Raw genomic sequence first — 72,089 nt, forward strand, 5'->3', positions numbered from 1 at the left:
CAATTTATAGAATAATTCACTTTTTCCATTAATATGATATGTCCTTTTTATCATACATGACATTCTTATACTCTTGAGTCTTAAGTTTGATCTCTGTTCTACTGATTCATTGTATCAATTAAACCATATTATTTTAACTATTGAAGTTTTATAATAAGTTTAATAATTGACGGGAAACATCTTTTAACATTTTTCATTTTTGAAATCTTCCTTAGGGTATATACATATTTAATGTAAGCATAAGATAAACAGTATATGCAACATTGTTAGACTATCTGTGAAGCATATATATTTCAGTTAAAAACTTTCAGTTAAGAAATTGATCGAATGATTTAACATTCTATTTTTTTTTCTTTTGTGATGTCTTGACATAAACAGGTTATCTTTTCTTCTTGACTGGAAAAGAACATTGGATGCATAAAAACACAGGCAGTCAAAATTAGGTATATGTGCATTTACTTGCTATTCTTTTCTTTAATCCATCCATTAGAGGACTAGTATCTTTTTTAAGTTACTACAATTAAGTCACTCTTATTTACTGTACATTCTCAAGTTTAAAAGTAAGAATCTGACACGAGTTGTCTCACTTCAGACCTCTGCCCTTCTAATGATCTGTGCTTTGCATTTGATTCTTTTTATCTTCCTCTCCCAAGCTCCCTGAATGAAATAGCAAGAGAGATCTTCTGTAGAAGCATCATTCTCTGAAGTGACAAGGAAGCGGCATCTTTCACAGCTGGCAGTGCATGCCTGCATAATACCTGGATGCCAGAAGTGCTCTTGAAGAACAAATGGCAACCTGTTTCCTCCTCAAGCAGCAGCAAAAGCTGTCAAAACCACAGGTGCACCAGGATCCTCCCCTCCATCAAGCTGTTTACATTCTTCTTTCAGTCTAGCATTTGGCAGCTGAGGTTGATTCTGGCCTTGGCAGCAGAAACAATATCTCTTAGGATTTAGGTCATACAGATGGTGTCAGAATTTAGTAGTTTAGTGCCTGCTTCCCACAATGCTATGGAGTCAAAGACCCTGGGCCAGGTAGTACAGCATTTTTATTTAGAAAAGGGATAGATAGGGACATACAAGTGAATTATGCAATTTTCACTCCTGTTAGAGGTCTTTGAAATCTTGCATTGAACTACACAGTCTTTCTATAACTAATGCTTGGTGGCTATGGAGTTTAAAAACTAAAATGAGATGCACTGACGCTCTCAAATATTTAGAATTATCAAGCTTACATATTCTCTTCACAGATGACTTGCAGAAACACTGTATGTAACTCAGCCTTTCTTCATTAACACTTGCAAAAATTCCTGTCCTCAAGTTTCCAATGAACGGCCTCACAAAACCATTATCTACTTGGAGTGAAGTGTGTATTTTTTCACGGATGTAATATTCTCTGTATATTCCAAATGTTGTGCCACAACTTACAACGTAAGAGATTTAATTTAAAAAACTGAACATGATTTTGATTCAAAATGAAATCATTCAACATGATTTGAGTCAGAATGAAACATAGTATAAAGTTAAACCTCCATGTCTTAGGACTCTATCAAATTTTATTAAAATTAATTAACTTTTATAAAATTTGTCATGAGGCAGAAAATAATGTATATGTGTAACATCCAAAACATGGGGAGAAATGCCAGATGTAGGTGACAGGGGGATGGAGGCAGCAAACCACATTGCCATGTGTGTACCTATGCAACAATCCTGCATGATCTGCACATGTACCCCAGAACTTAAAGTACAATAAAAAAATTAAACAAAAAACCATTATGACATTAATAACTTATATGGAAGCCAGAAAAAGAATAAATTTCTTGTTCAAGCAATTTCTTCTTCATGAAATGATAAAACTTAATAGAGTAAGACTGATAGATTCTAGTTATTTTGGTTAATCAAAATGTTAACTTAATTCTTTAAGTGATATCCCAACTTAAATTTGCGTAGTTATTTTTCTAAAGACTTTTTTAAGTAAGAGTTTCAATAAAAAAATACTCAAAAAGGAAATCTTATTTTCATTAACATTAATGAAAATTACTTTTGAAGGCCCTGTTAGGGTATTTGAGTATGTTTCCTATGCAAATTACCTTTAAAAAGATAATGCTTCTATTCTTACATCATTTGAACAAACACAAAATGCTCCTTCTTCATCATACTTTATCAATGCCCAATTTCTTAAACTACTTTTTGAAATGGTGAAATTCCTTTATTATCTATCTCTATTTTGAGCTGTGCTATGTTCAGCTATAAGACACCATGCTTACTGAAGGTTCAGGGCTTTATGCAATCCATAACCCAAACATAGCATTTGATATTGAATTCATAAAATACAATGTATGGCATTAGGGGCTTAGAAATCCACCAACAATCTTTCTGTCAAGCACATATCTTACGTTATAAGGTTTTTTGCCATCAGGGGACCTTGCGTCTGTGTGCTGCGTTCTGCCTGTGAAGTTGTGTTCTCAATTTGAGTGTATTAGCCAAAACCCAATAGAAAGATGATGCTATAGTAAGAAGGCGAATATTGTAACTTTAGAGGCAGAGCCCCAGCCCAGCCTTCTATTGAATCATGGTACATAGACAGCTGTCCATAGCCAGCTTGGCTCATAAGTTTTCTCTATTCTGCCAAAATAAGGCAAAATTTTGTGGAAGATTCCAAGACACTAAAGAGAATAGAAATGCTATATTTATCGCCTCTGGTTTGCAACCTTCCCTTTTCCCGAAAAGTATATTATCTTGGAACTGAAATATGTATTAAATGCTCCTTTGAGGCTGCTTGACCTTTCTGGGACTTGGCCAGTCAGAGGGCTATGGGAAGGCTAATCATAGGGCAATTTTAATTGAGTTGATAAGTTCTCTTGGTCTCACATCAAACTCATAAATTTGTTTTGAGATTCCCACGTCACTCAGGGGACTCATTTATCCCTATCTAGCAAGTGGTTACTTGAGCCAATTCTTGGATTCCTAGGGCAGCTGCCAATAAAAGGCCAATGTGGCCTTAATCATAAAGAGTTGAATCAATTTTAAAGCAAATTGTTTAAAAAACAAAAGTTATCAGGAAGTGGGAGGTTGTAATACCAAGATGAGATTATTCTGTGAGCCCTCAACAGTGAGACCTATCAATAGATGTCCATAAAACAACTAACACACAAGTCCTCATTCCTGATAACTGGCTGGAAAACAAGATAGAGAAAAAGGGATACTACTGAAACATAGGCCTGCCCCAGGAGGTCTCCCCAGTCCACTTGAGTGCTAGCCAGAATGTGGAGGATTATTGAAGACATCAGCTATTTTACAGACTTGCACATTTCCTGCAGAGTTGAAGGGAACAACAAATTCAGCTGCTACATTACTGGTACATAGCAATTAGTGCTATGATAAGTAGGCCTGGAATGCAGTATCTTTAAAAAACTTCTCCTTGTTTTGAAGAAAGGACTGCTGAGGGGGAGAAATGTATATATAAAATTTTTAAAGGTCTAAGTTGAAGACCAAGTACTTTCTTGTTTAGAACGTGGCTGATTATGATGCCCTCATGCTCATGTCCATTTGGCAAGTGAAATCTAATCCCCTCTGGGGTGGCAATGTCCAAACTTTCCCCAGGATTTCAGTGGAATTTACTGCTTAGTGTTTTCTTGAATTGAATTCATTACTCAAATGTTAACTGAATTCTATCTATTTAACCTAGAGATTAAATGGTATATCTGCATCTTTAAGAAGGCTATCTTTGAAACAGGAAATCAGAGAAAGGCTACTTGGACAGGCCTGGATGAGGTGCTGGTAAGGTAACTAACATTTATGAAGAGCAGTTCTAACATTAACTGCAGGATTAATTAGTCACACTTCCTGAGACCATTCTGGCTATAATAAATCAATGTTGCCCTCTACAGCTGTGAAGGTTAATTTTGTGTCAATATGACTGGGCTAAGAGATGCCCAGATAGCTGGTAAACGATTATTTCTGGGCGTGTCTTTGAGAGCATTTCCAGAAGAGATTAACATTTGAATCAGCAGGCTGCATAAACAAGACCTGTCCTCAGATGGGTAGGCATCATTCAGATCCACTCCCTTGAGTGCCCAGACAGAATAGAAAGGCCGAGGAAGGGCAAATTTGCTCCCTCTGCTGGAGCTGGGACATCGCCTTTCTCCTTTCCTAAGACATCAGAACTCCAAGTTCCCAGTCCTCTGGACTATGAGACTTACACTAGCTGCCCTCCTGGTCTTCAGGCCTTGGGCCTCAGAATGAGAGTTACACCGCAGGCTCCTCTGGTTCTCAGGTCTTCCTACTCAGACTGAATCACATCCTGGCTTCCCTGTTTCTCCAGCTTGCAGACAGCATATCGTGGGATTTCTCAGCCTCCAGAATCGTGTGAGCCAATTCCCATAACACATTCCTTGTTATAGACCTATATATTTCCTTTGGTTCTGTTCCTCCAGTGAACACTGACTAATATATCAGCTTTCCTCAGAAATGTCAAAACTAGCTTTACTTTGATGGTGTACATTTGCAACTAAAATTTCTACAAGACATAGACATTCCTGCCATCAACAATTTTCATTTTTACTTAAGGCAGAAGCAGAGAAAATTCCTATTCCAATTAGCTTTAAATTCAATAGCAATAAAACATCGGCCTCTCTGCCAATATATATATATATATTTCCCTGAGATTGAAGGAGTGGTCTCCATTTTACCTCCTTTCTGCTTTAGATCCTCCCGCTAAGTCACTCTCATCTTTTTCTCTCGCTTTTCCCCTTCTAAGTAAGCATTTACGTATTTTTAAATTTGTATAGAGTGGATAAGTTTATTCCACGTTTAAAATAAAACACAAAAGTTTATTTAATTTTACTAGTAACTATATTTTTCAAAGTTGGAGTGAGGGGAAGGTGCCTCTGAGAGTCTGAGGCTATGGCAGTTGAAATGGGCAGAGACAACCCTGCTATGTTGATTGTTGGCAATGATTTGGCCATTGATCTCCCTGGCTGAATTAAGAACACTAGGTCTGACAAAATGTTGAGCATTGAACACTCTAGGCAAACTCAAAGACTAGGAAAGATATGCGTACAGCTCTTGTGTCCTCTTTCTCCATTTTCTTTCCATATTACCCCTTTCTCTGTAGGGAACCATGGTCTTCATAGTCGTTCTCCTAGATCAAAAGCTCTTCTAAAAAAAAGAAACAGGAAATTTTCTTTCCACCTCTACATTCCCCTTTAATCTACAACAATCTACTTCTCTTTACTGACAAATGAAAAATAAAAACCCGTTTTCTTTTCAGATTTAATGAATACCCTACCTGAGAATGTTAAATGTAACTCTTTGGTTTCCTAAGGAATCGTGATTCATCAAAATTTCTCTCTCTCTCTCCCCTCTTCCCCCATTTTCAAAACAGATAAAACAAGGAACCAAAAAATACACACACACACACACACACACACACACACACACACACACACACAGAACTCCTGTTTGTTCAACCTCACGAAATTACTACTCTCTCAGTTCCTTTATCTTGGGGCTCTTAAATCCATATTCTACAAACACTTCCTCCACTTTCTTTCATTGTTTATTCCTTATCGCTTACATGACTGAATTCTCCACTTGTTCTAAAACTGCTTGTAAGGTTTGAATGAAGCAACTGAGGTTTAAATGAGGCAACTGAGGCCAGTTATTGGAATAAAGAAATTTAATCAGCTCCTGGGCGAGGTTCTACGGTCCGACAGGAGGGGCCGGAGAAGTTGCGCCTCTCTTCTTGGGGCATGGGGTTTTATAGGGAGTGGAGGCATTTGATTGACTGCGGGGAAACAAAGAGGAGGTAATTTCATTGGATATGAAAGGACTGGGCCCTGGCAAGGGGCTGGTCAAGGACGTACGGGGGAAGCTGCCATAGGGTAAGTCTTTGGTGGGCTTTTTCAAAATTTCGGCGGGTGCAGGGCTGAGATTGGAATGCGGAAACGGGTACGGGGAGCCCGCGTGGAGAGGGCAAATGCTGAGTAATGCGCTCAGAATGCTGACTAGTTTTCAGGCAAGGAGAGAGAAGGGCGTGTCCATTCGGCTCCCAGCGAGGCAACCGGCCTTACACTGCTGACCTGAAAGTCTCCAAAAAGCTCCTAAAATCCAGTCCAATTTCTTGTAGGGGGAGGGTTCCCATTCTTTCTTTAGTATTTGTTACGTGCTTTTCCTTTGAAGTGACTTTTTTCTCTTGATAATTGCTTTCCCTGTGATTGTTTCACCAATGCCTTATGTTTATTTACCTTCCAAATATATGTGCCCCTTAATGTATGTCATATACCCCTATTTTTCACTGTCTGTAGTCTTTTCCTTAGTGATTTCATCAATTTTCCTATTTAAATATTATTTCTCTGAATCTAGGCATGAAGACTATATCAGCATACCAACTCTAGATCACCTCCATCCATAATTCCTTATGCCTTTTGTAAAATTTAGCTGGGTGTGCAACATTCATTCATCAAACACCACAAGCTATTTACTCCTTCCTCTCTGCATGTTCTCTAAGTGTCTCTTGCTATCCAAGGATTTGCCCTTGTTGTTTCAGTCCTCAATTCTAAACTACAGTTTAGAATTCTTCCACACTAGGATCCTATTAGCTCCTATTCTTCTTGGATGCTTTCCTTTCCCTCATTGTCACATTCGGTGTGACAGGATAGCCAGTGGAACTGATCTGTAAAACAGAATTCTTTCCACACTAGGATCACTATAATTGAGACACATGTTGCCCCTTACCTGAAACAGTCTTCTTACACACTGCTGACAGATTAATCTTCTTAAAATACAGCTATCATCTTATTATTCTATGCTTAAAAACCATCATTAGCCACTCACTACTTTCAATTACATCCTAATTACTTTACCTGACACTTAAGACCCTACATGACATAGAATTGAAAGCAGCATAATCAAAATTCCAGCTAAATAAAACTAGAGACTCCTTTCAGAAAATGACCCAGAATTTTCTTAATCTAGATCGCTTTTCTATTATTACTGATTCCTATAAAACCCAGATTCCAAGTCCACCAGAGGAACTGATTTTCATCATCCATTTACTCCAGTTTCTTAAGGGTGGGCCAAGCTTGACTGTCAACTTCTTCCTAACAGTCTCTATACTTCCACACTGAATGAGATTGCTCCCTCTGAGCCACTGAAGTATTTGCGTGGCTCCTTAGTACAGTTATCTTGAAACAATGGAAGTGAAAGTGTTTCATAAACCATAATCATACCAACCTAAGGAATTACCAAAGTTTGTTTTTGTAAAAAAAAAAGTCCCAGCTTACCTAAAATGTTACCCTAGTGTATCTGGTAGCATATCACACAGATCCAAATACAAAATAAGTACAAAATAAGTTCCCAGTAAAACATAGTAGACACTCAATACATACTTATTGAATTTTATTTAGTTACCCAGGAAACACATTTGAATGATTGGCTTGAATCAACATATCTTCAAGTCATATTTGTATTAAAGTTTTCTATTGTGCAAAGTACTAATAGTGTATTTTTTATTAAATGAGTTTTATTTGATAGGTTGTGCACTTATTTTTTGTTACTGCCTCATTCTTCGTGTGCAAAGGTGCTGTCAGTGCTGCTTATATCACTCAAACTTCTTTCTTCTTCTGGGCTTAAGGCAAGCCCTGTTTCATAAGTGTAAAGTTGTTTAACACTCTTTGGTAAATGCCTTCCCAAAGATGTGCATCTTGAACATGTCCAGCTTGCAGCAGCTATCACAAGTGTGTCACATGTGATACCAGCAGGATGCCAATAGGTAGATTGTAACCTGTCGGTTCTGAATGAAATATGTGACTGACTCAAGCTGAGCACAAATACATTGTCAATAAGTCAGCAGTTAATGCTAGGAGAAATGAATAGAGATGAGGGAATCAGCTTCCTACTATTTTATATAATCCACTTCTAGTCCACTCTGTACCAACTAGAAGTGTGTGTGTGTGTGTGCGCGTGCGCGCGCGTGTGTTTAGGTTGAAAACAAGTTGGCCAGGTGATATTTGAAATGGGATTAGAAGGTACTGCAATTATTTTGCTCATATAGAAATATGCAAAGAAACTTGACCCCTCGTAAACAATGCAGTATGAGGGACTAAACAGAGGGCTCAGTTCTTCTTCTCTCATTAGCACCTCATTAAGCTATCTCAATACGAAAAGTTTTGTTAATGCAGAGGCTGCTTATGAAATCAACAGAGAAATGCCCCTAATAATAGCATTTTCAGAATACTTGCCTCTAAATATACACTCCTTCCATCAATCTTAGTTTCAAAACACAGCCAGAAGCATAGGGCATTCTTTTCTTTCCATCTTGCCCTGTACAAAAGTATTGCATATTTAAATCTGAAATGTACCCAAGTATATGTATCAGACACTGCATGCTGATTTCATGCAGAAAAAAGAAGAGCCGCAATTCCAAATCTAAGTTTCCCTGTATATGATAAGAGCATGAGAAGCAGAGAAAGAGAAATGGAAAAATCTCTATGGGAAGATAAGCTCCTGCACCTTTAGTTCAAGCAATGGGCAAAGCTGCTCTCTCAGGATTCAGTTCTGCATTCACGCATGAGGAAAGCAGGGGGTTTTAGGCTAAGCCACACTGCATTGCAATAGATTAAAATCAGCAACTGCCATTGTTTGTGGAAAGCTAGAGATAAACAGAGCAGATGACTTTATTTTTATTTTTTTTAAGCAAATGGGCTGTGACATTTTGTACCAACTCAGTACAGGTCCCTTGATTAAATGTTTTACATTCATCCAACTAAAAGCTCCCTGACAGAGATGAAGTGACTGCACTTCAGGGAAAGTGAGTACATGGGGGCTGGGGGTGGGAACTAAACAGTGAAACAAAGGATGAAGACGGGAAAATGTAGGATGCACTAGAGCTCTTGAGTGGAGCTGGGTGTTTGGGGTGATTGGTGCGGCACCTGATAAAAAGGCATCTATTGCCTTATTAGCATCTTCTGTTTATTACATGGTGGAGAGTGGTAAATGTGTGCACTAAAGGAACTTGAAGAGAGATTGGGAGAAAAGCATCAACTGACCTCAGTATGAAATAGTCATGTTTCCTAGCTAATGTAGAAGTGTTAGTTTGGCAGACGGGAGGGGAAAGTTACCATTTATTGGGTATCTATTACCATTTATTGAGAGACAATGTGTTCTTGTGCCAAACATTGTATTTACCATTTTGTATTCATTTTATTTAATCTTCACAGTTCTAAAAGGTCATCAATAAAGGAAGAAGCTAAGATGTCCAATCCTAAGCAGTCACATGGTTACGGAATCCAGGAGGAGGATCTGAGCTACCTGCTATGCCTGGCAATGTGGGCGCATGTGTGTGGGGATCCCTGTGTTCAGGGGATCCTGCTTCCAAGAAGTCAGAACCAAAAAGCTACTTGTGCTTTCCTGTTCCCCAAGGAAGAAACAAGCATCATAATAAATTGTTTAAAATTATAATAAACAATTATAATACACAAGAGATGCAGAAACAAGCCTCATAATACATTGTTTAAAATTATTATAAAAGTTGAAAGTACCAGGATGAGATCTTTTCTCCTTAGTAAAATATAATCAGAGTAGTATGCTATTCAGGCCTGTTTTTGTTATATATGAGGCCTAGAGAAATATTACAAGGGGAACCCTATGTACCACTTTTTAAAATAATATCATTCAATCTTACTAGAAGACTGAGTATAAATTTAGAATCTTCAACTCCTTGAAGTTCTGTTTATGAAGAAGGTAGAAATGAAAGAGTTGCCTCTGAGTGCCCATGGATTTCTCTCCTCAATCTGTCCCAGCCTCAGTTCTACATTGCAAACGTTTGTGAGGCCCCTTGCTCTCATGTCCATGGTCTGTGACAGCCCCTGCAAGCTTTCCTTGGCCAGTCTTGGTGAGTACACGCAAGTGGCCAATGCAGACCTAGGAAAAATGCATCTGGGACTTTCTAGGGCAGGGAATTCTGGGATGCACAGGTGAAAGTCTAGAAGAAGGATGGTAGGTGCCGGGTGGGCATCCCTTTAAGATGTTGGTTTCATCTATGAGGAGTAATAAGTCTATGGAAGGATCAGACAGAGTAGTATAATTATGAGACGTAGCATAGGGCTCCTTTTCCCTGTGTCTGTGGGGAATTCACAATATTGTTAATCAACCTCAGGTAATTAGGTAGGGTCCACAACCCAGAAACTGCTCTGTACTTCTGCAAACAGTGTTTTGGACAAGCAGAATTTTACATTAATTTTCTAGGTTGAGAAAACAAAGGATCACATATATCATTCTTACCCACAGATAGTATAAGACAATCAGTATAAAAGGCACTTATTCGTAGATAGAAAAAAAGTTTCTTCAAACAATTAGAGAAAAAAAGAGATATGTTTTAAAAGTCAATTCATCTGAAATCAAATCTGCTCTTCTCATTTACTAGTGTGATGGACCTTTACAGCTTAAAGGACTTAATTTATATGAGTCCCAATTTTAGTAGCTATAAAAGCAGGGCTAGCACCACTTATTTTTAGAGCTATTGAGAGGATTAAATTAACTATTCTATATGAATGCAGCCAACTCTGTTTGAATTACATAGTAGATGCTTCAAAAATATTAGCTTCCCTTTCCCTCACTCTTATTTTTTTAAGTTGCATTTTCTAAAAAGTGATACAGAAGTGACAAAAGTATGTTTTTCATCTCAATATTTTTGAGGGATATTTGATAGTACAGATTTTGTATTCATGTAATTAATTTATTCCATTAAGAGGAAATGATTCATCAAGAGGTATATTGTACAGAATTGTGATATATTCTTGAAAAATACTAAAACAGAGGATATTAAGCAGAAGTCACAAAAATGATGACGATGAAGTTAGCATCCATGTGAATTAGCTAAATGTAGCCATTTCACAATGTATATAGATATTTCAAATATATATTTTAAAACATCATGCTGTATACAATAAAAACATAAATTATATCTGTCAATTTAAAATAAATGAATAAAGGAGAAGTGATCTGTGTTTATTGTCATATGCTTATTCTTATCTCTCCATTTGCTTATCCCTCACTAATATATATATATAAAATATACATACATGATATGTAATACATATAAATATATATAAATAAATGCAAGACAAACATATATGCCAACCCAAATTTGTGCAAATAAATAAAACTTACTAACAGAACAGGTGTGACTAGAGCATCCCAGAACACTATGTTTGGAAAAACACATTTTCCCTCTCCCATTTCTCTGTCTTCACTCTTACCATGTTTTGTTATCGGTTCTAGCTACCGAAAGAGAACACATTAATTGAATGTTTAAAAGAGAAAACAGGAAATGATACGACCAGAGCTGGAGGCTACACACGAGAGCCAGATCACGAAGTACAAAGCAAAAGGGGTCAAAATGAGTGGCACTGCCCTTGACACACATGACATTGCCACCACTTTGAGTTTTGTGGCTTATTTTGCTCTTCCCTCACAACATGCATTGAGAATCTTTCGTCTCATCGCTCAATAAAAAGGCGCAAAATGCTACGGCTTCTATTTGATCCTTTAGAATGTAAATCAACAATTCTTTAAGCTCTCGCATAAAGGAAAATTATTAAAAAAACAAAATCTTAGCCTCTTTAGACCCTTTAACTTCTCCACCATACAAATCAATGCTGCATATTCATTTGGGAACCCAAACCATTTCTTTTAATGAGATGTGCATCGTGCAGCTTTAGGCTGGTAAGCTTTAGCTCAGTTTGAGTAATGCTGCTCATGCATAAAGATATGAAACAAGGCAGTGGAGAGATACAGATACATCTTCTAAACTAAAATGCTCATACCATTCGGCAACTGCTACTCGTTATACCTCTCCCAGAGGAAATGGGAATTGACATACACATGCCACACATGAGGTAAGGAAAGCAAAAAGAAACCATGTTCACAAGTTCACTTGTGTATAAATAAGCAATAATCACATACAGAAAACAAATTGGGTAATAAGTGAAAAATTCAAAATGGAATGTGGATAAAAACCAAGCATATACAGATGTTAAAAGGCCAGGGGAAAAGGCTTAGGGTAAAATCTCAGCTGAAAAGCACAACAGGGTCACTAAAGCATTCAAGGGAAGATGGTCTATGTTTAGTTCAGGGACAAGTAATTAAAAACACAGAAATAAGTGAACAAAGGAAAAGAGGAAACAAAATTTCATACTAAGTGGTGACTAGTAAGGAAGGAGGATTCATCTACTGGTAGTGCCAGCGGAGAAATAGAATTGCATCTCCCCATGTACACAAAAAGGGAAAGGAGGAATAAATGGAGCAAACTAAAAGACAGAGAGAGAAGGCAGCTGCTGATGAAGGCAATAGTTTCTCTTTCACTCACAGGCAGGCACACACATACACATACATATATACACATTACAGCAATATTCATGGACTAGCTGGTGAAAGTTGCAATCAGCAAGGGTATTTCTGCTTGAATGGCTTGTAGGGTGTGATTACTGAATTAAATCTAATGAGAGAGAGAAAAGAGGCAGATCATAGGACAGAGAGTGAATTATAGTGTGGGTCTCTGAAAATTATAGGAGGTGTGCACCTTGGCAGTATTAGAAAACAGAAGTACGTGGTTCTTTCTTCTTCCATTTTTAGTGTTATATTGATATTGTTTGTGGACATTTCCTCCTGAATCACAAAGAATTCCAGGAAGAATGTCTCTGAAGTGACTTCTCAGAATCCATATTTGGAATATGCTTACTGCTCTTCATATCAGCTGAACCATAGGGCTGGAAAGAAACTGGATTGGTTGAAATTAAATCAGATTATGGCCAAAAATATTTAAAAACCTAGAAAATGCATTTCTCAGCACTGAGCTTGAATTTCTTCATGTCTTGAGTTCGACATTGACTTAGTGTAACGTGATATGGGGCTGACAATCTTTTGCAAGCTGGGGTATTTTCTAAACTATCTGCAAAAATAGATTAGGCATTTTCTGGGAGTGGGGAGACATGAGTAGATTAGGAATGCATTTTGTTTTTTCTTTTCATCTCTTCTTTCTTTTTATCATCCAATCACTCTCACTGGCATTTAAAACACACTTAATTTATTTCTATCCTTGTAGAGCAAGTTGATGTCATCTAGTTTGATTTAGCCTATTTAGTCCAATAAGTTAATTGGTTAATGGACCATCTGTATGCATCAGGTGACAGGAATGCTAAGATGCATGCAATCACACACACGTTAAATAAGACAATTTGGGATGGTATAAAAACAGTTCAGTTCACTCCCTAGGACTGCTAAAGTAAGGTTTGCTCATTTCTGATCTGCATTGCAGCACTGCCCTTGATATTCGAAGTTCTGCTTGGTGGAGTTCACAGGCCACAGCAGTTCAGGAATTAATTTCCATAATTATCTCTCTAACTTCCTCATTATAAAAGGCATCATTCCTGGATGGCAAGAAGCCAACCTGCTGACCCCAACAGGACAATGCTCCATGTGAGACACCCAGATTGGCCTGTGATTCCTTTGTCTCCTTTCGGATCATATGAGCCACCTACAGGGACGCTACATTTACTCTAAAATGGGATTATCGGTAATAATGAGCAATAATCCTCTGTCACTGATACAGCTTAGATGTCTGTCCCCTCCAAATCTCATGTTAAAATGTGATTCCCAATACAGGAGGTAGGGCCTGGTGGGCATTGATTAGATTATGGGAACAGGTCCCTCATGAATGATTTAGCACCATCCCCTTGGAAATAAGTGAATTTTTGCTCAGTTACCATGCGAGATTTGGTTGTTTAAAAGTCTGGGACCTCTCCCCCACTCTCTCTCTTGCTCCTGCTCTCACCATGTGACACGTGTTCTTCCACTTCACCTCTGCCATGACTGTAAGCTTCTCGAGGTTCTCACCAGAAGCTAAGCAGATGTTGGTGCCATGCTTGTACAGCTTGAAAACCCTTGAGCCAATTAAACCTCTTTATAAATTACCCAGGCTCAGCTATTATAGCAACACAAAAAATAACCTAATACAATCACAGCGGCATCCTGGTACCATCAACAGGGTGTGGACTTCTGCAGGAGATAACCTTCAATTAATTTCCCAACTCCAATTGATTAGTCCTGTCACCATGTGAAAGTTGGTTGCCTTGTTTAAACCTCAGTTTATTCATCTGTTAATGGAGGATGATGGTTTTGACTATTCAGGATTGTTGTAAGGCTTAGAGACAATAAAGTGACTCCATAGACAGTATTTTTGTTAATAACCTAAGGGCTACTTGTTGGGAAGCTTAATTTAGTTGAGATATGTAAAAGAAAGTATTCAGAGACATGAAAACTATAGAGTTAATTAATACAATGATGATGTAAGAAACATTTGCTTCTTTGCCTTCTGTTCTTGGGTCTTAAAAGGGCAGTTACAATCATTAAAAGAACATTTATATAATACTTGATAGTGGACAAAATTGTTTTCAAGATATTTGGCTAAAGTATCTTTTACATAGAGAGGTTCCTTATTATCACAGAAAATGCATGAAGTATCTAGTCATTTTAATTTCCATTTATCAAATGAGTATGCTGAGACTCACAGCCAGGTCATATATTAGAGTTGAAACTGCGATCCTGGTCATTGGACATCTGATGCCAAATATGCTAAATGACATCACACCAACACTGGTGGACACCCTGGCTTCAAAAAACTCTCATGAAAACAATAGATCCTCATAGATCCTCATCAGTCTATTGGAATTACATGTGAAGAAGGGAATGGTGAGAGGCGGAAGTGGAGATAATTGGGGCAGACTTTCTACAGAAAGAAAATGATGATGTATATGAAAGGATGTTCTAAGAGAAGGGAATGCCTTGAACTGTTGATACAGAAAGGAAAAAATTTCTTTGTGAAGAAAACCATATTCCTTAGGCAAACCAGGAACAAGCCAACAGGTATTAGAAACAGACTCAATGGAAAAAGAGACAGAACAGCGGGCCTCTGTGACCACACTGAGAAGTTTAAACTTGGTAAAGTAGGCAACTGAAAGTTCCTGCCAAGTCGGCATTTTTTTCTTTCATTTATTTATTCATCTGTTCATTTGTTTCCGCATTCAGTTGTATATCTAATCAATGGAACTGGTTACTGTGTCCCAGACAAACTGCTGAATGCTACGTATAGAAAGAAGAATATCAGTCCAGGCCACAAGAAATTGAAACTGCAGTGAGGTGATAAACATGTGAATAATTCTATTTCACTGGTCCCAAAAGGGGCAGCATGAGGGGGTAAGAGACTGTGAAATGGCTGGGAAGCCATCAGAGAGGAGTTAGTGTCTGACCTGGATTGCAGATGATGATTAAAAGTGCTTAAGGGGCCAGAGCTTATGATTGTGGATAACTGGTTTGGAATGGACTGAAAGTGTTTTAGATGCCAACACTACAATCCAGAGGTGAAGTGATTAGAACCTAGGGTAGAGTTATGGCTGAGGAGATGAATTTTAAAGGGGGAGATTAGTAACATTTAGTAACTGATTAGATTTGGAGGTCAAAGAAAAGGGAATAACTGAAAAATTTATGGTGATGAGACTGGTGCATTGAGAGGATCATATGAAATTATTAATGATTAGGAGATGGGGCAGGACAGACGGTGCTGCTCCTCAGTGCTTCCATCACAGCTCTTCTCCCCATCCAGAAAAAAGCCCCTAGACCTTAAAAGCCACTGCATAATTTTTACTTCAATCTGTCTCTTCTGAATACAATTAACGAGCATGGGGACAAGAAGAGACCGGGAAGGAGACCGTGTCCTGGCCCCTGTCAGACACTCAACTGATGTTCGTTCGGTTGAATCTGGTCTGAGAGGTGGGAGGCAAGGACATAACCAATGATAACACAAAGGGAATTCTGAGCAGCAGCACAGGGTGTTGCTGGAAGCAGAGACTCATGGACTTCTAAAATCCTCCAGAATGGAGCCTCAGCTCCCCCCCGTAAGTAGGAAGCTTAGGACAAGTGAGTTCATGTCCTCTTGTCTCAATGTCCTTATCCATAAATTGGAGAGCATAGTACTCTTCACCTGATGGGATGTTATGAAAAATCAGTGAGGTAGTTAAGTACTTCAATGACTTAAGTATACATTTTAAGTGTTAGAACACCATCTGGTGCATACTAAGTATTCAAAAAGTTTTGTTATTATTACTAAAGAACATATCGTTAAAGGCAAGGTAAAGAATTTTTTTAAAAATGAGAGCTGAACACAGGTACTGGATATGATTTCAGAGAAAGCCATTTTAGTGAGGAGGTAAGCAATGGAAGCCTGGTTTTGAAGTCAAGAAGGAATAGCTGGTGAACTAAATGAGACTGAACTAAATGATTCAAATGGAATATACATAAGTCAAGCCTTGAAGTATAGGACAAGCTTCATAAAAACAAGGAAAATATATTCTGTACAGGGCAAGTGTAAGCATAAGAGCTCATCACTAAGTTGCTCCATTTAAATAAAAAAATAGTAATAGAGTTCTCAAAATGCCAATAAGATCAAGGCTATAGAAAATGAACAATAGCACTCACAAGAGAAATTGATAATGTCACAATTCTGGAAGCAAGCATAAGTCTCTGCATTTCAGATAATAATGGGAAAAGCCACACATGTGATGGGCGTTCATGTAGTTGAATCCCAGAGGAGTTACAGCTAAACTAATCTTTAGGTCTGTAGTCCCTTTCCAGGTACTCTCTAAAATAATCTCACATATTTTCCCTCTTTACTGCTGACAAAATCTAAACCATCTAAAAGCATCTCCAATGAGTACAAGAGGAAAGAACACAACTGTTAGCAAATGTGCATTTGAGCTCCACACTCCCAGGGTTTTCGAAGTAATAAAAACCAATTAGATAACACTCAGCAGCTATAGCAAAAGACAGCAGTGCAATCTTACCACTACTAATAGGGTTTTTAATAATAGATAGGTTTCTCTCAGCAGAGCTGGAGTTGGGAGTAGCAGAAGTATCCATTGCACAGCATTCTGCTGACCAATACTCAATGCAAAAATTAATGCAGTGGGTTTGTCAGTTTAAACTGGTCAGTTAGAGCCAGGGACCATTGGAACCCTGCAGAGGTAAGAAATGCAGGAAACAAGAAATCAAACATTCTCTCCAGATGTTATGGGCTAGGTTACAATCTACTTCAGGAGGAACTCAAGGAGGTCTGGATCTAAAGAACTTAAAGGTACAACTTTAGGTTAAATTATTCAAGTCAAGAAATGCTGGAAAGTTTGATGCTATGCAATTTTTGACTTTCACTCTAAATAGAACAACTTTTATCTGCAAGCGGAGTGCTAATGTACACATCTTCTTTCATATGAGATGGCAAACAAATAACTATAAGCTTTGTTTTGTGTGTGTGTGTGTGTGTGCGCGTGTGTGTGTGTTTTTACCATATGCACTATTCAGAGAAATTATTTGCCTAATGCTTATTTGCTTAAAACACAAAGTAGGCAGAAAGTATTTGTTCTGTTGTCATAGAAACCATCATTAAAATAATTCACCAATGCTACTTAATTCATCATTCCGTCCTCCCTTCAAAACTGTCAAAAGAAGACTCTATGAAGAGAGGGAAATGGTGTCTTAGAGGAGGTAAGGGGTTCGGGAGGGGCTCAGAATAGGTTCCTTTGAGAGGTTCCTGCACACTAACTGGTAATAACTCCACCCCTTCTAGCTCATACACTTTTCTTTCTTTTCATCCACACCATTCTTTTAAATATAATCATTTACGTTTATGAAAGGAATTTCCTCGGGGTGTGTGGTTATAGTGCAAATTTTGTATGATCAGATCAGGCTTGTGAATAATACATTTGTCTGTGGATAAACTCCCCAGGGCATATCCTCCTGGCTGAGTCTCTGTAATGAAGCATTTGACTGTAATTCACTTAAGAATGTGGAAGATGTAAATATATGTGGGTGGAGAGAGTGTAGAAAAGATTTGAAACCACTGTGCAACTATTTTCTCCTCAGGATTCAGTGTTGCATTCAAATGCTGCTTAGAGAAAGCAGCTGCTGGTTGTTATGAGGTTACTCATAATAGCATTTCAGTGCAAAGGGGAAAGTGAATTGACCCTGACCAAAAATACTGGATTGGGTGAAATAAGCACATGGAAGAGCGATGGGCTGCAGTCCAGAGAGCTCACTTCCAGTTCTGCCCCTGCCAAATTCATGACCCAAGATAGCACATTTCACGCCTCTGAGCAGTCCCATCTGCAACGTGAAGCACCAGGGCTAGTTATTCTCAAAGGTCCCTCATAACTTTAACATTTTTGACTACACATTTTTAATGCCATTTATACTAAAGGTTTCTGCAAGTTCTTGAAATATGTTAGACTGCTCACAAGATTTCAGGGTTGTTCCCAGCTCGGTCAAAAACACGGAGGAGTCTGATTATTTCTGACATTGGTTTTACGTTAAAACTGGCAGAGGGCGGGGGAAGTTAAGGAGAGTTAAGAGGCTCACTAGTCTACTGTTTCCTAAAGGTGCTACATTATACACAGTAACGGAAGCATTTACTAAAAATATAGATCCTGAAGACTTTCCACTGGAAGCATATTATTCAGTAGCACCCTAGGGATCGGTATGTCAACAAGAACTCCATGTGAATTCTGTGCTCATGTCAAAATTCTCATGTGGAATTCTGGCCTTGACTTGAATTCAGAGAAAGCTCTGATTATTTGATGTCTGTCACTTTTATTAAATAGAAATGAGGTAGTTCTTAAACGCGACGTAAGGGTAGATATAGGTGGTGGCTACAGTTTTCCCTCCGTCCGCCTTGGGTCCCCACCCTGATCCCTCAAGCAGGCTATGAAACTCATGCTTTTCAAGTTCTTATGGAGAAGTCTGACCCCTGCAGACCCCACAGAAGGTTAAGCCAGATCCACTTCTGAAGTGGATCTTACTTCTTAGGAAGCCCAAACAAAACATGGAAATTCAAGACCAAAAGAGAAGCTGCAGTACTGAAAGGAAGCTGAGTTCTGAGAAAACTTTAGGGAGTAGGATAATGGCCTTTGGGGGGATGTATTTAACAGTGTGTATGCATCCTTTCCTCACCACCTTTTACATCTGCTACTTTTTATGTTTGTCCCAGTGAGTACTCTCTTCTACTAGTCAACATAGTAATAATTTCTTGTCACTGAATTCATGTAAGTACCATTTTGTGCCCAACCACTATCATGATACAGTACCCCAAGATTGATGTGTGAAGATAATCTAAATATTTTATGCTTTATTACTTGTTGATCCAAATATTTTTTTCAATCTAAAGGAATAACTGATACAAATACAAGTAATTGGGTGGGTGGTGAACTAGATGCATTGACAATACTCCAATCATTTGTATCTTAACTTGTAATCCTTTTATGTGACTTTCTGATTTAAGCTAATTTCCTAATGGGAATTATTGACACAAATGCTCCCCCAAATTACTGAGTTTATTGCCCCTTCTTTGGACAGTAAAAGAAATTCAGTAACCTAAATGCTCATGCCTTCTTATTAGGAAGACTTTGGGTAGAGCAACTGCGGCTCTCACTCTCATTATCCTTGAAGAAATAAATACAGAAAGTGTGTTTACTCTGCTAGGTGTTCAGAACCCTCCTTCAAATGAATAGTTGCCACTTTTTTAAGGTACAAGTACTTTTAAAGGCGATATAACATGCCATGAGTATAACTAGGATTTTCTCCCATCCTTTTCTTTCAGAAATCCGTGGTGTGGGCTGTTGTAAACCAAAAGGTTGTTTGTCATCGGTAGACTACAGATGGAAATATAAAGTCATAAAAAATCAACTTGAACTTCATTTAGTTAACTTAGTTACAGATGAGAATTTGGTATGAAAGCTTATATACATAAATTAATGAAATTTTTACAGAGTATGCTTATTTATTTTCTGTTGTGCTATCTGAATACTATTTGAAAGACTACTAAAAATAAAACAATAATTTCCAAGTTACATATTAAATATAACGTGTTAAAAATATCTAAGTTGAAATATCAGCTGTGAGGTAACCCCCAAAACACTGGTGCACTTACAGTTTGGGAAAGACCAGTAAAGGACTAAGCTGTTATTGTCTGCAGGTGTTCCTCCCACCCTTATTTCCTACATTATGATGATGAGAAATATAAACCACTGAAGAGTGAACATTTCCTTATTTTAATGGGAATTAAACTTTACTTCCCACTGAGGACTACAAACAACGTTAAAAAAAATTGAGGCAAAGTTTTGTTTGTTTTGTTTTACATAGGAAATCATTGTGCTTGCTTTCACTGTGAAGTTACCAGCCATGTTATTTTCAAGTTGCATCTATGCACGCTTGCAGGATGCACCTCTTTCCAAACAGCAGCAGCCCCAAATCGGGAGAGTTAGACACTCTCCTAAGTCTGTAAACCTTTGGACAAGAGATGATTACATTTCACCCAGCTAGTAGCTAAGACATTTGATGACACACATTCTCTTAACTATCAGTTGAGTCACCCCTTTCTTCTTTGCTGTGCTATTGAGACTTTTAGGTAAGCCCTGCAGAGGCTAGGGCTGGGGAAGGGAGGAGAGAGGAAATGGATTTTGGTATCAGACATATCAGATGTAAATCTCTGGCTTGCTAATTAAAAGGCTGAATGAACTAAGGCAAGTTGCTTGAATTTTGTTGATTCTCAATCTCCTTGTTGTTATAATTTTAAAAAGTAATATTAGAATAATAGCTACCCTGAGTCCTTAGATCCAGTAAACCCTCAAAAAATATAGTAGTAGCTACTACCATGACGACTGCTGTACTCCTACCACTATTTTATTTCAATATGAATTATTATTATTATTATCACTATATGCAACCTTACCTTTCTTCATAATGTTTTTCCCATATGATTTATAACCCAGGCAGAAACTATGTTCCCACACATGCATAATCACAGTGTCACTAGTCCCTGCATGTTCCAGCAAATGCTTAGCAATGCTGAAAGGGCAATTTCACTATCACTCAATAATTCTTTGCCTGTTAGAATGGACACAGTCGAAGAGCAATCTGTACTATGGCATTGTATACAGCAGCTTTTTTTTTTTTTTTCCAGGCATTTACCAAAAAGCTTTAGAAGTAATTCCTTAACCTAACAAGATCCTGAGCATGGAGCTGTATGAAAAGCTCAGCAGCTCTCACCTCACGGAAGGTGCTGCGCGTCAGGACTTGGAATGAGGCAAGACATAATGGAGCGCATGCTTTGGGGTCAGTCTCTTTTCCCCAACACCTCATTAAGTCTGTATCAGAGGGGAAAAGGTTTAAAGATGCTTTTAGAATACTAGCCTTTTTATCTGGCTTTGTGACAAAATAGGCCTCATGTAGGGAAGAAAAAAACAGCTTCAGCTATGCAAGATGAGTAAGTCTTAGAGATCTACCATGCAGTGTAGCGCCTATAGGTAAGAATACTGCATTGTAGACTTAAAAATTGCTGGCCGGGTGCGGTGGCTCACGCCTGTAATCCCAGCACTTTGGGAGGCCGAGGCGGGTGGATCACAAGGTCAAGAGATTGAGACCATCCTGGTCAACATGGTGAAACCCCATCTCTACTAAAAATACAAAAAATTAGCTGGGCATGGTGGCGCGTGCCTGTAATCCCAGCTACTCAGGAGGCTGAGGCAGGAGAATTGCCTGAACCCAGGAGGCGGAGGTTGCGGTGAGCCGAGATCGCGCCATTGCACTCCAGCCTGGGTAACAAGAGCGAAACTCCGTCTCAAAAAAAAAAAAAAAAAAAAATTGCTAAAAGGATGAGTCTTATGCTAAGTGCTCTTATCTCCATATATTCATAATCAATAAAGTGGGGTGGGAGAAAACTTTTGGAGAGAATGGATATATTTATAGCATGGATTGTGGTGATGGTCATGGTTTTATATATATATATATATATATATATAGAGAGAGAGAGAGAGAGAGAGAGAGAGAGAGAGAGTACATACTTACTGCCACATTCAGTAAGTCATATACATTAAATGTGTTCAGATTTTCATGTGTCAGTCATAATTCAATAAAGTAGTTTAAAAAGAGATGAGTTTAAACTTAAGTTCTTTGTGTGAAATCAGGTAAATAAAACACAAATATAAAAAAAATGTATTAGTTCAACAAGCTCGTTCCTTCTCACACTTCTCTTTCCCTATCTACTTTCATTTCCTTAATCTTCTTCCTTTAAGAATTAACCAAACTGTATATTCCAGAATGAAAACTCTGGAACACGTCTCTGGTAGGAGCAGATTTGAAAACACACTCTCCTTCAGCAAGCTTCGTCCTCCCTTCCTCCTCTCCTAGACTCTTTTCTGGGTCCCTTTCCCTTTCCTACTCTTGTTTTGCTTTTCAGGCGTCTCTTTTCTCTTTTGCAGCCTGTCTTAAAGACATTTTATGCTGCTATAACAGAATACCAGAGACTGAGTAATTTATAATGAATGGAATTTATTTGGTTCACATTTCTAGAGGCTGAGAAGTTTAGGATGAAGGGGCCAGTTCTAATGATGACCTTCTTGCTGCATCATCCCGTAGTGGAAAAGCAAAAAGAGGGTGAGAAAGAGCAAGCAGTAGAACTCACAGCCTCAAGCTCTTTTATAATAGGCATTGATCCATCCATGGAGGTGGAATACTCATGACCTAAATGTCTCTCATTAAGTCTCACTCCCCAACACTGTTGCACTGGAGATTAAGTTACCAACACACACTTTTGGGGAGACTCATTCAAACCATAGCACAGCCCATGCTGACAGCCTCATACAAATAAATTCAACAGCAGATGTCCTATGTGATCTTACAAAACGCTTGCCACAATGAACTGGCTGTGGCACCAGAGAGAGAGAGAGAGAGAGAAAGGGAAACAGAGAGAAGAGCAGTTTAGATTGTATTGATGAACCTTGGTTATAGTGGTATGATTGGCACACCCTACCTACCTACAGATCTAGGAATAAAGGAGTGTGCAATGCAAAAGTGTAGTAACCACAGTGAACATTTCTTGCAAATTCTTTGAGCAAATGATGGGAAATGTTCAGGAAGGCTAGGGATGCAACGAGATGATGTCATGAGAAACTTGAAATTCCAGAATGAACAATGGTATCTACTTTTTAAATTTTTATTATTTTATTTTTTGAGACTGAGTCTCACTCCGTTGCCCAGGCTGGAATGTAGTGGCGTGATCTAGGTTCACTGCAACTTCTGCCTCCCAGGTTCAAGCAATTCTCATGCCTCAGCTTCCTGAATAGCTGGGATTACAGGTGCCTGCCACCATGACTGGCTAATTTTTGTATTTTTAGTACAGACAGGGTTTCACCATGTTGGTCAGGCTGGTCTTGAACTCCTGACCTCAAGTGATCTGCTCGTCTCAGCCTCCCACAGTGCTGAGATTACAGGCGTGACCCACCATGCCCAGCCGATATCTACTTTTCAACTATGGAAAAGGGCATATTCTTTTTTTTCCCTTCAAAATGGGCTGAGTCATTCCAGATAAAGGTTCAGAGAAATCTGAGTAGGATGGCAGCCCAAATGTCACCAGACTGGCCCTTTATACCAAAGATCTTATTTACTTCCTCAAGAGCAGAGAAACAAGAAGTGTATGGGTTAAGAACAGATAGTGTGAGATTAGACTGCTGAGTCCAGTTCAGGTTCCATCTTGGACAAGTTACTTAATCACTGTATGCCTCAGCATCTCATCTGTAGAAACAGTACATACTTTATAAGTTTGTTCTAATACATAAGTCAGTTAATATACAAAATTCTCCCCTCAGTACCTGACATATAGAAAATGCTTAAATAGCATATCATTATAGTATAAGCTATTATTAGATGCATACAATTTATTTGAATTTTTATAAATGGAACAGATAATTTCTTTTACATTTTCTAACTGCTCATTTTTTCCCAAGATAGGGAATAGGATTCCTGCTTCCTAACACTAAAGCTTTAAAGTGTCATTTTTGGGGGCCCAAGTACCTACCTCTTTCTGACTTTTAATAATAAGCAAACTGTTGTGTACACTGAGGAATCTCTGGCAGCTCATAAATACCTTAAGTTTCACAGTTTAAGAAAAGTAGGAGGATGACATCTGTCAATGGTGGAGACATGGGCTAAGGCAGGTAATCATAGAACTCGGATGATTTCATTGTACAAGTAAACCTTAGGTGGCATTTTTCTCTCGAGCAGTAACAAACTTCCTGATATATGATCATATGAAACGATAAAAGTATGCTCATAAATACTGCATTAAATTTTAAAACTCTTTAATTTAAGAACTGTCTTCTTTTTAACTTTCTGCAATGCTAAACTAGTTCTTTCAATACAAGTAGAGACGTTAGCATGAGCCAAAGCCCAGAGATAACAATGTCTCTACTTGAAATAGCCTCCTGTTTTTCTGCACCTAGACCTTCAAATGCACATATAACATGACTAGTGATAATTATAGCCATGTGACAGCCAAAGCTCTCATACTGAGATGAGAACTTTGTGTTTAATTCTAAGAACAATCTTATGAGGTGAGTACTGTTATCACCACTGTACACATGAAAGAGGGGTATTATCACCCCCCTACTCATTTATTGTGTTTTTGTTTTTCTTGCAGATAACTTTATTAATAATTCCTTTCCACATGAAACACATTTATGCATGCTTTATTATGTTCTGTGATTGACATGTCTTTCCATTTTACCTTCTGAGAAACAAAATTAAGTCCTTACCATTGCTAGGTAGATATTAAAGGCAGTATAACTTTTTAAAAAGACTTAAAATTATCATTAATTCAGGATATAAAAACCAAACACTGTTCTCACTTCCGTAAGATGATGGACATCCATGGGGGAATACAAGAAATATTTTTCTATGTACCATATTAAAAGAGGTAAGAAAAAAAATTTGGAAAGATAGGCCTCAGCCAAATGGAAGATAATTGACATTTTCTTCTAGGAGTTGTTAATTAAAACAACATTAAATATTCTCCTACAATCTTTTGTCAGTCAATAGGATAGGCCACTAGAACTGCCACTGAGGGGCCCATCAAAACCTATAACATTCTCCCAGAGTAGCTAATTACAGCCATTTTAAAAGGTTTCCAATGCACTCACCAACATCTTTTTAAAGAATTCACTTCTATAAAACATTCAAATGTTAACAACCTGCCATAGAGAAGATGCTATGTAGAAGCATTCAATCAACATTCTGGAGCAATGTCCAGTCATCATTATTTTATATAGGTCAAATCCTGTTTTTAAAAGGCATATAATGAGATCCAATTATATTTAAGAATATAACATACGACAAAGAAAGCATCATAAAACAATGTGTACAGAAAATGTAATTAAATAAATGATGTTGAGGAAATTGTTTAGTATTTTGCTTAAAAAAGAAAATACCTACTTTGTACCATTTATCCAAATAAACTTTTTTTTTAGGTAAAGAGAAACAGAGCAGAATATGCATTTTTTATCAGATCTATGGAAGAACTGTAGAATTGCTAAAACTTCCAAAGAAAGGAAGAAGTCAGCTATTTTTCTACATAAAATTAAACTTCTAAGAAAAATTAAAGTACAAAATGGAAAAAATATAGTAGACATGATTAAATGATTAAGATTTATATTACATAAAGGTCTCACCAGTTTAAATAAGAAAATGAAATCAAGATATCAATAACTAAGTGAAAAAAGGTTGATAAGGAAGAATAATTTATATAAGAATTACAATTAAGTTACTGAAAATGGTAAACCAGATACTTCAAACAGAAGTCCATATTAAACTGACATATAAGCTTATATCATTCATACTAATGAAAGAATGATAAAGAAAAAATTCAATAACAGAAAGGCAATGTTAAATCTGGCATTCTCGTCAACTGCTACTGACAAACTGATGCAACCCTTGGGAAAATATTTTTCTCTATAATTCAGGTGGCATAAAAGTCTTTAAACCCTTTGGCCATGCTCAGATATTCATCCTACAGGAAGTATATTAAAATAAATATATACATATTTAGAAGTATATTTTAAAAATTTATGTAATGTTATTTATAAAACAGCAAACAGGAAAAATGTGTATGTCTAACAAGTACATCGTTAACATGGGAAATTGATTAAGCAAATTATAAGTCCATACATAAATGAAATAGAATTCAAGGAGGATAAGTAGTTATGTGAAGAAACGCTTATGATTTAATGTTAATAGTAAATGTGGAGTGGAAAAATAACAATGATCAGTACTGGAAAAGATATAGAAAAAGAGAAGTCTATTTTTTTTTTAGAAGATACGATTCTGGTTTTCTCCATTTTAAAGTCTATGTTGTTGCAACAATTGTATATTAGTAAAGTATAATTTAGAAATATCTAATTGTCTTCATTGTTATAGATCAGGTTCCCCAACCCCTGGGACACAGATCCAATAGTGGGCCATGGCCTGTTAGGAACTAAGCCACACAGAAGGAGGTGAGTGGAGCAGCAGGTGAGCAAGCATTACTGCCTGAGCTCCACGTCCTGTAAGATCAGCCATGGCATTAGATTCTCATAGGAGTGCAAACCCTATTGTGAACTGCACATGAGAGGGATCTTGTTGCACTCTCTGTATGAAAATCTATCTATTGCCTAATAATCTGAGGTGAAACAGTTTTATCCGGAAACCATCCCCTCTTCCATCTATGGAAAAATTGTCTTCCACAAAACTGATCCCTGATGGCAAAAAGGTTGGAGACTGCTGGTATAGATGGAGTCTTCCTTAGAGGAGATTTTACTACAAATAAAATCTTGCTAAATGCATTGTCCCCAGTGTATTGGTATCCATGACAAAAGAGGGCTGAATTCTAGGCTTTTACCATCCAAATTGGTAGTTTGGTAGTTGAGATGTTTGATGTTAAAACAATACATTATTCTTTACTGGACCAATCATAGATCTGTATCTTCTGACTACATTTTACTTTGTAGGGAGTGAAATACATAAGAAATTCTCTGCAAAAAGCACACAATCAAGTAATTTCATCAGTCAAGGAAAGGAAAGGCAATTGTATTGATTGAACCACACTTATCATTGAAAGTTTATTATAACTCTAAGCTATCCACATAGTTATGAATAGAGACTTAGAGATGAACACAGTATATAGCATCTTTAAACAGGAAACATGCCATTTATTGTTGGAGTTGGATTTTTATCCGTAGAACTTGGAAGACATTTGTTATGCCTTATTTCTGGAACGGAATGAATGAATTATAATAGGCAACATTTATTATTTAGTGTCTGACAGTCACTGTAACAAACACTTTATATTTACGTTGTTATTTGTTAGTGATAGTTATCTCCATTATACGCATATGTATACTTAGGCACACAGAAACTAAATACACCTTAGCTACACTGCTTATAAGAGGCAGAACTGAGAATCCATTTAGTTTTTCATCTAACAGCTAACATTCTATAAAGTACCATGTTCTTCTTTCTCTTCACTAGTGTTTTACTTAAAATCATATGGTGCAGCTTATCTAGTATTTATAACATCTAGGATTTTATTATGCTGTCTCGTAAAATGGTTAATTTTGCTTTTATGGACACTTCTGTGGGACTTTACTGAAAAGAGCTTACCTCATATACTCACTACACAATATTAACACAGTGAGACCATCCAACCCAAGCCTTCCTTGTGCCCGAATCCCCACCATAACAACTTTCAAGTGCTTCTTGACCTGATAGTGTAAATAGCATGGTGGAAGGTATATAACCTTTGGAGCTACAGAGCCTGAGGACAAAAACTCTCTCCATTACTGACTGGATGTGTACTCTGTGCAAGATGATCTTTCTAAAACTCAGTTTCCTTATTTTTAACATGGGAATAATAACAACACAAAATTGTAGACTTATAGCAAAGATTAGGTAAGATAATAAAGTAGCATATATTCTGACATGTAGTAGCACTCAATATTTAACTAAAATTTCCGAACTTGATAATTTGTTGAACACATATTTATTGCCCCTAACTTGCTATAAGCCACAGTTCTGGGAGATGAAGACATAGCTGTGAACATGGTAAGTAAATCCTCTGCCCTGATGGAGTTTAGATTCTCTTTAGGATAACATGGTAGAAAAGAGAAATTATTCTTGGGAATATATAAGGAAGCACATATTCAATTCACAAGTTTACTTGTTTCAGTAAACAACTGCTCTGATGCATGAGATAGCACTAATATTCAATAACAACCATTAGATAATTAAGTAAACCATTTATTGAGACTGGAAGTGTGAACACAGGCATAATCTAATGATATGTTAATTGTTGTCGGACATTTGCTGGTTCATAGAAATTCACCTTATTACCCATACAAATGTCATTTGTTATAGCTTGCAAATTTCCATATAGGCAGGGATTACTTCTAAACCAGTTGTACAATTTCTTGTAAGTAATTAATAAATATTCACGATGCTGATACTGCTGTTAATGATGACAGATCTTGTAGATTAGAATGAGTAAAGATGAGTATGTTAATCTTATAAGACAGGGACATTCTACTATCTTCTAATATTGATTTCAATATCCCAGGAGGCTTATAATTCTTTAACATATACATATATATTCACTTGTACCTTTGAGAAATAGGGAATGATGTCTCTGTAAGTATATGCATCAGTTTGTATTTTAAATATTTATCTACAGATCATATATAATTTTAATACCTAACATTATTTATAAATAAGCACTTGGAATTATTGTTCTTCTGGACATGGCTATATTCAATCTAGATTCAATTTTAATTTTTGATTTTGTAAAAAGACTTCTAATTTGAATCTCTTCATATTTATTCGCATGGTTTCACTCACACACACACACTTAACATCAATATTTATCGAGTGCCTACTCTATTCCAGGCACCATCCTGGGCCCTGGGCACACAGTAGCAGAGAAAACAAATATTCCATCTTCCATACATATTCACTCCCCTGGGAAAGACAAACAACTCATTTGTCTAAAATGCATAAATAATGACAATCAAGATATTGTGATAAAATTTGGTCAGGAAAAGCCACTTTGAGGAATTAAAATAATTATTAATAAGACCTGAGAAAGAAGAATAAGGCTCACATGATGAAATATGGCGGAAAAACATTTTAAACAGAAGGAAGAGCATTTTAAAAGGCCCTATGAAAAAAAGAAAGCTGATATGAGCTTGCAGTTTAATGAACAAGGGAGAAAGTGATTTAATGAAAGAATAAGTGAATGAATGAATTTGACAATGCTTTTTCAATTAAAATTAGCTGAGTTATTAGTTCTTTACAAGTGAGGAAACCACAAGTTCAAGCCCATATCCTCTCAAAGATGAGCAAGTCTAGGAGACTCCAGCCAGGTGACTTCTCACATCGCTCAAACTTTCTTTCACAAATTCTGCAGCCCTGCTGCATCCTTTTTCTCTCTGTACATGGATGTTCCTTTTCTATGACAAACTGATTGACCCATTTGATATGCTTTTGCCATCTCTCCAACCAAATCTCATCTTGAATTGTAGCTCCCAAAATTCCCATGTGTCGTGGGAGTGACCTAATGGGAGATAATTGAATCATGGAGGCAGTTCCCCTATACTGTTCTCATGGTAGTGATTAAGTCTCATGAGATATGATGGTTTTATAAATGGCAGTTCCCTTGCACAAGCCCTCTTGCCTGCTACCATGTAAGACATGCCTTTGCTCCTCCTTTGCCTTCTGCCATGATTGTGAGGCCTCCCAGCCATGTGGAACTGTGAGTCCACTAAACATCTTTCTTTTAGAAATTACCCAGTCTTGTGTATAACTTTATTAGCAGCATGAGAACAGACTAATACACCATTCCTTTCCCATTGGACTCACAACCTATTTCATGGGGATATCTTCTATTATAAATCAAATCCTACCTTAGCACTATGGTGTTATTTTATTCCTTTCAGCACATATGCATTTTACACAGTGTCTGAATTTAGTTACATATCATTTTGTAAGTGCTCATGAGGTTTGTGTGTGCTGAAGTTTGTGATGTTTGATAAATTATGAGGTTTTGAAGGCAGGATTTTGACCATTCTTAACTAGTTCAATGGTCAGCACAGAAGGAGAAACGTCAATTGTTAGCATTCCTAGGTTTTACTACATAGATAGACAAGTTGATAAAGAGTTAAACTAGGGTAGGTGTGGTGACTCACACCTGTAGTTCTAGCACTTTAGGAGGCCAGAGTGGGCAGATCATGAGGTTAGGAGTTTGAGACCAGCCTGGCCAACATGGTGAAAACCCACCTCTACTAAAAATACAAAAGTTAGCTGGGCATGGTGGTACGTGCCTGTAATTCCAGCTACTCAGGAGGCCAAGGCAGGAATATCGCTTGAACCTTGGAGGTGGAGGTTGCAGTGGGCTGACACTACACCACCGCACTCCAGTGTAGGCGACAGAACGAGACTCCATCTCAACAACAACAAAAAAAAGAGAGATAAAACTAGGGTTATTAAAATATGTATACATATATTTGCTTTTCTCATACAGTGTGTTCATACATAGTATATATTTACTAAATGTTCATATATATATCTATATGTACAGGTAGTATGAATATATTTACTCACATGTTGACATTTTAAAACTATATCTGTCCATTCGGCTATTCACCCTTTCATCCATTTTTTTAGATAGATATAGTAAACCGGAGGGATACTACCAACAATCAGCACTTAATTTGGGAGTATTCCTTATCACCAATCTTATGAAAGTGCACCTAAAGATGGGCTTTGGAAATGCTAACTTTTCTACTGATCTCAATTTGAAGCTGGAATTCCTACTGATAATGGGAGTGAAAACATAGGGCAACTTGAAGAAAGGGCTTTAGAGCAATGTGAATAACAAGCAAACATCAGTGAGTACAAGGGAAGAAAACTACTCTTGAAGAAATGGTCTGCTAGGGAGAATTTTCTCACCTTTTGCTGCGAAATGGAGAGAAAGGGGAAATGCCAACACTGTTGAGAAGGGAGAGAAGGCAGGTAAAAAGGCTGCTGGGATCTCTGCTACCCTCCCTCAAATCAGGATTGCAGTGTTTATGGGCATCCAGGAGGCAGTTCTTGTGCCTGGCAGGCCCTATTGGGACTGAACTAAAAGGAGCAGAAAACATTTTTTACAAGGCAAGTGCGATCAGCTGCTTCCCAAACCAGTCAGTGAAAAATTTAGACAGAGTTAGACTGAAGAGTTGTAGGCTGGTGTTACACCAATTCTATTAGTTGCATGCAATTCTGTGGACTTGTTTAAACACAGGAAATATGTTAAGGACCTCAAGTTTGTGGACTCTAGTTGGAAACACAAATCAGGCCTATTTTCACACTGTGTGTTCTGATATTTGTTAAGATACACTTTTCAACTTAGCATTAGGTAAACACTAAATAACTGTTATCAATGCACATAAGCAAAAACAAACATGTATCATTTAGAAACAAGACACAAAGATTTAACAAAATGCATTTAATAAATTCATTTTGTTTACAACGAAACAAATAACTCACTAATTTTTAATAGACATTTGGTGGGTAAAAGGCTTTTTGAGACCCCTGCTGACAGCAGAGGAGAACTGCATCCAGGTGTTCCTTACTAGAAACTGAATACATAAATCTCCTCATTAGCAGAGACATCTTAAATATATGTCAGTTTTGAGATGTGGAAGATACATTACCATAGATAAACATATACATGTGAATTACTGAAAGAAGGCTATTTACATAGGGTTTTTTTTTTTTTGGCTTAAGGTCTATAGGTCTCTTAAAATTGCTACATGTGTTACATAATTTCAAATTTGTATTTTGGTTTATTTTTTAAAAGCATGAAAACTACACAACTCTTTAGAAATATACCTACTGCGAGAACAAGAATACTTAGAATTTTCAAAGATGTGGTATTCTAATAAAAAATAACAATACTAATTTTACCTGAAAAAATGCATGTATTTCAACAATTTTATCAAGGGCATATTTTGTGCTAGATACTACTCTATGTGTTAGAAATATAAACAACTGTATAAGATACTTTCAGGTTGCAATAAGTGGTAAAAAGTGTAACATGGAAAGGGAATAGAGTAATGGGAAGGTAACTATATAGGGGAGTGATCAGGGATTGCCTCACTGAAGTCGTAAAATGTAAACTGAAACTATATCCTGATTTTAAAAATAGCCTTGTAGATGTTTTAGGTAAATAGCAGCAAACAAACAATACCAAAGTTAAGAGCTGAGGGTAATCACGTAAACGTAAGGTTGTATCTAAAAGAAATCACGCGTGGCTCAGCTTCCACTAGGTATACAAATTGGGTCTTTGTGTTCTCCTCTCTTAAAGGAATCTAGATGTGTTAAAAAAAAAAGAGCAGACAAAAAAAAACTTGAGAACAGTCCTTAGGCTACCTTTAAACCTGTGACAAGTTTCTGAGCTTCTTTTAAATAGCGGTCTCATCAGTAAATTATTGAAGACTGTACCTACTCAAAAGGTTTTTTTTGATAATACAAAAAACATCCACTGATATACTATGTGAAAGGCCTATGAATAGTAGATGCTCAGTAATTTTTCATTATTCTTTCCTTTGATTCAAGGGTTTTCTGGGCCTCACCTGGCTAGTAAGTCTCAGCTCAGCTGTGACAGTCAATGGGAGGTAGTGGAGTAATGATGTCCAGAGGGCAGGCAGGCAGCTAAGTGTGAAGTTGAGTTAGAAATACCCAAGAACAAAGATGCCACTTAGTCCTCTTTGTAAACCCCAGGTCTAACATAGGGCCTGACATAGAGTAAGGGTAAATAAAAATGAGACTCAGAAATAACTAGCTCTGGGTAATCCACATAAGATATCATATGGTCCTAAAGTCATGTGAAAAAATGATCAAGACTTAATGATTTCAATGGCTCCCAAACACTAATGATCTGTGAGGCTACCACTTCATCGCTTTGTGCTGTGGAAACAATGATGTACAACCACAAATCCTTAAGAAATGACTTTTGCTAAGAGGTAGTTTATAATTGGTTATAGAAAGCTATGCTTGGGCCGGGGTGCAGTGGCTCACGCCTGTAATCCCAGCACTTTGGGAGGCCCAGGAGGGTGGACCACCTGAGGTCGGGAGTTTGAAACCAGCCTGGCCAACGTGGTGAAACCCCATCTCTACAAAAAATTAGCTGGGCCTGGTGGCGCATACCTGTAATCCCAGCTACTGAGGAGGCTGAGGCAGAATTACTTGAGCCTGGGAGGTGGAGGTTGCAGTGAACTGAGATTGCACCATTGCACTCTAGCCTGGACAACAAAAGTGTAACTCTGTCACAAAAAAAAAAAAGAAAGAAAAAAAGATATGCTTATTTGAACATACCTATAGGTATATTAGCCAAACATTTCCCAGATGCTAGCCTATGATGATAAAGGAAAACAACCTTGAAATATTTTTGTGATGGCAATTGCTTTCCAACGTAAGGGACCTTCCTTTATGTTGAGATGGTGTTGTTCCTATATTTTGAGAATGAAACTGCCCTTTCATTCATGAAATTACAACAGCAATATGATAATTTCACTCTATATAAGTATATATAAAAATGAGATATGTGATATGAATGATAGTAAATGGGACATTTTATTAAATTTATTTGGAAAAATAAGAAATTACCAACTCACAGGGAGAACATCAATTTTATTTAATGTGATATCCATCCCCAAAGAGGTGTGAAAAATTCTGGTATAGCTAATTAAAGCAAGAGTAGATTCAAAGAGGGAGAAGCCTGATGTGAACTTCATAAGGGAAGCAGGAAGCAGAAATTACTTTTTGCACTCAAGCATACAGGGAAGGAGCGGCATAAAGGGCAAGGAGGGCACTGATGCAGAAGTTATATTATGGATGCTGGTCCAGTGCAAAACTGACCAAGTAAAGACTTACATAGAGGAAAGCCCCCGTCTCTTGTGGCGGAGTTGGGAGACTGCAAGCTTTTTAGTAACCATGGATCAATGTCAGTCAGGAAAACCGAGACTGAGGATGAGGGAGATGGGTAGAAGGAAAGACTTGTTATTTAAAACTTCTCCATTATTGTTGATTCTCTGACTACATTTTTCAAAATCTAACTGGGATAAGAATAAAGCCTAAAAATAACAGAGTAGGGAAAGGTGCAAGGGGAATCAGGTAAGCACCCTAAAAATGTCTTAGTACAGGACTTATTAGGGTTCCCGGCTCTACAGAGATTTATGTTCAACCTCAATTTGCCATTCTGCTCTCCCCAAATTCCAGAACTAGCTCCTTCTTCTTAAGATAACTTGACTAGGCAAATGAAAGCTCTTTAAACCTTTGCTCACTTCCTTCACTTTTTCAATTACCTGCTGGGTATGTCTTCAATCTAGACTTTCTAAGACAAAACTTATCCTCCCTCATCAGATAAACTATTCAGTGTCCTGTCTGTGCTTGTGTAATCAGATTGCACTATGATAATTTTTACTCACTGATATATGGCTAAATATTCATACACCATTTTAGAATACTGTATCTGCAGAGTGCTTATGTGCGTACCCTTTTTATCCACAAGACCACATTATCTTGAAGGCCCTGGCGACAATTTCTCTCTCCAGCATAGTGGCAAGGCTGGATATGAATCCCATTGCCACCAGTAACTAGATGTGTGAATGTAGGTAAGGGATTTAACATATCAATGCCTCTCTTTCTTTACCGATGGGGAATAATAATATTGACTTGCTCCAGAGAGTTTTTTTTTTTTTTTAAGATTAAATATTTAGAAGGGCAGCTGATATTTAGTAATGACCAGTAAGTGTTAGCTGTTGTTCTTGGTGGAGGTGTTATTAAAAGTGTAAACTCTGGAAGAATATTTCCTAGGCTCAATTCCCAGCCCCATCATTTCTTAGCTGAGTGATTTTAAGCAAATTACTTGACCTCTCTGCATCTCAGTTGCCTCAATTGCAGAGATGGGGATGATGAAACTTACTTCAATGGGTTTAGGAAAGACTAGGAAGATTAATATATTTAAAGCCCTTAGAACAATATTTGCCACGTATCAAGGGCTAAGCTTCCTATTATGAATCAAGACTATTTTTGCTTAAATCTTTTTATTCTCTGAGTTATGAATTTAGGTCAGTTCTACATTCAAGATAAATCTTAATTAAATCTTCTTTCTCCTTTTCCCATTTCCTCCCTTCTCCCTCTCTTCCTCTTTCCTTCTACTCTTTTGTTTACTTTTCTCTCTCTTCTTCTCAGTTTTTATTTTGTGATTTGAAATTAGTGTGCAAGCCAAAGCTTCTTCAGGAAAGACCATTCTAAGAGAACAACAGGCAATCACTTTAAGAAAAAAAAAAAAGGATTTTAAAAGAGGTAGAAGTACAGTCCTGTGACAGTTTTCTGAAAAAAGGAACATCTGCAGCTATTTGTCCTGGCATAACTTTGTCCAATCAAAATTGACTCAGAACATTGCTAGGGGAAGCAATGTTTCAGCATGTCTGTTCTCTTCCCTCCATGAAATGCTAAGATTGTGTCTTTCTGGAGAAGTAGGTATGCTGGGTTATCTAGTTAAGTTCTCAAGTAAACTCCTAGCAGTTATGTAGGTGATATATTGAGAATTAATGACATTAAATCATTTGATGAATGTGAAACACATCATAGTAATTAAGACAAGGAGAAATATATTCAATGTTTAAGAATAGAATTCTATTTTATTTTACTTATTTGTTTATTTTGTTTTTGAGACAGAATCTCACTCTTGTTGCTCAGGCTGAATTGCAACGGCACAATCTCCGCTCACTGCAACCTCCATTTCCCCAGTTCAAGTGATTGTTCTGCCTCAGCCTCCCAAGTAGCTGGGATTACAGGCATGCACCACCACACCTGGCTAATTTTGTATTTTTAGTAGAGATGGGGTTTTACCATGTTGGTCAGGCTGGTCTGGAAAGACTGACCTCATGTGATCCACCCACCTCGGCCTCCCAAAGCACTGGGATTACAGACATGAGCCATTGCACCCAGCCAAGAATAGAATTCTAAAGCTACAACTGATAATCTCACCGAGGAGAGAAAGGACAAAGGCTGGCAAATACCAGAAGCGATAATACAGGTCTAGAGAGGAAAGCATTTTCTAATAAATTCATCCAAAGAGAGAATGAAGACTATCTTGGATCTGAGGGAAGTATTCAGATATAGGCTAGATCATCACTAGATGAAGATGACACTGAAAACTTCATAACATTTAAGTTTAGGTTCAGATGACCTGAGATCCTCACAAGTCGAAGACTCCTCATGGTTTAATATGCATTTGAGAAAGTAAAGCATTCAGAATAAAACTTAAAACACAAATAGCCAAATAATTTGAAGCAATTCTGAACTGTGGATGCTTTTTTCTCCTTCAGCAATATAAGCCATTTCTTTATTTTTTTTCTACTTTCCTTTACACATATGGCCAAGCCTGTATATGCAAATGTAATTTACAATTCTAGCCTTCCTAATTTGAAATTCTACAAGTCCAAGAGAGTAACCAGATTATGAAAACACTTGATGAATAGCACAAACCAGCAGTTAAATATTATAGTTTAAAAACTCGAGTCAAAAATATTTCTTTTCCTTCAGGAAGAAATATGAATGTTAAAAATGTGGTGCCGTGTGGAAGCAAAGCTCCATAATTAATCTATAGAGCCATCACCACTGTCAGAAGCAGAAAGGCCCCAGAGGAAATACTTTTCCTATAGAATGATGGTGGCATTAGTGCCAGCAGTAATGATAAGACACTGAAAAGTATGTGAAAATTTCCTTTAGAATTCTGTATGGGGTTTAATTATAAAAACTAGTATCTTGGGTACCTAACTGTTTTTTCAGAGAAAATAAGAGTGAATTAGTGTCTTAATCCCCACAACAATGAGGTCATGGTAACCTAGCTGGTAAACTGAAGGAACAGGTTATGGATGGAGGCTCTCTAATTGCAGTGCACATGTGTGTATCAACTCAGACTACTACTCCCTACAGCCTAACTTTAGGGAGGTATAACTGAATGAACATCCTCGTTGGGGCAACAGCCGCAATACCTACTGTATGTTCCCAGAATAATTACTTTTTCTCTGCAGAAATATGAGTTGCCCTGGCAAGACAATGCTTGACATGCTAAGTTCAATTTTAAGTCCCATCATGAAGGATATAGACCAACTGGAGTACATCCTATATATTTTATCAGTAAAGATTAAATAAAACATACAATTGGTCAAAAATGTCTTAGGTAATAACCACATGAATACTAGAGAAAAAACGAATTTTGTGTATATGTGTTTGTGTGTAAAGAGTTCTTCAAAAATCAGTTTGAAATGTTTAGGTTAGTGTATTATTTTTACAGAAGAAATTTCCATGTATAATCACTTTATCATTATTCTGCTTCATAAGAACACAGAACCCTTGGAGAATTTCCTTTTTTCCTCTAATCCTTGAAAGTATCACATGTCAAACTTGTTCAGATTTGGTTAGTGCACTTCCTCATGTCATTATACATGGTTTCCATGGACTTCCTTTTAGTCTCTAGTATGAGAGGAAATGATAAAACCCATAAAAATAACCACTATGCAGTTTTAAAAGCACTCTTAAATCACATTATTGGTTGGAGGTTTTTGTTTTTTAATCTTAAAGTTATGAAAACACATACACTCATCTACCTTACTATCTGTTTTATTCTATCCTCTGCTCCCACCTTGACCTAAAAGCCAACACACTTGAACAAATAAATCTGGTTTCAAAAAGAGAATGTAATGGGTACCAAGATATGTTCCTAGCTTATCCTACACTTTCCTGAAAACAATCAATATAGACAGCCCAAGGCAGACCATTTCATCATAAATGTAATTTCTGAGAGTAGACAGTTATTACCAGAGACCTTATGCCTTACTCATTAAGACAGAAAGTGTGACAGAAACCATATTGGCACTAGGAGAAATTGACCAGTAGGCAAAAATGTCTCCTGCTTCATTACATAGTCTTCTCTTCTTGTTCTTCCAGTAGAAGTGCCTGCTACGCTTCCCCAGATACCCAGGACCTTCATGATGCCACTCTCAATGCCCTGACCAACATCCATTTTCAGAAATTATTTTATAAACTCACTCAAACAAATATGTAAATAATCAACACAAATTTTAAGGCATATCGAAGCTTTGTATTCAAATGATACAGTTCAGAAGAGCATAGACATTAACTTAATAATGGTATATTGGGGAATCATATCTCATAAATCCATAGCTAATATCTTTGAGAATGCAAACAAAAGAAAGGAGATGGTGAGGATTTATAAGCTCTTTCAGGTGATGATAAAAATGGGAGTATTTTTGAAGTAGTGTCTGCTTTGCTATAGAGGATAGAGGATAGATTATGTGAAGTGAAAACAGGAGATACACCCAAATCACAGATACATTTTTGTATAGACCTGCATTTTTTAGGGAAAAAATAAACAGGGCTATAGAGCTGCCCAATGGAGGCTTGCTCAGCAACACTGAGTGGTCAGCAACCATAAGAAATCCAGTGCCTTTTACCATCACTGCCCTAGGCATATGGACCTCGGCTCTGTCACAGAGCTATTCTGTAAAGGGACACCACGCCGAGCTGGGAGACCACAACATAGAGAACACATTCCTTAAATGTACAAATCCCCACAACTCATATACCACTGAAGTAGTCACACTATGCACTAAGGATATCCTATTTACTGTTGTTTAGTGGTTAGCATGGGATGGTAGATAAGGGCGTAGACTCGGAGTCACACAAGCTGGCTTCAAGTCAGACTCTGCCCCTCTCTAGCTGCATCACATAGTCTAATAGAGTCACTTATCTGAGTGCTGTTTCTTCAACTATAAAATAAAAAAGAAAAGATAGAGCCTTTGAGCAGTTATTATGGAAACATAATCAGATAATGCATGTACATTGCCTGGGATGTAAACCTTAGTAAGACATTAAAAATCATAGTGATAATCATGATATTTATGATAAAAAAGATACTCTCAAAGGAGGTATGCTTAACACAAAGATAAAGAAATTCCAAATCTCTTAATCTAAGGCCAATATTCATAGTGGTTTAGAGCACAAGCTTGGAGATCAAATATTTTGGAAAAATCACTCAAATATTTTGCAACAAAGTTTCCCATCTAAAAAGCAATCAATAACCATGCATGTCTCAAATTTTTACTGTGCAGGTTAAATAAACACATGTAACCATTTAGAATGGCGCCTGGCACAGAGGAAGCAGTACGTACAAGTTAGCTATTATTCTTGTTGCTCTTCTTGCCGACGGTGGAGGTGAGAACGTGGTAGAAATATGAAGATTAATCCTGGCAAAAAAGAGTCAGTTCTCTAAAAACTGGTGAGAAGTGAGTGCTGGAAGGGAGGGCTTCATTATTTTCATGCTTGAAATACCCTCTCCTTTGGCCACTCACTGGTTCACCTGCCCAGGTGGCAACACAGGAGGCCAGCTGAGATCCCAGCAGTCACACCCTAAAAGTTGCTTCATTAGGACCCAGCCAGTTTGGCAACACTTAACCACAACCGGATATTTTCTACTGAGAATCTATAACTAATATCTAATAATGCAACCGTCCGTTATTTTGTATGATATGGTTGTAAACAACATCAAGAGTTTGGCACTTAAAGTTCTCTGTTAGGTAGTTGTTCACATTTACATGAAAATCATAGACACAACAAAAGCAATGCCTGAAAATAGCTATGACAATGAGATTTCCAGGTTCAGAACACCGTTACCATCACCATTACCACTACCACCATCATCACCATCATTTTCCCCCACCTTTCTCCTCCTTTTTCTTCTCTTCTTTTATGTCACCTACCATTTATTGATAATCAGTGATGTATCAGGAATTTTACACATAATATTTCATTAAATTTTATTCTCAGCATATTCATTATAACTCAGAAAATAATTATGATTATGTCCATTTTACATATTAAAAAATAACTGAGACTCAGCAAGATTAAGTGCCTGACTCAACGTCACAAGATGGTAAAAAACAGAACTTAGATTTAGGCTCTGAATTTATCACTCTAAGGCTAGTGCTCTTTTTATATTATGCTATACAAATATTATGATAAAATCCATGGTGCTACTGGAGATGACATGAATTCGAAATTTCATGGTTGCTTTCTTTAATTACATCAGCAGTGTCGTGTGTGTGTGTGTGTGTGTGTGTGTGTGTGTGTGTGTGTGTGTTTAAAAGCAGAGATACTTGGGCCATTTTCACTTCTGAAATTAAAAACTACATTATACACAGCAATACATTCATCCTACATTTTCCGTATACAGCAAGACCCATTTTGACACACAATAGTAAATTATTGAGTGAGGCACTCAATTAACAAGAAACAAAATGAAGTGTTTATAATAATGTATCACAGAGAGCCAATTCCAACAGTGACCTCCAGGTAAAACTGTTCAATCTTTTGCTCTAAGATCATTCCATTGTGCTTTGTAATTAATAATTTCACACATGGATATTGATGACAGACTTCAAACAAGAAATCAGCAGCACCTCAGAAACCTCTGTCGCCATCAGGTGAGCAGAGGGGCTGGCTGGATGGGCTCCATCAGCTAGGATAATTACTATGAATAAGGAGGTGTGTCACCTGTCTGTGGAGGACATTGGTACCTGTACCAAATTACACGCAGTGGCACACAACTCAGTTCTCTAGAACGTCTGAAATGCCAAGCAAACGCAAATAGCGAAATACAACATGGCTGACGTATTCTATGCAGAAAACAAAAACTGATTTTGGAAAGCAGGATAAAGAATTGAAGAACTGCTGAGTATGAAAAGTCAAAGAGTAGCCAAGTCCAGCTAGAGGCCAAGAGGAGTCACTGCCAATTTTATAGGAGAAGTCACTGTTCTAATATTTACTTGAGAGTTCCCAAGCATTATTTTCTCTTTCTACTATTTTTTCCCATCTTGCCAACTACATTATACTAAACACTGCACTGCTAAGAACTCATTTTCTATAAGCTTAAAATGCTGATGTCAGAGTAGAACTGGATGATGTAACAGGAAAGAAGCCACATATTTTAATATCCTACACTCCAGAGCACACCAAAAACCATGCCAATTCCATACCTTTGAGTCCATCTTTTAAGGAGAAAAGAAAGAAAAGAGAAGTGCTAACACATACAGAGAGGTGTACTTCGAACGATCGGAGACGCATATCTTAAGATTCCCCTCAAAATGTATTTAATGCAAATTAAATAAAGAAAAACACATTAAAGAAGATTGTTCTCTAATGGAAAATTTATCATGGATATTGCTGTAAAGAGAATAATATTCTCTTTAGTTTTTTTGGTTAAAATCAAGATTTAAATAGACCCACTTACCTTAAAGAAGATATAACTAAACATCATATAGAGATAAAAACGTTTAAATATTTCTTAATCCTAGGTTACTCATTGGTTATTTAGAAATTTTGGATAGACTCACGAGGCAAACAGCAGTGATGGAAGATATTGAAATGTCTCCCCGTGGCATATTCAGTGGAGAAAGTCATCACATGTTGAGAGAGTCCAGTAACCACTGTTGTGTAGTAAAAATTGGTTTCACTTACCTAGAAAAGGAAAACAAAAAAAAAAAAAGGAAAAATTAATGCAATTCTTTGAATTCCAAAAGTTGTGTTTGTTCCTTGCCTCCCTTTTCCTTCCTTTCATACTCTCTTCACTTTCCAGGAAACAGCCTGTCAGTATCTCAGTATTGGTGACAAAGATCACTCATATGCAATAAAGAAGACAGATGTCCTACCCTTGGCAATGGAGAATAGCAAGGTCCACCCCTCCTGATACCTTGCTCTGTAGGTGTCTTAGGTGGGAGAAGCAAGACAAAGTTTTAACTTTTCTTCTGAATGTAAAGGTAGGGATTTGTGCTGTTTGGGTCAGAGCCACGCCTACTCCTTAGGAGATTCCTCCCAAACTTGCTCGTCCTGCCTTAGCATCTTTGTATATGATCCCTTTTCCCTCAACAACTCCCACCTCACCCATCCTGCCACTCAGTCTTGCTATACACAGAGAAAATATATCTGGCTTTCCTATTGCTAGCATTTTATTTAGAAATGACCTTCTTAAAAAAGAGCTTATGCTTTTGAAGCCCAAGTCAGGGCCTTCCTCTGTGTGCTGAGCTCTCTGTATTTATTGCTGAAGCAGTAGTTATGACACTGTCCTCTAGTTAAGTGTTCATCTACCCTCCATCCTCTGCCCTCAGGGCTGTATTGTACTTTTTTGTTCTTTTCACAGTTTCCAGGGTATAGCATGGGATATGGCAAATTTCAATAAAGACTGTTTAATGAACAAATGAACTTATTAATAAGTAAAAGGAGTCCAGGACAGAGCAAAAAGAAAGAAAGAGGAAGCTGACTGCTTAAGATGAATCTAGAATCTAGGATTTAAGAGAGAAACCTAAAGGTGTTATCCTGTTTCTTTCTTGTTCATCTTCTCACTTTAGTGAAACAATTATAAATCAACATAGAGGATCTGGGGTACAACGTTAAGTTTTTCAGGGACAAAACATGGTATTTGGTGCTAGGTCCACCTGAAGAGCCAGGGGAAGGAAAAAACTTCTGGGTGGCTTCACTAAAAAATGTCCAGGTCATGTGTCTGTCAATTACTAATTATATGATTTGCATAAATTACTCATCTTCTAAGCCTTGTTTATTAGATACAAATAGAAATTATCATCTTTGGCCTGTGTACATCACTGTGTTTTAACTTTATATTTAGAAATAACTATAGTCACACAGGAAATTGTAAAATTAGTACATAGAGAACCGTGAATCCTCTCCCCAACTTTCCCCAATGATACAATACATAACACTAGTACAGTGTCAAAAGCCGGAAACATTAGAATTTGTTGAGAGAACCAAATGAGGTGATGAAAATAAATATCTAATTCATTATATTTTTATTAGGTTAATTATTATTTATTTGGCAATTCATTATTAAAAGCTTACTATATGCTAGGTATTGTGTTGGACACTTGGGTTACATTTGTGATCAAAATAAGCCTGTCCTAGGCCTTCATGAAACTTATGTATAGGGCAGAACACAGAAAGATGAAACAATTCCAATGTTGTGCAGGATGTTCAGTTTGTACATGGGCAAAAAACAGAATTCCTAATTGAATCTAGAAAGGAGGATGATATCGTCAGATAGGGCTTCCAAAAATGAATTTTTAAGTCTAGATTCAAATCTGAATGGTGAGTTGGAATTCTCCAGGTAAAGAACTAAGAAAATATATTCAGGGAGAAGGAAGCACACATATGAAGTCAAAGAGAAAGAAGAAAATATCTAGCCTATTTTAGTTTGAACAATGTATCATATTTGTTTTGCAAAACGGTTGAGTAGTGGCATTTTCATATGATTCAATCTAACAATTCTTCATGGCTATGTAAGTGTTGTCATGAATAAGTAAGCTAAAAAAAAAAAAAAGAAAAAGAAAAACTTGGATAAAATAGAGCCTAGTTGGCCAGGTTAAGAAGTTTGGAATTTATTCTAAGAGCAAAGAGGGCCAGGGATTTTAAACAGGGGGCATTATAATCAAATTGGCATTTTGGAAGTTTATTCTGGCTGCCTGTAGAAAAATGAATATGATGGAGCAAATGTGGATATGGAGGAGGGGAGACCAGGTGGAAATTGTAGCATTAAGCCAGGTAAGACATTACAGCAAGTTTAGCTGAGACTGTGGACTAGGGGACAGGTGGAAGGGGGCAGATACTTCAGGGATAAAACTAACTTAATTTGGAGATGGGCTGTATGTATGTATAAAAAGAAAAGCAATAATAAAGGAGATACCAAGGTTTCTAGCTTAAGCAATACACACATGTACATACATAAATACGCACAGTGGTACAAATACAAGCAGAGGAAAAGCTATAGGTGAGTTATGATAGTGAAAACATTTTGTAAACTGCAAACTGCTATGAAAATGTAAGCTAGAGATATCTTCCTACATATGGAGTATGTGTACTGCATGCATATATAATTGTCAAAAGGATTACAAGAAGAAGTGGCCTGCTTTTTGAGAACAATGTTAGTGCATGGCTTCTACACAGCGTATCATAATTGGTTTGTGGTGCCATTTAGTAATGCCAACACAATTCATTAAGAGAATCAAGAACAAGCAGGTGTTTCCATTAGAGCTTGCTCTAATAAACATATTCACACACATATTCACACATAACATCCAACCAGGGCAGAGTTAAACTTGCTGAGGCACCCAAAGAACTCATTTCAGAAAATTGTAGTAGACAGCATTTATAATTCAAGAATGGAAACTAATCCTAAATGGAAAAGAAAAATCACTCAGGAGATTGGTAATTTAAAAGACTATGATGCTTATTACTTCTCACCATAGTCATTTAAATAAATATCAATCAACAGACCCTATATTCTGCTACTGTTTTGTGATGTAAATGAAATAACTTATGTCATTAGTCTCAAGATGCCAAAGATCAATTAGACTATTACTTTTCATTAAGATGGTCTGTTATCGTGTACTATTGAAGGGCGCTCAGTTGATTAGGAGTTACGTGAGATTTGGGGACACATCTTGCTTATCTTTGAGTTCTCTATAGAGTATAGCATGAGGCATTGCACTTAACAGGCCATCAAGAATATTGTCATAGTTTAGTAACTTTATTAAAAATGAAACACACTGAGTTATATTCAGTGTGATTTATTTTCACCCTAATAGTATTGGTGATGATTACTTTTAAAAGTGCTATTGTTGGTAAGGTACTTTGTCAACTTTTCAGGGAAACATTATTTACTTTAAGTTGGCAAAACATAATTTATTGAAGGGAAGTCAGGGGAGAAAGGAAAAGCTTTGAGTAAATTCCAAGAGATGTGTTTCTTGGAAGTAAGAGGCTTATTAGTGTTACTAATTCATAAAACATGCCTAATGCAAAATCTTGAAAACATTCATACAATTGGGTTGTTTTTGGAACTTTCACTTAAGAATCTATTGCCAATGCCCTCTTTTAACTCATAGCAAACTGCTAATAAGACATTTTTGGGGAGGAATGTGTAGCAGAATTCATAGCCATCAACAACACATTATTATTATTAATTTTTTGAGACATGATCTCAAAAAAACTGACGCCTAGGCTGGAGTGCAGTGATGCAATCACAGCTCACTGCAGCCTCGACTTCCTGGGCTCGTGATTTTCCCATTTCAGCCTCCTAAGTCGCTGGGTCTATATGCACTTGCCACCACACCTGGCTAATTTTTTGTATTTTTTGTAGAGATCGTGTTTCACCTTGTTACCCAGGCTGGTCTCGAACTCCTGGGCTCAAGTAATCCACCTGCCTTGGCCTCCTAAAATGCTGGGATTGATTACAGGCATGAACCACCGAACCTGGCCTATTCTTATTAATTTTAATTTGTGGAGAACCACTTTCTTCCTCACTTGATGTGACAGGTGGTGCCCATGCTGCCTCCATCTTATCCCAGTGTGATTTTAATGAGATGAGATGAAAGTCTTGCCCTCTCTCTGGCTTGTGGCATTTCAAATGATTTCCTATTAGTAGAGATTGAAAAGTTGATATGACTGTTAGTCTTGTTCCAAGCTCCACCTCACAGCTCACTGGTTGGGTGGCATTACCAGCCTGAGGGCTGAAGAAGCAAGGCAGAACAGCTTCTGCATCATCTATGCTGCTGATGAAGATGTTTTGCCAACACGGTGGTGCTGAAAAGACAACAGCAGCAGACAAACACTGACAGTTGGTACTAGGCCTGGATTTCATATTGTTTTGTAAACTGTGTTTTATATCTTGGTAACATCCTACGATTCCTCTGATCTTTGAGAAAACTAGTCCGTCATTATGAATAGATATAGTTAGATATTCAGCACTAAAATTCCTTATGTTTTTTAGGGGAAAACACCTGTGGTGCTCACCTATATTTATCATGTCAGGAAGTTAGGAGGCCCTGACCCAGAAAAGACCTTTCAAATGTAGATTGGCGAGTGCAACTTAGCTAGGCTTATTAAAAGTCCATATACTGTCCACATATTTATTAGATTTCACATACTTATTAAAGTAAATAAATAATTTTTAAATGTCCACATACTGTCTGGATAAAATCTTGGAAACAAATACAAATGGACTGAGAGAGACAATTTCTGATAACGGTTAATCTGTCCTATATCTCCTGAGAATGGACCTGCTCCCACTACTTATCTTTGTATAAAGGTTATTATGGTGATAGAAAGGGAAGAACTGTGAAAAATTGCCAAGATGTGGCCATGTGAAGGGAGGCTAAACGTAGAGAAACTTTTGCAAAAATCTCATGGAGCTGGGATTGTTACTGTGCTGCTTACTCTCAAGGTGTCAACAGGCATTGCAAGCACAGCACTCCTCCAATTTTATAAGCAAGTTTTGCAATTTTCTAATCAGAGCTAATAGCTCATGCAGAAGTCCTCCATTGGTGTGTGGTCAAGGAGTTAGACATAGAGGAAAGATACCAGGGTGACTGGAGTAGAATGGGTTAAGTGGGGAGGAGGTAGTAGGAAATGAAGTCAGAGAGGTAACAGGGATTAGGTCGTATAGATCTGGTTGGTCTCTATAAAGATCCAGTAAGGAGGGTGGAAACATGGGTCTGGGTCTCTCTCCCCAACCGGGTGCAAAAGAAGCAAGTTGTTTATGACAGCAGTTGTATCATTTAATTAAGTTGTATCATTTAATTAAGCTGGTGGCTTTAGGGAGGCTACAGCTCTTAGGAAGGGGGGAAGTGTCCAGTTCTAGGAACAATGGATGCCTACTTACATTATTCAAAATGGCCCTATATAGGAGCTTCCATGATTCAGTAAACTAAAAGAATATACTCTTGTCTTATGCATTTTATTGGGCACCTGTAATATTTTTCACTTGGAGCAACCAAATAAGAGAGTAAGATTTCAAGGCTGAAGGTTGAAGCTGTGGGATGGTGGGAAGACAGTCATAGCACAATATTCTATGTTATTTGACAAGGTTCTCCAGTATAAAGAAAAAAATAATCCTTTTCTTAAATTTAGTCTGGAGGCTTTACTACGTGGTCTCATAACCTCAAGGGAGAAGCCAGTTGTACCAAGGGAGAGAAGGAAATTTGAAAGTATCCTTACTCAGTTTTTTATATTTTCCATTATGCAGCTTCCCACCTGAAATCTCATTGAGTGTGAACACTAATTGTAGCATCAAAAAAGTCGGCTGATTCAAGCAGGTGGCATTTGGAGGTCATGTGAGTGATTATGTGCTGTTGATTAGTCATCTGAAGAGGTTAAGGGAGAAATGTTACCCTTAAAGATTCTGTCTGAGCAAAGAGGAGCAGCAGACCGGTAAACCTGAAATACTCATCCAAAGAAACCATCATCATCAACAATTCTGTGAAAAATGTGGCTATGGTAGAGCTTCCACCTTATTTCTGGAACTATTAATATACCTATTTATGATAAGAAATCATTTTTGTTAAAAGGGAATACAATCAAGCAGCACATATACCTCTGGAATAAATGTTCAGAGCTCAGAAATATTCACTAGGATAATATTTTACCTAAATGGAAGAAACGTGCACACACACACACACACACACACACACACACACACCCCTGGCCCTCACAGTGAGAAGAGGCTTTGGTTTCTTGCTCAAACTCCTGCTAAGAACGGAAGTTCAGTGGAGTAGTAAGTCAAAGAAGTCCTAAAGATGGCTCCCTTCCATCAATTTGCTCCAGCTTTAGGCTTCTAAAAACTGTCCAAAGAACAGCTCCAATAGGAACAATTCATTACCCTAAACTTGTTTTCTTTTCTTTTCTTTTTTTTTTTTTTTGAGACAGAGTTTCGCTCTTGTTACCCAGGCTGGAGTGCAATGGCGCCATCTCAGCTCACCGCAACCTCCGCCTCCTGGGTTCAGGCAATTCTCCTGCCTCAGCCTACTGAGTAGCTGGGATTACAGGCATGCGCCACCATGCCCAGCTAATTTTTTGTATTTTTAGGAGAGACGGGATTTCACCATGCTGACTAGGATGGTCTCAATCTCTTGACCTCGTGATCCACCCGCCTCGGCCTCCCAAAGTGCTGGGATTACAGACGTGAGCCACCGCACCCAGCCCCCAACTTGTTTTCTTTCAGTAAAAATAAGAACGGAGATTATGTAACATGCTTGATTATTGACATCTTCAAACCTCTGCTTATACCATATTGAGTGCTGTCCAGGAAAACTTCCCTATATTTCCTGTTGCACTCCCTAGGTTCATCCAGTCTGCCTTCTGGAGCTATCAGCAAAAGTTGTATTTCATAATTTTATTATTGGCTGAATTATTAATTGAAATGAAAACAACATTTTAATGGGCTTAAAAGTCGTTTGGAAATGAGATAAAATGTTGTAAGCAGTGCCTGCCTAGATGCAGACCTAAAGGAAAGCACTCTGACAGTTTGATTATTATGCACATTAGCGCAATCTAGTTGGCTCCCAGTTCCTAGAATAACATTCTCCTCTCTGCATAAATGTCTCTCCTCATTGTTTGCTTTTCATTGCATTTATGTGTAATGCCTCAAGGATAATTCTTTCCTTCTGAGTAATCTCACACATTATGTTACTGCAATACTATCTCTATTGTTGCTGTCATAAACAACTTGCTTCTTTTGCACCCGGTTGGGGAGAGAGACCCAAACCCACGTTTCAAGCCTCCATACTGGATCTTTATAGAGACCAGCCAGATCTATACGACCTAATCCCTGTTGCCTCTCTGACCTCATTTCCTACTACCTCCTCCCCACTTTACCCATTCTACTCCAGTCACACTGGTATCTTTCCTCTATGTCTAACTCCTTGACCACACACCAATGGAGGACTTCTGCATGAGCTATTAGCTCTGATTAGACAAGTCTTCCCTACCCTCTTGCCTCTTTCAAGTCTCTGCTGAAATGTCAGCTTCTCAAAGGGGCTTACCCTGACACTATTAAATACTGAAATCTGGCCCCTGTGACCACTTTGAACTCCTGTTCCCTTAACGGGCTCTACTTTTACTTTTATCCCTAGCACAAATCTTACTCTTATTTGGTTGCTCCTACTTCTACTATTATCCCTAGTAGATAATATACCTTTGTATTTTGTTATTTCTGCCTCCTGTCTAGAATTCACACACACATACAATAGGTATATGTATATAAGTATTTCAAGTAAATGTATATATAAATGATATAGAAAAGGTACATAATACATAGGTATGACATACATATATGGTATATACGTATATACGTGTGTGTGTGTGTGGGGGGGGGTACATATGTGTCCATAAACATTTGCTAAAGGATTAATGAAACAGTGGGCCTCTTGGTGCGTCTGTTGATTCACTTCTTTTCAAAACTTGTATCTCTTCTAAGAAATAGATTATTACTTGTTCTTTCCCTCCTTTAGAATGTGTTTATCTCTGCTGGCACCAAACACTTGTCTTATTTTGCTGATCCTGATTTTTCTCCTCTCCTATGGTATGGTTAGCTCTGCTTTCTTTATTTATTATTAATCAACTCTTCAAATCTCACTGTCAGTAACTATAACAAGAAGGATCTATCACTGGCAGAAAACAAGATGAAGTCTTGAATGTGTAGAATTGAAGGAAATCCAGATAACAATCTTTTCTGATCTCATTACCCGTCAAGCAATCAATGGAAATCTCTTTTCATGGACCTAGAATTCTAACTCACAAGTCACCCAAGCTGGAAAAACCTCAAAGATGTATTCTTTCTTTTGCATGCAAACCATGTAATTTAGTAATAGCTACTCAACTACCATCGACCTGCTAATTAATCCTTGGATTTTTGTTGTTGTCGTTGTGCTTTTAATCATTTCCCCTGATAACTGAGTCGCTTTCGAAATACTCATTTTCTGCTCAGACTCACCAACTAAATGCTACTAGAGTTCCGTAAAAATAAGACAATGAAATATATTGACTCCCTGCCAACTTGTTCTCTTTCTCTTCCTTTCCTATGTGTCAGCTGGTGTTACTATGCAGATGGAATACTGAGAGGGGAAACAAACCGCCAGTAAATGAGTAGTTTGTATCACAGGTGAGGGTGAGAAATGATTCATCATGTGGATTGAGAAACAAGTCGGTCCTGCTCTCTCAGAATTGAAGACTTTCTCTCATTCATTTTGAATTAGCCTGACAATAACTGGTTTGAGATCTTATGCTCAGAGGCCCCTTTCCTGAGAACACATGGTTGATTCTCCTCTTCCATTACCAAGTAAACAAGCGATACACGTTTAATGATGGGGCCATACAGCACCTACTGAAAATGTTGGTAATGTAGTTACCCTACATAGATTCCACCCTTTGTTTTAAAAGATGTCCAATTTCATATACTGCTGAATTATAACTGAAGTGCTGGCTTCTGTTTCCTGCTCTAAACAGGGTATCTACTGTGTGCCTTTAAACATGTCAGTTTACCTCTCTGAACCTAGTAGGCAGAATGGAAAGAACTGCCCACTTATCTGCCTCACAGGATGCTGATGAGTTTATGTTTTGTCACATGCAAGGGGAGATTCACACCAACTGTTATGATTTCCTCTGAAATCACACAGAACTTAATTTATTTCTTATTCAATGACTGAGAGAAAAGAAACTGAGTGGTTGAATGATATAGTTACTTGACCTCTAGTTACTGCAATCAAAATGAATAGCTGTAACTTTATCAAACTAGAATTACGCATCATTAGCAAATATACTAGGAAAAATCTTGCTTACTGTGTAGTTCTCCTTCATAGGAATTACTTTTGTACCAATTCGGGTTCCCCACCAACTTAGTGAGGCCACTGGAAAGCATAGCCAAGAGTCTGAATCTTGTTTGCACTGAAGCACTACAAGGAAGGAAAGGTCTACTATTGGTTTTCACTGTGAGAACAGAAGAGTTTTCATTAAGATGAAGTTGAGAGGGACTCAATACCTATGACCACGACCAGTGATTTTCTAACAGGCAAAACATTCAATGAGTACTTTCCTTTCCAAGGTAGTCACTTTATGAAATATACATTTTTATTTCAAATAATATATTCCATGGTCAAAAACATTTTTAGGACACTCTGCTAAGAACTGCCTTTTTGTCCATTTATAGTGTTTTTGACTTTGACACTGATCACTGCCAAATATGTTTACTTCATTCCCTAAAACAAAGTTTTACCATCCCTGAACATATTTAAAATCAAGGTGTCTAGAGAAGATGCTGAAAAGAGAGTTCTAGAAATAGTTTGAATATGATACCATAGTTGGAATAAGAGCACCTCCTCGTCGGTAAGCTTCTGTTTTTTATATACATATTTTTTTCCATGAGGCAGGGGATTGTAAGGTTGAATAACACTGGATTTGGAGCCAGACTCTTGGTTTAAATCCTTCTGTAGGAATTTACTAGCCATGCTGAAAAGTTATTCAACCCCTCTGGGATGCAAAATTCTTATTGTTAAAGTGTAATAAGTATAGAATTCAACTGATAAGATTACTGGAAAAAGAAAAGGATTTTACCTATGTAAAATATTTTCATAGAGTCTGGCATGAGGTTAAAACAAAATAAAACAAAAAGGAATGTGATCTAAATTTTTGGTATTGTTACTATTGAAGTTATTATTTTGGAGACACAGAAAATGGTCTGTAAATGGTCAACCCTCAAAAGAGGTAAGGAGATTTATTACAAGGAGTTATTTCCTATGTCTCTAAAAATATTTTACTCTTTACTACAGCCAATCTGCCTGTACTTAAACAGCCAAGAACCTCAAGAAAATCACTCGATGGAGACTCAGATGATAATACTGTGCAAGGGATTTAGTGGGGAAAAAAATCTGTCTCTTCAGAAACAGCTATGACACTAAATACTGCTTCAGAGATACTTGATCTTTATTCTCCTTAGAAGCTTAAGATAAGTGACAGACAGGGCTCTGAACCTGCAGCTGGGCTTCAACATTGTCAGGATATGGTGATTTTGTATTAATATGAGTATCTTTCAACAACTCAAGTGGAATAAATTTTTATTTATCCTACCTTCTGACTGCCAGTAGTTGGTGAGCACAGAAAGGAGACCCTACGTAAAATTACCCCACTTCATGTTCTAGGGAACAAGTCCAAGGAAAGCAAATATATTATCAGATCACTACTACCAGACTTCCTGCTAATAAAACAGCAGCTATCATTTATTTTTTCAACTAAATATTTACCAGTCATCATCCATGATCTCCCTAATGTCATAATAATGGAGGGACTGTAGTAACTTAGAAAGGTATGCAGGAAAGAACTTGTCTTACACCGCTTTATAGAAATGCACTGTCCTTATATTTCTTATTTTGACATTGACTTGTGAAAAAGGTTATCGCCATTGTATTTGGGAAGAACTCACCTACATGCTTCTTTTATATAATCCTAGGAGTGAGGTTGGATTAGCTTTGCCTGGGTACTTCAGCTTCCTTACTTATAAAAAGAACATGGTTAGCTTCTTACCACATCCAGCAGCTCCCTCATCCTCCTTAAATGTTCTGCCACATATTTTGACCATCTTCTTCATTTGGTTTATGCATTACCGCATTAACTCTGTTCTCTGAGTTCATGGGTTGCTCTTTCTTTTATTTATTTATTTATTTATTTATTTATTTATTTATTTATTTAATTTATTTATTTATTTTGAGACGGAGTTTCGCTCTTGTTACCCAGGCTGGAGTGCAATGGCGTGAGCTCGGCTCACCGCAACCTCCGCCTCCTGGGTTCCGGCAATTCTCCTGCCTCAGCCTCCTGAGTAGCTGGGATTACAGGCATACGTCACTATGCCCAGCTAATTTTTTGTATTTTTAGTAGAGACGGGGTTTCACCATGTTGACCAGGATGGTCTCGATCTCTTGACCTCGTGATCCACCCGCCTCGGCCTCCCAAACTGCTGGGATTACAGGCGTGAGCCACCACGCCCGGCGGGTTACTCTTTCTTTCTTATCGTCAGTAACTCCAGTTCTTCTTGAATTCAACATGACCTTCATCTGGGTTAAAATCGCTGACTCTCTGCACCCATTTATTGCTCTCTATGAGAGGGCTCTTATTTTTTTCTTTGAACATATTTTCTTCTTAAGCATAGTACCTCCAAATGTTTCTCTCCAGCACTGGCTGTTCACAAGCCCTCCAATACCTACTGGATGACTCTTCCATGATAACTTCACCTCACTTGCATTGTATCCGTAACCACTTCAACTTGTTTCCCAAGATCAACCCATTCTAACCAATGAAGAAACTCTTCCAAGTCCACTGGATTTGGAATTTAAGAAAAAACCTGTGATACTTTTATCCACCTCAACCCAATATTGAAATAATCTATTTTTTATTGATATATAATAGTTGTATATATTTTGGGGGTACATATTTTATGTTGACACGTGTATATGACATATAATGATCAAATTAGGGTACCTGGGTATTATTTCTTTCTCTGTATTTGTTTTTAATTTATCTCTTATGCCTTTTGTCACTTATCTGATTTAATTATCTTTACTTGTGTTAATTTTATAGCTGCCTCTTCTATGTATCACCTCCACATTACCTACATTAAATAGCACTAACATACTTCAAACATTTTTACTAAGTCACTCTCCTGAACAAGCATTTATGGCACTTTATTCTTGTCTTTCAGACTCAAGTACAAAACTCTCGTCCTTACGCTTTAAGGCCCCATTGAAATCCTGCAGTCATATTCCCCAAGTCTCTGGGAGAAGACCAACTTACCTTTACTCAGTCTGCTCATTTGCCAAGCACACTCCTGCCCATGCATCTTCACTCTGCCCTTTCTCCCACCTGGAATGCCTCTTTCTTTTTCTATAGCAAACTAACATTCATCATGAATTTTCTATACCTCCATCAATTTAGGCTGCCTTCTCTTTTCAAGCATTTCAGCAAATTTTATTACTAGTGTTTAGGACCTAATAACTTTACATTAACTATTAATTTTATAGACATTATTCCTATAGCAATTCTCTATTCAAGAATGGAGCTAAGTCTTCCTCTTGTGTATTATTGCCTGCAGTGCCTAACTTTGAGCTAGGTTTCTAGATGACACATCCCCCAGTTTACTTACATATGAACACACACTAAAATATTTTTATTTAAAATGTTCTATTTTTAGTGATCCTTTCCATTTAAATGTATCTCTTACAGAGGGATGAAAAATAGTAGAGCAGGCCAGATAGTAAGCAAAAACATGGTTGATGTGTATCTCTGCTCAGGCTTCAATTGTTAATGTGTTGTTCATTATAAGTAGATGAGGGCATAAGGAAACTATTTCAAATCAGGTATAAGCTTACATGCTATTAAGTTGTGAACTAATTGTGTACAGAAACATTTTAGAAAATGTATACTTAGTACCTAACATAGAATCTGTTCAGATTAGGTTCAAGAAATTCAAGTCTTCATAGTTAGACAAATTACATCCCAGATTCTAAAGAAACGTGTTCACATAATCCAATATTTGAATAAGTATATTTAGAAAGGTTATGGAGAACAGAAAAGTTAATTAACAAAATACAAGAGCCAGGTAAATGTCCCAGATGTCAAAAAGATAAAGTGATAAATTTCCTGAATTTCAGGCCAAGAATATAGGTAAGTTATAGAAAAAATTCTAGGAAAAATACTGAATAGAAGATGTTTTAGACATTTGCTTATTAATCTATTTGACAAATATTCATTATGGTGTCTCTATGTTGCTGGATACACGGTGGTGACCATGATACAAGACATCCACTCCCATGGACCTCACACTACAGTAGGGTAACAGACGATTTAGAGAGGAATAAACTCTATTCAGGAAAAATACAAAAAACACCAGGTGTCAACAGGTAAGTCAATAAAGTAATGTCAAACCTCAGAAAACAGGCTCTCAAGTAGTTAAAGAGAACACTGCCTCTAGCAGTCACCTGTGCTAGTGATTTTGGCAGATAATTTAACTTTGTATCTTATGATGTCATGAAAATTAAGATGATAAAATGCAATTTTTGTTTCTAATTACACTTGAAGGAGATTCTTTTCCATTCAACATTCAATGACTTGTCAAATTTGCAGGTAATACAAAGCTAAAAACAATACATAATATAGCATAAGATAGGAGTTAGACTCAAAATAATTTATACAGATTGGAATACTAGGCTGAAACCACCAAGATGAAATATAAAACGAGGCAAATATAAAATCCTATAATTGAAGCAACACAAAGTTTTAAAAAAACTGGATGCAGAAAGCAGTAATTATAAAGAAAAATAACATGATAAATTAGACTTCATCAAAATTAAAATGTATATTTATCAAGACATCATTAAGAAAACAAGGAAGCCATAGCCTGGGAGAAAATATTCATATAGCATATAACCGACAAAGGACTAGTAACCAGGATATATAAAGCACATCTCTTACTCAGTAAAAACATTGCAACTTATTTGAAAATACGTAAGAAAATGTATCAGAAATTGATGCATGGATAAAAATATGGCTAGATACAAAGATTATAAAGCAATTTAATATTTTAAAAAATGCTAGTTACAGAATTAAGGTGATGAGCATATGGTGTTCACCATACAGTTTTTTAAAACTTTTCAGTATGTTGGAAATTTTCATTAAAAAGTTGAGAAAAAGAATCATAATTATATGAATTGTTTTAGGAATTCTATTTAGTTTATCTAATACAAATTTTAAGTGTAGGAAAAAGCAGGTGACAAAACTGTGCAAAATTCTGTGTGTGTGTCTGTGTGTGTGTGTGTGTGTGTGTGTGTGTGTATCCTGCAGATATAATGGACTGATGGACAACAAAAGTTTAACAGTGGGTTTTGTGGAGTGGGCAGAGATAGAGGGAGAGAGGAAGTAAGTTTTCTTATTTTTCCAAATTTATATTTTCTGGTTGTTCTACAATGAAGGTGCATTGTTTGTGTATTTTCAAATAGTAGTCATTTTTTGTAATAAAAAGGTTCTATTGCCGGACGCGGTGGCTCACGCCTGTAATCCCAGCACTTTGGGAGGCCGAGGCGGGTGGATCACGAGGTCAAGAGATCGAGACTATCCTGGTCAACATGGTGAAACCCCGTCTCTACTAAAAATACAAAAAAAAAATTAGCTGGGCATGGTGGCACGTGCCTGTAATCCCAGCTACTCAGGAGGCTGAGGCAGGAGAATTGCCTGAACCCAGGAGGTGGAGGTTACGGTGAGCCGAGATCGCGCCATTGCACTCCAGCCTGGGTAACAAGAGCGAAACTCCGTCTCAAAAAAAAAAAAAAGGTTCTATATTTGATCTTTTTAAAAAGAGACTAAATATACAGGATCTATTTATTTATTAACTAGAGTGACGGCAGGGACAATGCACAAGTACGAAAAGAAAGAAGAATTGCTTGGCCTTGGTGATTGGCTATGGGAGACTAAATAGATGAACAAATCATAAATAAAAAAGAGAATTGCAATGTCAAGGTTGGGAAAGTAAGATATCTAGGGGACACAGCCTATTTCACTGCTTACTCCTTTCTCATCACAATCCAGAATACTTTCTTTATTTTTTTCAATACAACAACTCCTTTCACATTTTAGGTATTCACACATACTTTCCTCCTGCCTGACATATGTTTTCTCCTCTCACTCATCAAATTTTACTCATCTTTTAGATCTCATTTCCCCACAGAAGAACTCCATAACTCCCCAAACTAATTTAGGGCTCCCTGTCATACCTTCTCATAGCACATTACATTTTAGTAGGATTTATGGTAATTAGTAACTGCACATTTATTTTAAGATAATTTGTTTATCATCAATACTGTCTCTATAATGAGTATTTGCTTGTCATTGTGACATGAGTGAATGGAATAGTATCTGGCACATTGGAGGGATTCGATAAACATTATTGAATAAGTGAAGTCACTGGGTTAGTTTCAGACCTGTTACATTTACAGCAACAGAAGAATGCCGAGATGGTAATGTTTAGCAGGACTCTGCACACCCGTACAGCAGAGAGTAAGCAAACGGAAGTAAAAGTACAGTTTTGGAATGTAGTAGTAAGAAGGTATTCGGTGACATGAGAATGAATGAATCCTCCAAAGGAAGATGTAAAGAAAGAAAAGGGCAGATAACAGAGGATCAAGCCTATCAAGTTAATTTTTAAAATCATTTCCCTTTATCTTCTTTTATCTTATTTTGTTTGAGTATTTCTATCTTGTTCTTACTTATACTGGAAACAAGATGTGAGCTTAACTAGCTCTAAATTAACTACAGCCTTAAGCATGTGAAGTGATGATAGTCTCCAGGACAAGCTCGCTGTTTCAAATCTTGGCAGTTTGGATTTGGCTGCTAGTTTCTCTACTTTTCTGCATGGCTGAGAAAGATAGACAGCAAATTTAGGAGCAGACTCTTTGATAGCACTGTTCCAATATCAAAGACATGCCAGGAACTCACAGGGTTTACTTCTTTAACAGCCAATAGAATCATTATTCTGTTCATGATTTATTCAGTAAGTATTTATTAAATGCCCCGTATGGACCTAATACTAGGCTATGCAATAAAGGTTTCTGCCCTAATGGAGCTCATGATCAGGTAAAGCAAGAGATAATACATATATGACAAACAAATACTCAATGACCAATTTGAAGATGCCATAAAGGGAAGCAGAAGGAGAGGAGTCGGTGAAACAAAGAAAGCAAGAGATGGGGTAGTCATGTTGGCACCTATGAGAAGATAACACTTAAGTCAAAACCTTAAAAGATAAGCAGAGTCAGCCTGTGAAGAAAGATGAAAAGAATTTCAGGTAGAGGCAGCAGCATGTAAAAGACCTGAGGCAGAAAAAAAAGATCTTCCAGGACCTAAAAGCCTCCCAGTAAAGATGGAGCAGAGCTAGATTTGCCAGGGAGGAAGGGTCCCATCACGCAGAGCTTCGTGGCTGTGGGCAGGACTTTGGATGTCAGAAGGTTTGTTAGGAAAACCACTGGTATTTAAGCACAGACATAACATGATCCCTGGGAGCAACCTCAAATATGTTAATATTAGACTTCCAGGTTGACGGCCCCTACATTTTTTTGCTGGTTGGTTCATTTTCATTTCATTTTGTTTTGTTTTTATTACTTAGGCACTCTGAGTCTGCTGCAGGCTTGTGCTTCACATGTACACAAAGCCACAGTCTTAATTACAAGTTAGATCACCAATCAACCAAATCTTTAAAAGGTAAAAAAGCTTAACAACATTTGAACCATGTAGTCATGATAAAATAAAAAGTAACATGTCAGCACTTAGTAGTTGTTTTGAAGAGCCATCTTAAAGAAAAAATAAACAGTGACTTATGACCACTGATGGCAGAAAGGCTACAGACTTTGCATGTGCAGGGTGGGCGAGGCATAAGATATTACCTTGGTGTTGACATATTCCCAACAGATAATGCTATCAAATACTAAAATGAGTTTCCTAGAGCTTCTTCCTGAGGCTCCTGGAAATTCAGTACCCATTTGTCTAGAATAACTGTGGAGTTTCCACGTCTAAAGTAAAAGAGATGGACTGAATTTTCTTTCAAGATTTTCCTGAGATGAAAAAAGCTGTGAGTCCCGAAAAGTCTCTCATAAATAACAAACTGTACAGTAAAGAGACATCAGAATTTGGCAATTAGTAGGTGTTCAATAAATGTTAACTGGTTTCTTAGTAATGAGTACAATGTTGAATATAGTATTTCTGGAGAGAGGAATATTGTCTGTTAATATCTGAATAATGGTGAGAATCAGATATTTAACAATTACCATCATACATAAGAAACATTCCAGGTAATACTGTGAAACATTTTCAGCAGCCGTGAGTCAGTCAAATGGAAGTTAATGTGTTTTGAAGAACACATCACAGGTGAGAGATGTGGGCATCAGAATCAGACGGAGCAGCAGTTAGCAGGAGGCGGCCAGTATGAGAGAAGACCAGCCACGATATGAAAGCAATTGAATGCTAAGGGTAAGTCCTGCCAAGTCAAGGCTGAAAGCCATGAAAAAGCCAGCAGAAGTCGAAGATGGAGCCCATGGCAGCAGAAGGCCCCTTGGAAGGAATCTGTCCCTAGCACAGACAATACATTGCCAGTTGAGCAGGGGATGGCTCAATGGAAAACATCTAAATCAGGTCATGCCAGCCCACTGGCAGCAAGGCAAACCAGTCAATGGGGTAGTCACAGAGGATCCAAAAACAGAATCAGTACATCCAGAGGAACACGAGATGGGCAATATCTGCAGCATGGGTTTAACTGAAGCTCACCAACTGGCAAGGGCGATGCATTTGAGTAGAACAGGGGAGAAGAGGATGGAAGCCAAGAGATGTGATTTGAACTGTGCCAAGTGAGCAGAATGGTCTCTGAGGAAATATCAGCTTCCTACCAACTAGGAGGCTTCTGGCAGTGTGAGAGCTGCACACACACACTGCCAAGTGTGGCAGGGCAAGGATCATGGCAGCAGGCATGTAGGATGCACAGAGGGAACAGCTAAGCTACTACAGTGAGCGCCAACATCCTCCACTGGCATCCTGCAGCCCAATATCCAAGCACAGCCTGAAAAACTGGAAGTGCACTGAATGAGGAGGCAGAAGTTGAAGTTTAAACTCTAGTTCTGCACTAACCCTACCACCTTTTATTAAAAGTCTGCCTTGGTTTTGATAGTACCTTCCTTCTCATCACCCAAAAACTGCAGGTCTCCCTCTTCAAACCAAATTCCAGCCCTGACCTGAGACTGGAGGTGATCCAAATGCTGACAGTCATCCTCATTGCCACTATCACACTCTGTATTTCCTGGTCGGATAACCATCTAAGAAAATGCTGGTTTTGACTTCATCCAGGCATGCTTATCCATCTACTTTTCAGTCCATGCTGTCAAGTACTGTGTCTGAAAATCTGGACTAGGCCAGGCACAGTGGCTCACACCTGTAGTCTTAGCACTTTGGGAGGCCGAGGCAGGTGGATCACCTGAAGTCAGGAGTTCGAGACCAGCCTGGCCAACATGGTGAAACCTCGTCTCTACTAAAAATACAAAAAATTTGCCAGGCATGGTAGCATGTGCTTGTAATCCCAGATACTCAGGAGGCTGAGGCAGGAGAATTGCTTGAACCCAGAAGGCGGAGGTTGCAGTGAGCCAAGACTGCACCACTGAACTCCAGCGTGGGTGACAGAGCTAGACTCCATCTCAAAAACATAAAATAAAATAAAATAAAAAATGAAAGCCTGGACTACTCTTCATCACCTGCAGCCAGAACATCATTTCCCAGAACTTATATCACTTCAGTGAGCACAAGAAGCTCTGGGTTGTGGTTATTCCAATTTGGTCCATTTATTGAATGAAAGCTATTTGTGCCACAGGCAAAAGATACAGCTGCTTTCAAATTCTCCACTCAAACTTCCTACTAGGAAGCCTAAAACTAAACTGAGCATAAGCAAAATAATACTTGCAAAAGTAAAATTGTTTCCCATTACCTGGGCATATTATAGTTTCAAATGTCCATTTGCCCTTTTGAGGCCAATTGCTATCAGGACAGAGGTCACCTTTTCCCTTAAATTCGTGATAACATAAGAAATGCTTATGATAAAATCATTATCCTTAGTATACTCACAGAAAATCTGAAACTACTCTTGATGAATAAAGTTATATGTGATAACCTAAGGAAGAACTTTCTAAGGTAACAACAAGCTCACTCCTACAGCCACTGGAGGAAGCATCTTCTCTAATTCTCCCAAGGCAACCTCTTCTCGTCTCCCCTCTCCCTTTCTTTCCTCTTCCCCCCTTTTTTTCTCATTGTCTTTTTCTCTCTTTCCATATACAAAGTACTCTGTTCATATGCCTCATAAATTGTGTTTCATTCAAGATTGTAGCTGGAGAAGGAATTATTTTTGTATTCTGTGACTGTCTATGTCCCCTCTGCTTCATCTGTCAATATTGACAGAACATTAGAGCTAGAGGCTGTATAGGTCTTTGGCAGAGCAATTCTCTGAAGAACCTAGGGAAATTCTAGAATAAAAATGAAATACAAAGTGGCCAAATTTACAAATAGATACCCAAGTGGGAACATTGTTTGTGAAATCTTAACATCCAATTGATCCAAACTAGTGAAGGCTGTCCTAATGCCATGCAAAATTATATCAGTGTACTACAATTTATTTTATGTGCTGTGATTAGATACACAAGCTACCAGGAATCAGACCAACCATAATTTAAACATTATCTGGCAGGGCAACAGTCATATGGACAAATTTCAGATGTCAAGAACGAAAGAGAAGTGCCACAGTGACTACAGAAATTGATTGTGAGGAGATCAGAAGATTGCAACCTAGAACACCAAAGACACTTGATCACACTTTTCATCTTTTATCCTCCACACTGCTTAGTTACGAGCTGACAAAACCATTATTTATGAGACAGAACTTCAGGTTAGTACTCTTAAGTTCTGCCCTGACATCTCTAAGAAGTTATGTAACATGAATTACTATTGAGCTTCCTTCATGATAGTACTAATAAACTACAAACAATGAGGCAGGATACTGAGTTTCTAAAATATTTATTTTAAGATTCATATGAATACTTTCCATTACTAATATTATTGTATTAGTCTGTTCTCACGCTGCTAACAAAGACATATCTGAGACTGGGTAACTTATAAAGGAAAGAGGTTTAATGGACTCACAATTCTACCTGGCTGGGGAAGCTTCAAAATCATGGAAGAAAGCAAAGAGGAAGCAAAGGCATGTTTTACATGGCAGCAGGTAAGAGAGCTGGTGCAGGGGAACTCCCACTTACAAAACCATCAGATCTCATGAGACTTATTCACTATGATGAGAACAATTTGGGGGAACTTCCCCCATGATTCAGTTATCTCCATCTGGTCCTGCCCTTGGCATGTGGGGATTATTACAACTCAAGGTGATATTTTGGTGGGGACACCGCCAAACATAATAAGCATGCATACTAAAATACTATTATTCTCTACCCCATCCTTGTGATTTCCCAAAACCATGTCATAATTAATCTCTTATTCTAAGACCAGGCAGAGTCCTGCCCCTGCTCTGACTTTATTTCTAATACCAACTCATCCCAGCTCTATCTTAGCAAGTATCTGTCTAGCCAGCACCAGAGCAAATAATAATGACAATAATTGCTTGACTATTGGGCTGTCCAGCACAAAATTTGAGGTCAGAGTATCAGGAAACCCCAGGACTTATCTTCTCTTCTGTACTGACTTGCAAGAGTCAAAATTGCATAGTGTAACTTTGGCTGTTGAGAATATTTGGGAGGGGACAGATGTTGATGTGGTTGAAAGAAAAGGAGTGAAGAAGTAAAAGTACTCTGAAATTAATTAATTGAAGGAAATAATACGAGTACCTGCTATGAAAAACTGAAATGTATGTGGTGTATTTACATACATGCATTTTATTTTAAGACAGTATTCTGCTTAAATTCTTTCATGACTTCCACTTCTAAAACATGAAGTCAATATTATTTAAAATGTTTTTCTGATTAGACTTCCCATGATCTGGACCCAGCTATCTTCTCAGAGTTAACAGTTTTCTCACACCTCCTGCATACTTGAGCCCTACACCTGTCTGTTCTGGCCATGTTCATTTTCATATAGTTTCTCAAAGATACCATGCTTTCTTTTCTCTGGGCATTTCGCTCTGGAATATCTGCCCAAAGCTTCTCCTTCTATTGACTATCTCCTACTCATGCTTTTCGGTTCTACTTAAAGGCCATTTACCTGATCTCCCTGTATACTGCAATAGTTTCTATCTGCTCAGTACTCCCTTAGCAGTTCTCCATCATAGCATAGCACTAATAGCTGTTGTCAGGTCAATGCCTGTCCTCTTCTGGGGGATAAAGGAAAGATGATGTCTGTCTTATGGACCTCTGTGGCAGCCTGTTATTTTGCAATATTCTTATTAGAGAATAGAGGCAGTCCTCCCATTCATGCTTCAAATGACTCAAAGAAAATACCCATTGCCTGTGATCATTAAAAATAATCTAGTTTAGAAAAGTAGGATTTGAGCCACCATGCCTATTGGAGCAGCCAGCAAATTTGTGTTTATAGAACTTGATACAGACAGACCTGTTTTTGTCCATTTTTCTTGGGATTTGGGTAAAGGTTCTATATTGCTTGAACTTTTGAAACTAAAGAAACTCTATACTCGGAAAGTTGAGAAACTGGTGCAGGAATAATCAGATTATTATTTAATCTTATTTTGAATGTAGAATAAAAGGCACTTTGTTAAAAATACCCTTGTGATTGAATTCTGCTTCTCATTTCTGAATGTTTGTTCACTGTGATTAAAAATAACTAATTAATGACTTAGAGTGAGGGAGAGAAAAGGGTATTCCCCATTCTAACTAATTTCCTAAAACAGCCTAGTATCTAACATAGTGTTTGGCACACAATAGGCTCAATATATATTGGCTGATTGAATGAATGTTGAAATGTCATTGGAAAGTATGTCATTCAGAATAAAAATTATCAATAAAGTTAACATACGTTTTTTCTTCTATTACTTTTTTTACCTGATTGCTACTATTACATTACCAGAAAGGATACACAGATTATTCTGATAATGCTTTTCTTCTTTAAATGTTTTTAACATCTAGTACTACTTTCCACCTCAAAGTAATTGTCTCAACTGTGGCCATTCATGGTATACAAATCATATGTCTTTTGATTCATTTTCACTGCAATGTTCCAAAACTTATTTGATATAATAGGAGCTGATATGTGAAATTGATATGATTCAAAATGCTCTTATTAGCTCTGGAAAAGTAGAAACGAGAAACTAAAACAGAAGTGGCAATCATAGAATAGGTCTTAGCCCTAAAATATCTGAAAGTCCCTGCAGTGAAGGACATCTAAACAGTACAGCATAATATAATGGAACACACACACACAGGATTAGGAAGGATTAGGGGAGACTCTGACACTGCTTCTCAGAATGCTTCTTTGGCTCAACTTAATCACCTGCAGAATTAAATCTATACAAATGCAGGTTGATCTATTTGCAGGGAATGTTTCTTGTCTGTAGAACCTATTGCTATAGGGTCATAAACCTACTCATGAACGCCGCTGGAGCCTTTCACCTCAGTACACACGAATCCCTGACATGTCCCACCCTCAGGGATATAGCAATCCTCATCGTGACACTATCCATAAAGAATCACTTTGCATTCTAATATCTGTCTCAGACATATATCATCTGAAGACCCCAAAGAGCTACAGGCCTTCATTTTGAGACTGGAATACATGACAGTGCAGTCTCTCTATCATCGCCATAAACAGTCTGTTTGTTTTACATTCAGTCCATACGTTACCTTCAGTACAGCAGATTTACAGACATGGAAACCTAGGTTTAGAATATCTCCATGCTTGGGATCTTTTGTTGTGAGTGTTGCTGCTCTGTGACATTAGATGTTCCATTCAGCAACACCCTCTTCTTACCTGTGACAACAAGCATTATTTATAAAAGAGCATTATGGCATAAAAGAATGGGCATATATTCAAGAAGCTGACAGGCATTGCCATCTTCTGCTTCTAGGATCCAGAGAAGATTGCAATCAAATCAGTATCTTTGCCCCCACAACCCAAAACAGATTTCCTGCAGCTTCTTCTTGAGGGAGTGAAAGCTGCTTAGAACAGCGTGTAAATTCATGGCAAGAAGCAATAAAGGTGAGTTTTATACATTCCCATTATTGCTCCTACGTCTTTGCAATAATGTTTATTGACATGTTTGAACGGAGCACAAGCTGCAGTTCGGTTCAACTGCCTGTGAAAATGGGACATTTGTCAAGAAACAAACCTCGCAGTTTTTAGTGGCTCTGACAGTGGGTATTAGAAAGGATATTGATGGTGAAAAAAGAGAGAATAGGCAGGCCTATGGGGAGAGTGTTAAGGAATATACTCAGCACAGATGTCTACAGTGGAGGAAAAGGGGATAGCTGAGGATGTAAAAGTGAACACTGACCACATTGAGTGATTGCCAGTTGCCTGGAAGCATGTGTGCTTGTGTGGGGACCATCAACAAAAGCTCCATTTGTCTCCCAAAGAAGGCCTCCACAGTGATGCTTTCATTTGGGATTTGACTCCCACTTTGCTTCTTTCCCCTGCGACAGTCTATCTGCAATGATAACCCAGTTCTTAGAGTGTGTGTATCGCTCTGTTCTTTATGGTTCTCACAAACTAAAAAGTGAGGACAACATCTACTTAGCATATAACCTGCTTTTAGTTATTAAATCAGTCACATAGTCTTTCCTAGGGAACACACTTATTGGGGGTGTAAGGTATTGTGTTAGATGCAAGGGTTGCGCATAGACCTTTCCTACAAGGAATCTGCAGTTTAGTAGCAGCGTATGCTGCATTCATTAATAAAACAGAGCGGCACGCACATACTGGGGAACAAGAATCTTCTACAAGTGCTGGAATTATTGTTTTTTCCCCCTCACTGGCAACCTAAATGACCAGTAAAATGTTGGGGCCTAAGTAGGCCTTTAATAGATACATACTCACATCCCACATGCAAATGTATTTCAAGTGTTCAAGGTGATAAAACGAAAGCTACTAACAGCTCTTTTCTGCTCCTTGTTCAGATCGGCACTTCCAAATCTCCGCCATTCAAGCAATTGCATCAGGGCCCTCTCTGCAGCAAAACTGCTACAATTCCAAGACAGCTTTCTAAGCCTATAGAGACTGACGCTGGTGAACCAAATCAGCACCCCGCTTCTCCTAAAGCTCAGAAACGGGTAAGACCATTTTAACCAACGAGTTTAGTTCAGGGGAGAGTTTTACTTTCTCAATATACAATATAAAAAAGAAAGAGGAGAACAAGACAAATGGCAATTAGTCATTGACAATGGAAGACATGATGCCTATGATGGCTTAGTACGGGGATAAGATTGTTTTGTCCTGGAGGTATCATTCCCGTCTATCAAAAAAGTCTGAAAGATGAGTTGTATCACAACAAATTGAAGTTGGGAGGAAACGCAACTACAAGTTGGCATTCGTTTCTGCCATCCATGGGCTGACAAAATTCCAAAGTTATAATTTCACTTCCATTCTGTAATATACCATTCCAGCTAAAGTTTCATCTCTTCTCTTTCTCCTGCCTTTCTAAAAGTGTAGCTTAGCATTTCATTTCAGACGTGCAAAAGCCCTGAGATTCTTTCCTATCTTTTCCTTCCCAGAGCTCTTTGTAAGTAAATCAAACCTGTCTTCACTATACCATACCCTGCATTTAGCAGACAAATTCTCAGTGTATAAGGGGTGTAGGCTTAACAGACTTGTTCATCCTTATGTGAGCAGAAAGGCACTTATAAAGCATACTGTTTGATGATGACATCCAAGATCGAGTTTCAACAATTTTTCATGGTCTGTAAAATGCTGCAGTGCTAATAAAATTCTAACCTAGTTTAGATTACTGCAATAGCACTATGTCTTCTTCTCTTTACTTAGTACCCATCCCCTCCTTATAATGGACATTATAACTTCTATCTTGAGGCCATTTACATTTTGACTGTGGCTCAGAAAATAAAAATGAACTTTTTATTAATATATAGATGTCTCAACTAATGCTTACTTTGGAAGGCATGTATATTGAGGTGTGTGTGCATGTGTGTATATATGTGTGTTGGTAAGAATGAAAGAGAACAAAAGGCAGCAAGTGAGTATGTATGCGTGTGAGTCTGTGAGAAAGAAAAAGAGAAAAAAGAAAGAACAAACAAAAGAAAAGCGGGTGAGGGGAGAGAAAAAAGGGGAATGGACAGAGAGAAGGAGAATGAACATGTTGATCAGAAATTATTCGGCTCAGAAAAAGTAATTTACTGATAAATGATTATCCATTTAGAGGTAACCAGTGTCAGCAAAAGCAGCCTTAAATTAATCTATCTGCCGATCCTTTCAGATCTCTTACACAGGATAGTAGAAGGCAAGTCGGCTCAGGCATGTCACAGAGTCTCTCATAAACAGTAATAAATTGCCATAGATTTCATTTCACATTTCAGCAATTCTGGTCCTAATGTGATGAGCAGAAAAGGGTGGCAGCTGAGTACCAACATTGAAAACGAACATTGAGATAGAAAAGTGCCTGCCCTCACTCTGCAGGGATGCCTTTCAGTCACTGTCTGCGTAGCTAAACCACTCTTTCTTGGATTGCTTTGTGGGATACACAATAACATATCATTCATCCATGAAGTATTTATTGAATGTCTGTCCCTTGTTAGGTCCTATGCAATAGTCAGTAGGCAATATAAAAAAATGAGTAAAACTAGGAAGTAACCTGTCCTCAAAAAATTCACACTTTCATTGAGAAACAATGGTTTAGATTCTTGGAGAGGGCTTATAAAGTCTCAGGCTGAGTTTTAAAAATTCCAGTGACCTAAAATTCAAAAACTCAGACAACAAAGATTCATAGAGGCAAAATTCATCAGTGATGACTACACTAGACTAGGAATCAGAAGTTATGGTTTTACCAGGTACTGGAAGAGATCTTTTGGGCAAGTCACCTAACTGAGGAAATAGTTACCTAGAAAGTTGTTGAAAACGACGGAATGAAATTTTATGTATGAATGCACCCTGCAAAAAGTAAAGAATGTTACATAAATACAAATCTGTAAGTCAGTAACTTGCCTATCATGTGCCAGTGGCTATACAAATGCAACAGCTCTCAAAGTGCTTATGATATAATGGGCATGTGACAGAACTACATTCTTTCAGGAAACATTTTGGTCACTGCTAGACTTGAAGCAAGTGCAAAGTGCTTTAGAAATGCAGAGAAGAATATAGTTTTTGATGCAAGGCAGTATCATTATTGTGGCTCACTGACACATCCTCAACACGTGAATCTCCTTCAGGAATTTGTGAAACCACTTTCACCTCAACACTGAAAACTTGTTTGCCTCTTGGCTTCCTTAATGAAAATAATGCAGCACCTGCAATTAATAATAAAAATAAACACTATAGTAATTTTAACATCTGGGGCTATGACATATTTCAACATGTTATTACTCTAAGAACTTGGTGTAAGCATGTAGTTGTAATTATTATTTGGCACTTACATGAACTCTCCTTTAGGGAACTGCTTTTAAAATATAGACTAATATTGTTCATCGGTTAAGTAGATCAAAGAGAGATGGAAAAGCATTAACGCACTCACTTGATTTAAATATACATAAATACGATGAATATCCATCCATATTATCATATTGTATGTAATATGTTAATATTATTATTCTTTATTAGTAAATTTGCTTAAGTTTGAAAATACCTTAATATTTTTCATTCTCGTTTATTGTATGACCTTATTGATTTGATTCCTCAAGAAGCAACACATGTTATTATTTCCATTTTTCAAGACCAGGAAACTGAAGTCTGGTAGTAATCAATTTGGAAACAGTTCCAGAATCCAACCCCTAGGACTCATGTGGCTGGTATTTGCCCTGAGTACCATGGCTGAAGTAAAGCTATAATTTTAAAGCTCCTAGAACAGTATTTAAAATGTCTTTGATAGTTACTATGAGTGACTGAAGTTAAAAGATTTGGTTCTTGCAATGACTTTTTTTTAGTGAAGGAACTGCTACTTTATACAATTGTTATCATTAGAAAAAGTCTGAAAAATTTTCAATAGACTGGGAACAAAATCTAAAGAATACCAAATTAATACACAATTAAAATTTAATTGTCCATACATTAATAAAATTAATCATACCTAAAACACAATTAAACTTTAAACACAAGTATAAAATAACCTGGATTTAGAATATATATGTAGTATTTTGTTGGGGTTGGCACAAGAAGTTATCTTTATCATATCAAATAATCAGTTTCCATTATAAAACTAAAATTCAGAAAATATTATAAAAATGTTACTTATAAAGTGCCAAACTACAGTGACATTTGCAACCATTTACATGGTTCAAAATGCATTAGAATTTTCCTCTGGATATTTTGAATTTTGTGTATATGTATGTATGTGTGTATGTATGTGTGTGTGTATATATATATATAATGTCTAGCACATACAGCCTTTAGTACCTACATACACAGGAAACAACTCTCATCCATATGCTTTACTATTTAACACATAATCAGACAAAAACTACACTTACAGTAGGGCAAGCGTGACAAAAAGAGTGCTTAGTGAAAAGTTAAGAGGGGGAATGTTCTCTGGGAGCCTAAAGAGCACAACACATGCTGCATATCCATAGCCCCTGTGTCATCTGCCTATTCTATTATTCTATACCTTAAGCAGTCAGGAGGCTTGCCTGTAAGTATCTAATTTTGGTTATTATTTGCCACTTACACGGGATATGCCTTTACAGAACAACAAAGGACTTTTAAAGTATTGATTGAAACTTAAACTTCTTACCAGTTCACACTAAGAACAAATGTGACTTTCTATACCATGGTTGACTCTTAGTAGTCTTCAAATACATTTTAAATATATTTTAAATATACAGCATTTACATCACTTAAGGTCTGGTCCCATCCTTCCTCCTCAGCTCAAGTTCTGCCACTCATCAATAAACCTGAAGATTCCTGGAGCATATACTCACACCTGCATTGTCTGACCACTCATGACACTAAATAAAGCCTTACATGGTAGAAAAAACCTAAACAGAAAAAGCTTGGTATGTTTTCAGACTGTTCACTTTTATCTAGTTACTAAGTTAACCAAAAGAAAGAATGATCTAAAAATAATTACCTTTTTCTTCTGTTTTTGAGTACATATAGTTAGGATTCAAAAAAATGGATTCAATGTATTGATTAAAATGATTTTGGGGATGATCAATTATAAGCCCCCTACGCTTACACCAGAAGATCCCAGATATGTTTGCAAGGCTGTATAAACACATCTTTAAGTTAAGCCCCAAGCTCTCTTGGAGGAGGTCTGAGAAATGCTGGAAAGGGCTAAAAGAAGTGAGATCTACTACACTTACTTTTCCAAGATAACCACAACACATCAGTACCCAACGGTCGCTGACTAAGATGCATTGCTGCTTCTGGAAATATCACCTGGCGGTTAAGGAAAAGGCCAGGCACTTCATTCTACTCCATCATTTGGTTTACAGTGTTTGGATTTGTAGCCACAGCTTTATCATTTGCCAAAGACTCCATGCTGCACGCTGTCATTCACACTGCCAGACTGCAACGTCTGCCAGGATTTATGGCTACCACGCTGCTCCCTCACTGCTAAGAGCAGATGGCTAGGCTGAGGGACAGCAGACTGCCTAAGGGCAGAGACAAGGGTGTGGGGAAGAGAGAATGTGGTAGCCACAGGGACATTCTTCATTCCCTAGTAAGCCTGGGAAAGTTGACTTCCATGAAGTCTGTCTCTCCTTTTCTTAAAGGATTGTATTAGGTAAACTAAGACTAATAGCAAGCATCAGGAAGTTTGGGGAACACTTAAAATTGATTGCAAAATGTTTGTTAATATTTATAGATTTGTCTTTTTGGAGGAGATCTAGCTTTGTACATATCATAAGATAGTCTTGACCTTCTTCCGCCTATCTTAAAGTATGGTATGTCTCTGTATATTACTATATGATATGGACAAGTCTGTTGAAACACTTTTAAGTCTATCCTAGACAGAGTCTATCCTCTCAATTGTTAGGATAGACTCTGTTTAGGATAGACTTCTTAAAAAAAAAAAACAATGGTTTTTGATTCAAGAACAAGTGACAGTAAAATCTGAATCAAAGACCTCATAACAAAAAATTCTATAACAGATTTAATATAAATTCCAATAAGAAAACTTACAGGCAATATCCAGACTGGATACTTCAGGTGATGTCATCTTTGTATAGCAAAAGGTAGTGAGGGATCTTCACAGCAGTGGGGAAAAGAAAAAAGAAAGCTACTGACATCTATTCCCACCACTTCATAGTCCATCAATGAGCAGAAAGTATACTGAGGGAAGAGGGATGAAATAAAAACATTTCAAGGAGAAGGTGCGAGTCAGGTTCAAGCAAATTAAAGCCCTAGTGTATCCTTACTCACATGCTACCTCTTCTGGCTAGCTTTCTCTGACTTCAACATCCGTAGGTATGTGGCCCACCTTCCTTGCTACTGCCATGACGCTCAAATCCCACCTAGTACTGCACCTATCAGGCACTGTGTATCGCTCTCTTTACATGTCTATCCCTCTCTCTAGTTGTGTGCTCTCAAAATATACATATTTTGTCTTAATCGTTTTTTAATTCATGGTGCTTAGTAATAATAGATTTAATACATGTCATTAAACAAATGTGCAAAATAGGACGTTTCTGACAGCTTCACTGATATTTAATGATGGGGCAGAACCAGGAGTGTGACCTTGCTTGGTATACAATACACAACCACAACTGTATTATCTGCATACACATCTACATAAAATTTACCTTGAGATTCAGCCCACACAGTCTACTATAACTATACTGCCATTTTGGTTAAGTAAGGAAAAAGTAAAAAGATGGTCAATTTAAGTTAGTGGCTTAAAATTCCCTCCCTCCCTTTCTTCTTCTCTTCTTCCCTTCCTCCCTCCCTCGCTTCCTTCCTCTTCCTTCTTTCCTTTCTCTTCCTTCCTTCCTTTCTCTCTTTCTCTTTTATTTTCCCCAATCCATCAAAGTTCTATATAAACTTCAAAATTCAAAGGATGACTTGAATTTCTAAAAGTCTAGCCCCATAGTTTTTTTATATGAGGAATTTAAAGCCCAGAGAAAGGAAGTGACTTGGCCAATGTCACCTAACCCATTTGTAGCAGGACCCAGAGGCAGAGACTCAGGTCTTCTTATCTTAATTTTTCCACAGTATCAAACTAATACAATGTTTAGTATACATCACAATAAAATAAATAAAATAAAATAAACAGCAATGCTATGATGATACTAATATTGTCAAGCCTTTTAAAATATTCTAAACTGTGTCAGTTAATTGTACAAATCTCTCTGGTTCTGTATCTTCCCATGGGAGTGTAGAGGTTTTAACATTTCCAGGAATAGAATAAATCCAGGATAATAAAGATGTGGCAGAAAAACAAACTCTGCACATAGGGGGTTAGGAAATCAGATTGAACACAGTAAAGGGTAAGCTGAAGACAATGTATAATTGGTAAATCAGTATGACAAGGTTGGCGTTCCTCCCCATCT

This window comes from Aotus nancymaae, unplaced genomic scaffold, assembly GCF_030222135.1.
Source record: "Aotus nancymaae isolate 86718 unplaced genomic scaffold, 86718_ANA_hifiasm-v0.15.2.pri h1tg000011l, whole genome shotgun sequence".
Lineage (NCBI taxonomy): Eukaryota > Metazoa > Chordata > Mammalia > Primates > Aotidae > Aotus > Aotus nancymaae.